Source organism: Phaethon aethereus, assembly GCF_964289735.1.
Source record: "Phaethon aethereus genome assembly, chromosome: 1".
NCBI classification, from domain to species: Eukaryota; Metazoa; Chordata; class Aves; order Phaethontiformes; family Phaethontidae; genus Phaethon; species Phaethon aethereus.
Genome location: NC_138575.1, coordinates 32,725,026 through 32,797,114, shown reverse-complemented (window position 1 = coordinate 32,797,114; position 72,089 = coordinate 32,725,026). Strand labels below are relative to the sequence as shown.

At 39.7% G+C, this 72,089-nt stretch overlaps 1 protein-coding gene across 1 annotated transcript; it reads right to left on the bottom strand.

Annotated features, from left to right (window-relative positions):
- Positions 1–23,108: 23,108 nt before the first annotated feature.
- PNPLA8 (patatin like domain 8, phospholipase A2) lies at positions 23,109–65,534 on the bottom strand (the record flags this gene model as incomplete). The annotated part of the gene is made up of 9 exons (XM_082007654.1): positions 63,919–65,534; positions 62,923–63,072; positions 61,549–61,700; positions 59,705–59,799; positions 53,340–53,511; positions 47,128–47,185; positions 44,722–44,916; positions 26,044–26,239; positions 23,109–23,383 (listed from the first exon to the last, which is right to left on the bottom strand). The coding sequence occupies exons 1-9, from the start codon at positions 65,026–65,028 to the stop codon at positions 23,109–23,111; spliced, it is 2,403 nt and encodes an 800-aa protein (XP_081863780.1). The 5' UTR covers positions 65,029–65,534.
- Between the last annotated feature and the right edge of the window lie 6,555 nt (positions 65,535–72,089).

The following is a 72,089-nucleotide window of genomic DNA, read 5'->3' as shown; positions in this document are numbered from 1 at the left end:
CCAGCAACATGTGTCTCTTGGCATATACACTGCTCTCAAACTCAAAATGAAGTCCAGATGCCTTCTGATGTTGTACAGGGACCTATGCACAGCCCCATATAACTGCTATCCATAAATTACCACATCTATTATGTTAATTTATGGAAGAAGTTGAAGTGATTAATAGTGCACCTGTTAGATGCAATGAAGTTTTCAGGTTTCATCTACCTTTTCCATAATACACTTAATTAAGAATCAAAATGTATTTTAATACTCAGAAACAGAGAAAGAAATGTGTAAAGACAGGGAACATTAGAAAAAAGGAACCCATGTGGTTAATACTGGCTTGACCCAGTAGGAGATTTTTTTGAATAAACATGATGGTTTTTAATCCATAAAGGTCCAGCTTTTCACTGATCTATAGGTCCCGCTGTAGTTACATATCACATTTTCCATTGTTTTATTTAACTATGGAGACAGCTAAGAAATAGTATTCCTTTCACAGCGTACTTGTCAATATAGAACAGCCTTATTGACTGCGCTGAAGCACACCATGATCTTAAATATTTAAACAGCTTGGCATTATTAATCAGGTACTGTTTACACTCAGACTCCAAAACCTTAGTTTAAACACATTTCAGACTTCAAAACGAACACATCTGTGCTGAAGAGTTAAGTGGTAGCTGAAGATTTGGTTAATTATTACTTTTCAACCGACAACCGAGTGGATTTGCTGCTCAGATTTTGTTGCAATTTTCTGCATTAATCACCATCAAGGGAGAGGATGCAAAACAACAGCATATAGGAACAGCTCAGGATCCAGCCACATTCTAGCTATTTTACACCTAAATAAAATTAGCGTTGTTACTCGCTGCGAGAGGCAAAGCGCGGAAGGAAGGGGGAAAGAAAAGAAAAAAAAAAAAAAAAGAAAACTGATAAAATAAACGTGTAAAAGCCGAAACCCGGCACTTCAGCACAGACAGCTCCTTCCCCCGCACACGCCGCCCGCCCCCGCCGGGCCCTCGCCCCCGCCGGCCAGCGCACGAAATGGCGACCTTACCCGCTGAGGGATGTGGGCGCGCCGCAGTCGCGGAGCGTCTCCGCCCGGCCGGGCCAGGCGGAGACGCTCCGCGACTGCGACGCACCCAAACCGGCCTGCCTATCCCCGTGAGATCCTCACCGGCCGCGGCAACCGCCGCTGGAACCGGGCGGGCTCACCAGGTGCCTCCTCGCAGCCGCTGCCGGCCTCTCCCGCACAAGGATCCCCGCACTGCGGGGGCACCTGCGGCGAGCCCCGCTCGCCCGTTCCCCTTCTAGAGGAACCCCGGGTTAGTGCAAGGCGGCGTCGGTACCCACGGTGGACCTGGCCCTGCCGGTACCCAGCGGGTAGCTCCTCGACGTCGGGGCGGCCAGGGCACAAGCTGCCGAGGCGGCGGCACCTCCCGCAGCCTGAAGCGGGGCGCGGTGAGAGGGACGATCAAGCCGGTACTCACGGGAAACTACAGCCCCTCGCGCCCGGGAAGAGGGTCGAGGGAGACCCGCGACCGCGCTCCTGCTCCTCCTCTTGCCCGCTCGGCAGCCCGGCGAGAAGAACCGAGGCAGGCGCGCTCCCGCGCCTATCACCTCCCCGGCGCCCCCGCCGTACCGCGGGGCGCGTTCCCGCGGGGGAGGCGGGGAAGGCGCGCGTCTGCGCGAGCCGCGGCGGTGGGGCGGGGCGGGGCGGGGCTGGTCGGGGCGCGGGTCCGTTGCACCTGAGGTGGCGCGAGGCGGCGGCCGGCGGGGCGGCGGCCTCCATTTTGGGCATCGCCCCGCGGCACCGCCGGGGGAAGGGAGCGAGCGGGCCCCAGCCGCCTCCGGCGCGGGGGCGGCCGCCGACCCCTCTCCGTCCCTCCCTCCTCCACCTGGGTTAAAAAAACAGAGTAAAATCGTCACCGTGCTCAGTTTGCGGACCTGCAGGCGGTGCCAGCTCTCGACCTCCTCGGCCCCCAGCCCCGCCTAACCGCCGCCCCTTCTGGGGCGTCCGGAAGGTAACCGACCCGGCCCCCAGCCCGGCGGGAGCTTCCTCAGCGCCTGTGTCGGGCAACGGCGGGCCGCTCCCCTGCCCTCCCCCGGCCGGGGAAAGCCAAGCACTCGTCGGGGCATCCCCACCCCCACCCCCCAGCGGTGCGGGCCCTGGCAAAGGCGGCGTTTTAAATAGACGCATTATTTTAGCCCGGCAGTGCCCCTCTAAATAGATGGTTTCAGCTAGTTCCCGAACTGGAGACAAGGATATTATTTTACACTCGAGAATAGTCCTATTGAACTCGGTAGCGCTGCTCACATGTGTGTAGTTAAACACGGGTGTTTGCAGGATTGGAGCCAATAATTTCGTCCGTCGTGGGTACAACAATACAGTAAATTAAACTGACTTCGGAAAGACAGGCTTGTATTGCCGGCTTCTTCTGGGGGGCGGTGGAAGCCTCCGCGGCATGCCGGTTGTCCTGGGGACTGCCGCAAATAACGGAGCCGGTGGCCTGCCCACGGCTCCTACCAGCGCGTTCTTCACCAGTCAGAGCAAAATTGAATTAGGTTAAATTTCCAGTTCACAAGTTCAGGAAGTCAGGCGCTTGGATGCGATCACTTAAAGAGAAGCTCTGGATGAGAACGTTCGGAGAAGAGTCTCAGATGAGGGTTATTCCAAATAAGCCTTTATGCTGAATGCTTCTCTCCATCGAGAAGCTCTTGCAGTGCTCACCTTTCCTTTCACATCTTGCAGTTCATTTAATGCACAATGTCAGAAAGCATTTTAATACCGTTTTGAGACTTCTATGGGCTATGCTTAATACTGCTCAAAATTAATCCAAGTCTACATTTAACATGTAGTAAATGTGATTATCTGCTGCTGATGAACTTGCTTTTGGCTCAGCCGTTTTAGGAATAGCCTTTTGTGCATTGCAAGGTGGCAACTTTTATAGCGGTTAACTCTTTATCATCCATTTCAGGAAACAGCTCTCAAGGTGAACTCTACGGTGATGACTTAATAGTGCAAAACGCAATGCCCAAGATAAGCAAAAAGCCCTTACTCTGCATCTCTACAGAAACCCCATACTCTGCATCTCTGCAGAAACCCCATTACAGCTCTGGCAAGTTAAATCTAAACAACGGACCTACTGAAAAACACTCTAGGATGAAAAACAGATTCTATAAATTATATAGCACATGCATATAAATATCCATGGGTTAAACAGTAAGTCAGACACTACTGCTTCAGATTTTGGAGATATTCAAGCTCCTAGCAATCTGAGGCCAGGATATTATTGTTTGAGACCTGAATATGCAAAGAAGATTAGATGGATGTGAAGAAAATCCTTTTTATAAAGAGAGGGAAGTATGTGCTTGAGTTTATTGTGTACCCTTAAATGTGCTTTACTCTTGTTTGCTTACATTTTTTCTTGCTATACAACTCCCATGTTCCCAACTAATTTATTTAATCTTAAACACAAAAACATTACAAAGTAAACATTCAGCAGTGTGTAAACAAGGGGCCTGAAACGTTAGGATATTGCCTGACTTTGCTTCCAAGATACTGAATTCCATAAGGAGAATACGTAGCCACTCCTGGCTTTGAGAAAATATGGGTATAAAACACTGAGAGAAGCATGACTTCTCAAACAACTATCTTTTTGCATCCTTGCCAGATTCCCAGGGGAACATGGTGAACCAAACCTCCAGGAGGTGGACTGAAGAACTTCGGCACACTTCGGGGGAAAGACACGTTGAAAGCTTAACTTTCTTAAAATGTAGGAGCAAAGATCTGGTTGGTATTTGGATGGCAAATGGACCAAATTTTATAAGCACAAACCAATGAGCTGTGGAAAACCACTTGGTGCAAGTTAGACCACAGAAACCAAATTAATGAAGAGATTTCACTGTTGCAGGGAGGGTGTAATAAACAACTCTATATTCATTTATGATTAGGTTGAACTGTTGCAGCTGGTATGATTACACCCTTATGATTCCCCGAAGAATTTAAGCTCTGTATTTTTTATATTACTGAGATAAACAAATACACACATTCAATAGCACAAAGCAGAACTTTCCAAATGGTGGCATAAATATAATAATTAGTAAACAAGTAAATTCAGAAGTTTATACAGGCCATTACACAGATAGGAGCTACTTCTGCTGGTGATGGCATCCACTGTTGTGGATGAGTGCCATCCATACTGGCAGTAGGATGGTGGCACCAAGCAAAAAGAAACAGGTGGGCTTGTTGGCATAAACAACATCAGCCATTATGATAGGCAGAAGTTGTGTGGCTGAAGGAATATTAGCTTTCAATGTTCTCTGCTGCCTTGCATCTTTTCTGTAGTCATACTACTTTTGGTAGCATTTCTCCTCATTTTGCCTGCATAAAATATCTATATCCATGGATGGGCAGTTTCAAACATAGTGGTTTAGTCTTCATGATGCTTTAATATCAACTTTGATTCACTTAGCTATCTACCACCTTCTTCCATATTAACCTGTTAGGTTTTTTTGTAGTCTTTGTTTAGGGAAGCATTGATCAGGTACACGACACATTCATTTAATCAATACACAAAATTGATACACATACAGATGATGGCAGTATTGTGACACAGGAAAAGCTATCAAAAACTCATCTGTGATGGCTATCAGTCATGATTGGGGCATTTGCAAAGTGTTTTTAGGAAGAGGTTACCAAATAAAATTCAGAGGGCTCATACATTGGAAGAGGCTAGTGTTAGCTGAAAAGCATTCTTTGACATTTTGTTCCTAGACCAGACGTTTTTAAAGGACATGGAAAGACATCTTGGGTCGTTCATCTCACCTAACTTTAGATGTCTACTATGTGAACGTCTGCATCTGAGCTAGTCACTCTCTCCACTGAATATAAAGGGAACCACAAATAGGCACTTTTAGTGTATGATTCATCTAACCTATTTTAGATGTCTACATTAGGATAAGCTGAGTTGCATCCTAGAAATGCCCATTTCTCTCCATTGACTGTAACAGGACCAGTGGGTGTCTTGTTCAGCTGTAAATGTCTACATTGTAAGAGTCTGCATTTACTCGGCTGAATGCCACCCATGTGATTTTTAACATGAGTTGTCCCACTGTCCCACTGCTCCACTTGTTTTGAGGTCTTACAATGGTGAATGGAGCATGGTGTGGCACGCAAAGTACCTTTCACAAAGTAAAATGGTGAGAAATACCCCACTGAATATATTGAAAGTCAATAAAATTTAGACTAATCATATTCAGTAGATTATGGGGCCCTCCCAATCAAAAACTGAACAACTTTTGAGATTAATTTTAATCTAATTTATTTATGGGCATTTCAAATTTCTTTCGGAGTATCTTCTGATACTGTAATAGTACAGTAAGTATGCTTACTGCTGGACTAATACTTTTCAGAAGCTAGTGTTTACTCACTATAGCAGCATAAAATACGAGTATTCTAAGCAGAAAAGAGACCAAAGATGCAATCAAAAGCTTAAGTAATAATGTCTAATGTTAAAAGCTGCACTGCTTGGTATACAGGAACAGAATCAGCCTTCACAGAGAACCAGGCAGAGGATGTGTTTTGATGTAAAATATGTTGAGAACTAGGCTAGCAAGAGAATTGTACAGGAAAGACGCTGCACTGACGTGTTGTGATGTGCTATCAAAAAAGGAAAAATAATACTTAATTTAAGGCTTCAGAACTATTTTCTCAAAAGATGATTTGTGACTACAGTTAGGTACTGCCATGCCAGATACATAAGCTACCACCTAGGCTTCCCTTACAAGAAATCAGAGTTCTTCTAGCACCTAAGGCAGGTAGCAGGCTAAGCAAAGAGCCAGTTAGTGACAACCACATGGAAATGCTGTGGTTTTAATCTTGCCTTTTTAGGACTTTAGATATTCCAAGCTACTGGGAGACACTGCCAGAGATTCACACAGCTGAAACTTCCTTCAGCAACTAGATGCTTGAATGCAGAATGGAAGGAGAGGATCCTGTTCTTCCAGAAGCAGATGGAGAGGAGGAGCTGCCGGTGCTCTCACCTGTGCCATCTTCCATTAGCTTGATAATTAGAGTGCTGACCCAGGAAGTAGGAGGTCTAGGTTCAGTTGTTTCTTTTGCTTAATGAACTTTAACTTCTGAGGGCACAAACCTTGTAACAGCATCCAGGAGAATCTGAGGATGAAGACAGAGTTTTCAATCCACTCTATTGACACTCTTCCACCTTATACAGGATAGTTAAACACTGAGAAAAAGTAACATTACACACAAAAAATACACCTCACACAAGCACACAGAAACTCTGTAATTGCTGTATTTGCCTATATATGGGGAAACTTGAGTTCTAACCCTATACCTGCACATATTTCACTGCATTTTTGTGTCTTTGTTGGGTTTTTTTTAATTAGATTTGTAACTGGCCTCCCTTCTCCCCAATGGCTTGACTATCTAGACTAATGATTAGAGTGTTCTATCTTGTGCCTATGAGTATTTAATAACTCCATGCAAAGTGCAGTGCCTTCGGAAGGAGAGATGACAGCACCATTTTGTTTTGGAATACCCCCATTTCTTAGCTGCTAGGTAGCAAAGGCTGAAAAAGGAGTTGAGTTAAACATAGGTCTCACACACACAGACAATTAGACAATTCTAATCATAGGAAGATATACCATCATCTTGGTTTTGTGTCAAACAATCAATCAGATGGATGTGCCCTGAGATTGCTTAAGAGATTAAGTTTTTCAGGTAAAAGAGAGAGATGAACTTTTTAAAACATCCACAAATACCAAAGCATGCAGACCATGGTACTTTTGGCCATGCTCAGAAGGTGATCTGAAGGAACATAAAGGACCTTTGGAACTTGTCAGAAACTTGAGAGAGAAAGGATTAGATAAAATATGTATTTAATGTGATCTGTGACTTCTTACAGAAACTACATCTATTTTTGACAGCTGTATTCAACATGGTAAAATGGCTCAAGTCAAAGGAAATTTGATATTGATTTCAACAGGACCAACGTATTATCTGGTGTATAAATAAAAGAAGGAAGTCCATCACACACAGTGGATTAAACTGTCTGCAAACACCAAACACATTGTGTGCACATGGTTAGAATTCACATTTTTCCATTAGAAGAAATTGGCTGAGACAGTTAAAAATTCTTGCAAGCCTAATTCATGGTTCAAGGTTCTTGAAAAACTGCTCCACGAAGATCAGAAGTCTACAGACACCAGGCAGTTTATCCAAGGGACTTCTGAAATGCTGAATACTAAGCAGCTCCATTTTCAAAAACAGGAGCTTACAGCCTAGCTTGACCTTATGATGTAACCTGTTACATCTTTCAGCTAAGTGTCTTACAGGTTAAGAGAGTTTGTCTTCAGTGGGGAGTTTTCCATTATGGAAATGAGCTAGGATGCAAGATTTTGGAAAATGCCTAAATAGCTATTAGAGCTATAACTCTTGCTTTAGTGAAACTTTACTCCAATCCACCAAATGTTCACATGCTTGTTTATTGTGCATATGCATAATCACAGAATCACAGAATGGTAGGGGTTGGAGGGGACCTCTGAGGATCATCTGGTCCAACCGCCCTGCCAAGGCAGGGTCACCTAGGGCAGGTTGCACAGGAACACATCCAGTCGGGTTTTGAAGGTGTCCAGAGAACGAGAGTCCACAACCTCTCTGGGCAGCCTGTTCCAGTGCTCCATCACCCTCACAGTAGTTTTTCCTCATGTTGAGGTGGAACTTCCTGTGCTGCAGTTTGTGTCCACTGCCCCTCGTCCTATCCCTGGGCACTACTGAAAAGAGACTGGCTCCATCTTCCTGACAGCCACCCTTCAGATATTTATAGACATTGATAAGGTCCCCTCTCAGCCTTCTCTTCTTCAGACTAAACAGCCCCAGGTCTCTCAGCCTTTCCTCGTACGAGAGAGGTTCCAGTCCTTCAATCATCCTCGTAGCCCTCCGTTGGACTCTCTCCGAAAGTTCGCTGTCTCTATTGAACTGGGAAGCTCAGAACTGGACACAATACTCCAGATGAGGCCTCACCAGTGCAGAGTTAGAGGGGGAGTATAACCTCTTTTGACCTGTTGGTCACACTCTTCTTAATGCACCCCAGGATACCATTGGCCTTCTTGGCCACCAGGGAACATTGCTGTCCAATGGATAACTTAATGTCTACTAGGACTCCAAGGTCCTTCTCCATGGAGCTGCATTCATAATATGAATGAACTTAATGTTTCACACACAAAAAAATTAAGCATATGCTTACGTCTTTTCAGATGACAGAGAAAAAGAGCAAAGTTGGTGAGAGAGTAAGGTCTGCTCCCTTTCTCAACATATGAATATGAATTTTGATCACATGTAGTAAGGCTTAGAATGAAGGAAAGGTTTTGCCTGGGAAACTGAGAAGGAGGAGAGGAAAACTTTGGTGAAAAATTACATCAATTAAGTGCTTTTGAAGTTAGCCTTTAGTCTTGATCAAGAAAAATGCCCAAAGGGTTTTTCTTGTCTGCTTGCTTAAGATACACCTTGTTCTTTAAGTCTATTGGACCTTCTAAGGATGAGATTAGTTTTAAATTGCAAACACACTGTTGCCCTAATGGCTTATATTTGTATTTCTTGAAGCATTTTAAGTGAGAAAATCTCTGGATAAATTGACTGGCTCTACTAGTTCCCCAGAGGAGAGACATCAGTGCATGGTCCTTGTAGCTTTCTGATGCAGACAACAGTGAACAATCAATCAATCAGCTTTATTTTTTTCTTCATAACCAAACATATTTCCAAGATTCTCTTGTATTGGTCACCACATTAGGATAATTATGTATTTTAAAGGTCCAGAAAACTGTAATTACTTTAAGTGAAAGGTTTCATACTTTGTGGTTTTATTTATGTTAGTCTAAAATACCAAAGAAAAAATTAGTTCTGACCATGAAAACGTATAATTCACCCACGCAAAACACCCAGGATAGGAGGAAAAGCAATACCTGCACTTCCCATCACCTCAGTAACAGTGTATACTGTAATGCCATATGTGAGTATTCTCAGCTTTAACTGGCAATAAGGTTAGTTAATAATTCATAGGGTCTGTCATAGTCCAAGAACCAAATGGTGTTTAGAAGATGTGATTGATGATCACCGCAATAGCTAATCACTAGCCCTTTGGGAAGCCTGGAAGAGGCTTCTGGAAGAGAGATCCCCTGGGAACGTTCTAGTTGTGATAACCTCCAGGTATGAATTGGGAATTTAGAAGAGTTCAAGAGACCTGATCCAGGTGAATGAAATACTTCAAAGGGCTCAGAAAAAAATTTACTGAAAACATTTAACGTGAAACATAACCAATGAATTAAAACCAATGCATTCATGCATCACAAGAAATGTAGTATATACACATTTAACAGAAGAAAGGATTTTTAAAATGAAAAGATGCTGAGATGTTCCAAATGCTGACAGGTAGCATCTTGTTGGAAATAATTTTCCCCATGCCTTTCGGTTTAAATTGAGGTGCAGCAAATTTGCAAAGGTCCTGTTGCATGTGCAGATGGGAGCCTCAGCATAAATGGAAGGAATACCTTTCTTTTATCCTCTCATTCCTAATAGAAAATTGCACTGATACATAAGCAGCAAGCAGATCTGTTTACTTTTACCATTCTGTCTCTAGCAGATGCACTTCTGCCTGTGTTTTTGTATTTTGTTTGATCATTTTCAATTCATGGTATTCCACATGAATAGAATGCACTTCTCAATAGAGCAGCCGAGTGCTTCACTGTGTCCTCTTCTGCTTGATGTCCCCTAACCCCCTGCCCTTTGCTGCACAGTCCCTGAGCTTTGTTATTTTTCCATTCTTTTCTGGCAAGAGCATATAATTTTCCTTTCACAAACTGAAGGAAAGTAACACAATTTCTGAAAAGAATACTGGAAGTGAGTCTTCTCCATTTCACTATTTACACTTTGCTGGCAGAGCTAGTATCACATACAGCAATTATCGTGAAGTTTGGGTATCTTCCATCTATGTGCTCTATTTCACTCAAATACATGAAAAACCTTAGATAATGATGCATGATCCCTGGTGTTCACGCTTTCCTCTCACTGGAAGCGAGCCCTTTGCCAGTTTGTGTTTGCGATTGTCAGCCTTTCATTCCATAAGTACCCTTGCACCTTCCAAAGCACTCGGGCAGGGCTCACGTTTAAAGGATAATCACTCACCTCCAGTGCTGGAACGCACTTCCCTGCTTGCTGTGATGCTGACTGCTACAAGAGTCCAGCAGTTTGCTCAGCTCAGGAGTTCCCTTGAATATTTTGAAAACTTGCAGAAGCAAATTAATATAGTTACCAGCTATACGCCCTCAGATCAGATGGCTGAAGTGACAGAGCACAGACTACGTGGTACTTCATCACCAACAGTGCTGAAAAAAAGTTTTCCTGGTTTACTCAAATTAACTAATACCAGCTGAATTTTTCATTTTGTTAATAATAAAGGCAGAGTGGAAGCAAGCCTAAAAAGGCAAAGTATGCAGTCATGTTGCTCCTTGGTGCTGTAAATCCCAGCTGGTGACAAGCAATGTGGTCTGTAGTGGTGACAAGCAATGAGGACTCTGATGCCCACAGCTGGAGGCAAGGTGGGTTAACCAACCTTAGGAGAGGCAGTGGAAACCTCTGGATCTATGGGACTGATTCCCTGACTTTTTAATCTAATACAGTCTCTGAAATGGAGCCAGGAGAATGCCTGTACTCCTTTTACAGGGAACTTTTAACTGGGTGTGGATATATCCGGGTTTTTTCTGTATGTGTGCATGCAACTGTTTGCTATTTTCCACTACCATGGATCGCAGAAACAGCTTTAAGTCTGAGTTCCATCACATATCTAAATATACTAAATAATCATTTTATTTAGCACATTCAATAATAAATTGCATATTTGATATATGACTATCTGCAATCAATACACAAATGAAGTTGTGGCTTACTGCTTCAATCTGTGCCTTCAAGCCAAATCTGTCATCTAGATTTCTCTTCAAAAACATGGTATATATATATTACCTTTGACATAAAATTTTGTTTTTTCTGCTAACATCCACTTATTTTCTGAAATTATTTTTTGTTATTGTGGTTAGGGAGGAACCTTCTACCATACCCAAAATCAATCCCTTGGCACCATCTATTATCTTCTGTTATTTTAGCTATGTAATGATGATTTTCTCATTTCTCCAATCATCTGTTGTTCTGAGAAACATTTGTTCTTTGCTCAAAGGTTTAGAAATGCTCTAACATCGACATTTTTGAGCAGGAGAGACAAGGCTATTGCTTTTTTTGCTGTAACACTTTTATCATTCTTTGTTCTATGGCACAAATTCAAGAAGTAACATGAAGAGAGCTATCTTAGGCAAGTACACTCTTGTCCAGAGAAATAGATGAGCACAAAGACTGTTCTATGAGCCATTTAACAATTGTTTATAGCAGCAGCCTTAGGTTTCAAAATTAGGCATGTGATCATTAAAGACAGTACTTTAAAACACAGCATTAGAGGTACAGGGGCATCAGAGGTCAAACCAAAGACAGACAAGCCCACAGGGCAGAGCTAAAAAAATAAGAATTCTTCAGAATGTGAAACAATGACATAGCAAAAAAATGATCTTTTCTGGGAAAGAGAAAGGGAAGATCTTGAAGCAGTACTCAGGTAGGAACTCATATAGAAATGCTATCATACCTTTTGTCCCTAGGGAAGTAAACCTAGACCTTGATTCACAACAGCTATTATTCTAGACCTTGAAAGCAAACTGAGAATAAGGCAAGATGACTTGTATGAGCAAACCTATGAAACCCTAGGCATCTTCGCAGTGATGTGGAGGAGTAGATGCAGCTGAGTGCACAGCTGACTGCTTGCCACCATCCACTGTGACATCTGGTTTTAGTAACGATAGAGACACAGGCGTAGAGATTAGAGATATACCGCTCTGACCTATATACCTGAATAAAAGCTCAAAGAGGCAAGATACTAACATTGAGCCTTCTGTGATCTGATTTCTTGACCTTCACAGTAGGTGACTGCAGACAAGAGGCTAACACTAAAATACAGACTAGCCGTAGCAGGTATTATTTAATTCAAGCTAAATGAAGGCTGCAGTGCTGTATCTCTATAAAGCTATTGGAGGATGTCTGCATCAGATTAGAAAATCAGCTACATTCAATCATTTTCTAATCTGCTGTTCACTGTTGTGAAGAAGGGGTTTATGAGATGCAATGTGTTTGTTTTTACAAACACCGTCTGACAGGGTGACTTACCTTCTGAAGCAGCTCTTTATTCTCATTTCTTTTTAGGTAACTAGGGAAGAAAAGCTGTCCAGGAACTGTCATGATAAACAAAGTACATACTTCTGAGCACCTAATTAGAAGTTCTGTTCGCTACTTTGTATAGTCTTCGGGACGGCTTTGTGTAGTTCCAGATTCCTCCATTGTCTTCCCTTAGCATGCCTCTTGGCAGCACCCGTCATGCTTTGGGGCTCTGGAGGAAGACTCCAGATGACGTCTGGGGGCCGTGTTCCTCAAAGAACAAGACTCTTGGACTACCACTCAGATCACCTCCTCATGTGGTCTGCAGTGATTGGAGACTGCCAGCACATATTCCATGCCACCCCCCGGGTGCATGCTTTTGCCCACAGATGGCACATGTCTGCAAAAGCATGGCAGCACAGGCACATATTGGGACCAATTATGTTTTTCCACCACCAACAGAAGAGTGCCCTCTCACATGATAGAAAACATGACATTTGGAATAGCAGCCTGCCTATCCCCACGCCACCCCATGATGACAACCAAAAGCCATACAAGTGGCTTGTAGGGTTAGCAGAGCAGCACCATGCTTATCCATTGGTTTGCTCAAGAAACACAATCCCTTCCTCACACACCTGAAAACCTGCTCTAACACCCCTCACCCCAACACTGAACCTAGCTTGGGATCTTTGTTGTCTCATTGTACAGTAGATTTCTCCAGTACGGAAGATTGGCACGGGAGTCTTCTTTCAAGGAACTCTCCCAGGCGGAAAAGAGAAGGCTTGGCACCAGTTCCATGCTAAGAATAACTCTCTGCCCATTTCACAAACACCCCTATGTGTCAGCTGGGCACTTGATAGCAGGTCTGTCAGGGATGCTCTTGATAGAAGAGGTTACCAGAACAAGGTACCTACTGGCAGCTGGAGTTTATTTGTTCTGGAAACTCACAGATTGGAAGTGCTTTTGCAATGGGGAACTTACTGTGAGGACCTTCTTCAGAGTGACCTCTTGACACTGCCAGTCTTTCACAAAGCCTTTTGGGTTTGGCAGTCTAAACCCAACTGGAAATCAGACATTTCAGAGTATTTTGGGGATGTGAGAAATAGTCCTTTCCGGTGCTTCATAGTAGCTTTGAGCTGACTGTGGGCTATTGTGACCATGGAGTATTGTTTTCTGAGGCCTTGCTGCAAGAGCTTCTTTACAAGTAGTTATTGTGAGGGAGAGCAAAGGCATTGTGTTCTGGACTGTAATAATGATCTAAAGTCGTCTTCCTCATTATCTCCAGAAGGAAAGAGAAGTATCTTTTTCTGTGTGGTTTGATATTGTGAAGGTCTGACTGGTCAGAGTAACTACTAATATGAAGTGGCTACAACTGTGATGTGAAGGGAGAGAACATCCGCTGAATAACCGATTGCTGCCTGCGCACGGCTGCCGCAGCCTCGGGTGCCAGCAGGGACCGCTTGCAGAGTGACCAAGTGACCATGCCACAGAAACCGCATGGAAGTAATGCTGCTTTCTGGGTGTCCCGATGGCAGTACCTTCCAACCAACTCGTACCAGGTGCTGACAAAAGGCAGTAGCAACCCCTCGGTTTTGATCTAACACATGCTGGATAAATTAGGTTCTGGAAATGAGTCTCTTTAGTAATAGTATTTGTTTTAATACGATGCGCCTGCTGTAAATGTATTGGTTTGAAAAGAGATGATGTTTACCTGAGAGGCTGCAGTGTGCTGAGCCTGGTGTAACAGATGAGGAAAAGCTTTGCTTTTCCCAAAGACAGCCTGAAGTGAATGCACTCTGCAGGCATAGAATACATAGGAACAGCATCGTGCTGGAAATACTTTGTCTTGGTTTTTTCTTTACTATCTCTAATATATACAACCATGGCTTTTTATATATCTATGTATATATATCTGAACCCACGCAATAAAAAGCTGTCCAGAGCACACTTGCTTCCCGACAATCTCATCTAAGCTTTCCTTGCTGATCTGTAGCTCTTGCCAAGGATTTATGACATATCTAGTGCAAATTATTTAAAACTCGCTCTGCTATAGGAATATTACTGTCTTTCCTGCTGTATTCATACCCAGTTTCGTCTAAGTATTGTTCAGACCTGCTTGGTGACGGTTTTAAATCTAATATTTAGCAAGAAATAAACCAGCTAGAATGGACACAAAGCTCCAAGTTTTGAAGTTATGACATGCTTATGCCTTAGAAGGCTCTGTAAAGTAATGCTCTGAAGTCAGAGTTAGTAGTGCCAATGGTTTTGTCCTTTGGCTCCACATTTTAAGCAGTACCTGAGGTATCTGCCTTTTCTTGTAGGATAGAAATATTCCCTACTCGACTTCTAAACTCTCAAACTTTTCTGCTTTTTTTCCTCTACAATATATGTCTTGTCATTTCATTTTTAGAAGCGTTCCATGACTACCTGACTTGCCTGCCTGAAAAGGTATTCAAATGAGGTGTACAACAGGACAGGACAGGACAGGACAGGACCGTATTTCTGATTTCCACAGAGCAGCCAGTGAGGAAGCATGGAACAGCAGTTTTGCTGAAATTATGCACAAAAGTGGACACAGATCTGTTTTTTAAGAAATTACTTCTGTAAGTCTGCTATCAAAATCTTGAGACATTCTGGAAGACTGTTTCCCTATAATGCTTACTGTGATGATTATTATCTCATTTAATTATAAAATAATGGTGTGAGCCCAAAAAGCTGTTCTCTTTGCAGTTTACAAGGTTTTGAACATGCAAAAAAGCATTTAAATGCTAAAATCATAAGTTTGCTGAACTCAGCATTGCACTTCAATGGTATTAGTAATCTGTCCCGGTTTCCTCCGTGGTGGTTTTACATGAAAATACTATATTATAGCTTCATCCTGAAAGGTAAAGATTTCAAAATGCTACCGTGTATTTTTTATGCTATTGCAACTATATGGTAAAATTGCCATTGATAATTTTGTTATAAGAAACCGATAAATTAAATGAAATCGTAAATAAAAAGCAAAATTGCATTGCTACTAAAGATTAAACATGCATTACCAGGGATATAGGTACCGGAGTGCTTCAGTACTTGTTTCATTTTTATATTATGTGGAAAATCACTAATGGTTCCCCCTTACTGAAGTCTGCCATTTTTATTAAAATAAATAATTCAATTGTCCTTGCTAAATCTTGAAGAAAGAACAATTAAAAAAAAATTGTTTTTGTTATGTAGCTGCAATCAGTGAAGGACATCAGCAGAGTGTTGAACCAGGCAGCTGGCACCTAGAGGAACATATGTGACTGCAGGTGTGGAAGTGAGGAGGCCGGCAGTGAGGAGGCTGAGCAGCAAACAGGGGAATCGGGGGGCAGCAGCCCCTTGAGTTCACACCTCAGTGATGTGGGGCTGGAGCAAGGAAAGAGCCTACTCATCTTCTTCCAATACAGTTTGAGGAAGAGGGATTTTGCATGCTTATTTTTCTTTGTAAATACTATTACACAAATAATATACCTTTTAGCATTGAACTGTCCCTCAAATGGAACTGTTCTGCAAGGTCTGAAAATTTGACTCACCTTTTAGGCAACAGTGCAAAAAAAAAAAAAGGGTTTTCCTTCTTGCCTTATGCAGTTGAGTGTAAAAGACTATGGGTTTATACCACAGCTGTGCCTGGGAGTGCAGTCCTTAAGCAGAAACAGGATGCCTTAACACAGCTTCTCCTGCAAAAGATTGTCTGTATTTAATACTTGTGATTTTGAGAACAGTCTTTTAATGGAAGAAAATCAGCACTATTTCTTGACTCGGCAGCATATCAGTGTTTTAATCTCTGATGAAAAATTAATGGTGCCAATGAGTAGTAAGCACATGCCAGATTTTTCCTTCACCTGTCATGTGTCTTCTATTACTTCAGCCTCTGTCAGCTCCCTTTACCACCTAGGCAAGGAAAGGTAAATAAATTTCATTTATTCATTCAAAATAAATGAAATGCTCTGTAAGTGATGGATCAAAGACAAGACATAATCCTTATCTAATAGGCCTAATGAGAAGGAGCTGTTAGAAGCTTCCATAAGCCTATGGATTCTGTTATATAGAAATGGTTAACGAGTTCCTACCTGCCACATAGGTTAGAAGGGATTCACTTGGCCATGGAGATGATAGCCGTGCTCATACTCCATTATAGAACACCATTCATGAGCTCTGTTTCTAAAACTTACACGAAACCATGTTCTTTTGCTCCGTTAGTTCTCTGTATAGCTTTCTGTAATCTTGCTCCTTGGTACTTTAGCACCTTTTTACTTTCTGGCTAAATATATTTCTGGTCAGTTTAAGCACCTTTGTTTTTATGCAAGTGTTGTCCTTCAGCTTGCTATCTTTGCCTTCTTGAAGTGTTTTTAAACAGTAGCATGTACACTCCTTCTAGCCCTTGTTTTGTTAGATGAAACAAAACATGCTCTCTTAAATCTCCCCTTTGGCAGCCCTTCTTTGCATCTGTTTTAGTCTGAATCTCTCTTTCTCTAATATTGACCAAAACTATAATTATATTCAACTGCTGCTGCCTGTGCCTTGTGCAATAGAATCACTATCTTCCTGTCACTGCTGGAATGGACTCTGACAGGAAATATCCTCAAACCAGTGATCACAATTCAAAATTTAGAAGCTTTATTTTCTTTCCTTTGGTAATGAAACCTCCTTCAATTAATATCTCCTTCTGCATAGATAATTAGAAACTAAGAGATGACCGAGAGGCTTTTTCTCTTTCTGACTTTGCAGAAAGGAAGATTATTTTATGTCTATACCTTTTCATTTCCTGGTCTGGACTCTTTCTTCCTGCCTTTCAAAATCAGAGCAAGGGCATTATGTCAATTTTGCAAAGATTTGAAATTGTCACTTTATTGGGTCTGGCTGAGATGGAGAGAATTTTCCCCATAGCAGCCCTCGTAGTGCTGTGCTTTGCGTTGGTAGCTATGAGGGTGTTGATAACACACCAGTGTTTTGGCTACTGCCGAGCAGTGCTCACACAGCATCAGGGCTGTCTCTCCAACATTCCCCACCACCACCAGTAGGCTGGGGGTGGGCAAGATCTTGGGAGAGGACACAGCCAGGACAGCTGACCCAAACTGGCCAAAGGAAGATTCCATACCATATGACGTCTGCTCAGCAATAACAGCTAAGAGAAAGGAGCAGGAGAGCGGGAGCATCCCTTATGACGACGTTTGTCTTCTGGAGAAACCGCTACGCGTACTGAAGCCCTACTTACTGGGAAGCGGCTGGATATCACCAGCCGTGGAAGTAGAGCAGAAATCTTTTGTTTTCCTTTGCTTCTGCATGCGGCCTTTGCTTTTGCTTTATTAAACTGCCTTTATTTTGACCCATGTCGGGGTTTTTTCCATCTTATTTTCATTTTCTCCCCCACTGTCCTGCTGAGGAGGACAGTGACAGAGCGGCTTGGTGGGCACCTAGCGTCCAGCCAAGGTCAACTCATGACAATCACTTTCTAAATTAAAGCACAAACTTCATGATTTTCTTTCCAGGATGCAAACCTGGCACATTTCAAATGGGAACACTCACCGGGGCAGATAAGCCTTGTTGTCTTCCCTGACTTCCTGAGTAACCTGGAACGGTTATCTGCTATCTTCTTGTGATTTCTTATTCTAGATTCAAAATTCACAGTGATATCTCATTTTTTCAGGTTTGTTCACATGTTCCTGGCCAAGGAATTCTCTGGTGCATTAATATACATCCTTGTTTTTGTAGCTGTGACTGATGACTCAATTGCAGCTTAATTGGATAACCGCACAGCATTCCCAAGGGTACTTCTTCAAAGCAGGTGTCCTTCAACATGATGTTCTGCATTAGATTATTCCTTCTCTCATTGTTAATTTTACATTTTCATTCTTCAGATGTACTTTTTTCATTCTAGCCTATTTATTCTCAACTTCAGGCTGCACTGAGATCCTATTGTTCAAGATATTCATGATCCCTCCTAGATTTACCTGTAAAGATAATTCTGTTCTTCAGTCCCTCCAAATGATTAGCTAAAGTATGCAAGCATTTGACCCAGCACTAATCCTGCTGCTCCCTATCAATAAACCCCATTAATTTAAAATTCTTTTTCCTTATTTAGCCAGTCCTGATTGTTCTACAGTTCTCCTTATTCCGTTCTCTTCTATTAAAGTATCACGTGGGATTCCACATCTAATGCCCAGATAAACTTCCTAAAAATAGTTTTGCTTTATACACAGTGCTGTAGGAACACATCCACGATAGCTGGGATCCTTTGCAATCTGCTATCATCCTTTTTGAAGTAACTAAAACTCAATTACAGCTAGATAAGACTGTTGCGCCTGCACATTTTAGAGTGGTTTAGAGAGGAGAGCAAACTCCTAATTAGTGCCTGACAGACAGTGCAGCACTTGCAACACCAAGGATCAAAGAGTGCTGTTTGAAAGGATTCGGTACATGTATCTTGTGAATTTATACACAGTGGCCTAAAACAGTCTGAATTAATTACTCTATAGCTCAACTCAATTCCATGTGTACTTTTAAAAGCCACACCTAAGAAAAAATATTGTTACACGATAAAGAAGAGGACTTCTTCATTGCTTTATTTACTTCCCTTCCAGTACTTTAAAGGGGGCTTATAAGAAAGATGGGGACAGACTTTTTAGCAGGGCCTGTTGTGATAGGACAAGGGGCAATGGTTTTAAACTAAAAGAGGGCAGATTCAGACTAGATATAAGGAAGACACTTTTCACCATGGGGGAGGTGAAACACTGGTACAGGTTGCCGAGAGAGGTGGTAGATGCCCCATCCCTGGAAACATTCCAGGTCGGGTTGGACGGGGCTCTGAGCAACCTGATCTAGTTGAAGATGTCCCTGCTCATTGCAGGGGGGTTGGACTAGATGGCCTTTAAAGGTCCCTTCCAACCCAAGCTATTGTATGATTCTATGAAAAAGGGTGAATGAAGATAAGACAGTAGGTTCCAGCAGAAACAGTGTAATCATAAATCCAGATTGTCCCCTAACAGAAACAAACTCCTCCTTCCCTCTCCTCAGGACATCAATATGCATTAAATTAGCAGTACATTTAAACTGAATCAGAATCTTTTCATAGAATGAACAGATTTCAATACAGCCTTTTGTTCTTGCTCTTTATATGTAGCCTTGACCTCAACTATTTAAGAGCTATGACTTTTTTACCCTCTGTAGTCACAAGAGCAAACCGCTGCTTCATGAGAGATTTACCTAGTGTTGTTGCTATCACTTTTCTTTAAAGGCATATGCTCTATCTCAAATATTACTATTTATCCATCTCAGAACCAGACCTCCTTTAGTGCAAGACAAAGATTAAAATCAAGCTTTACAGAGGTCTAATGTGAAGTCCATGCACTTCTCATGTCCCAGTTTGTGGGCTGAAGCAACACACACTGAGATTTTTCAGACAGAAAGCAACCAGCTGCAAGAACCATTTCGCAAGTATCCTTCTGCAGGCAAAACAGTACCTGCCTTTGCTCATGCGAGCTGATTAAATGCATTTATCTATATCCACTTGGGAAGGCCATCTCAAGTAACACGGACACAACGTAGATGTCTTTGCAAGTATATTGCAATTTCTTAAATACGCGATCTAAAAAGTCAGCCACACAGCTGCACTCATCAGCCTCAAGTGTGTTTAATGTACTCTTCCAGAAGGTGGATTAGAAAAGCTAAGGCACTATACAAAGTGACTGTTTTTTCAACAGAGCTGTAGTGAAAGCTTTGTAGGCAGCTCATAAAGAACTAGAAAAACCCGATATTTAAATAAAGCTAATTTGCGATATTCTGTACTCTTTCAAAAGACAGGTAGCTTTCCTGAATTGCATTCTCTAATCAACTCCTAGTATAAAGTTAAATTTATCCATAAGAAGAGCACAGGGTACTTGGAGAACTTATTGAAGAAAAATTCTTGAATTACAGCAAACAGAAACAACATTCCACCTGCAATCCTCAGTCAGTATATGCAGTTACCCCACTGTCTGAACATTAGTAACTCACAGGTTTTATTTGTATAAAAATTAAGTGGAAATGCTATCACTTTGTGTTCACTACAGGTAAGTGTTGTCTTAGATAAATGCTTATCCCAAAACCCCATGACTGGAAACTTAGGAGTTCAGAATTCCTTTGACAGCCTTATGGATGACTTTGCTCTTTGCCAGGGGATGAAGTGGTGTGTTATCTATGTTGTTACACGAGACTATCCTATATTGGCTCTTTTGATTTAGGATGCTGGCAACTCAGCTGAACTCTGTACAAGGTGCCTTGATCAGAATAATGTCGACATCTCTTTTGTATATGCTTAAACTCTCTCACACCAATGGGAAAGCCTTGATCTCTTATTCTTTTACTCAGTTCTTTGTAACTGGAATGAAGAGGGGAAGTTGTATAAAGCACAGTCATACCAAGTTCATAAAACTTTCCTTTTTAGTATTTTTATTACCCTATTCAAGGAACTACTTTTGGTGTTCATTGTAAAAAAAAAAAGGGGGGGGGATGAACAACATACATTCCTTCACTTATCTTTAAATTGCTGTAGCTTTTTAACTTTTCTTTCTGTTTCTCCTCTTTTCCCTTCCTCACATACTGAATGACAAAGTCTTCTTTAGTCCTTATGCACCTAGAATTTGTTTGCGTTGGGAACAATTTAAAAATGTGAAGGCTACAGCTCATGTATCAATGACACCTACTAGCTTCATTGGCAAAAACAAGCCAGAGAACTGAGAGAGCACCAAAAAAAGTACAGCTGAGTAAAATGACACAGGTAAAAATTAAAAATACCTCAGATTAAAAAAAACCCAGCTCAATCAAATGTTTTCTTGCACAGTCACAGAATACTATGTAGTAACTCCAGAGATAATGAAGGATCTCAGCCGTCTTCCTCAAAATTCCTTTCCAAAAGGCAGTCTAATGTTTTCAATGTTTTAAGGCAACAAGTACAACTATCAAAGTAAATGTTATTTTTAGTAGATAATGCAATGGCAGGTGATTAGTCCCCAAAGGCAAAGTGACAAATGCACCATTTTTTGGTGAAACTGGATGTTTTATCTACTACATAAAACATACATTTTACCTAGCAAATATTTTCATGTACTAAAGTTGTCAAGAGACAAAAACTTACCCAGAAACCTGTCAAGCAATCTTATGGGTACGTTCTCAATGTATGATTGCAGCTGTGTAACTCAAATGTCACTGCAGCCATACTGTTTTGAAAGCTCACATGTACCTTCCTGTTGTTGAAATTGTTGTTTCACTGATACATCATCATGGCTTACCACATTACCCTTCTTGACATGAGCAGAAAGTTGCAAAGGAAAGAGTAGTAAGATCGTAGTAAGCTCTAAATATAAATTTGCAACTGTATTGGGTCTGGCTGAGATGGAGAGAATTTTCCCCATAGCAGCCCTCGTAGTGCTGTGCTTTGTGTTAGTAGCTAGAAGGATGTTGATAACACACCAGTGTTTTGGCTACTGCCGAGCAGTGCTCACACACCATCAGGGCTGTCTCTCCAACATTCCCCACCACCACCAGTAGGCTGGGGGTGGGCAAGATCTTGGGAGGGGATACAGCCAGGACAGCTGACCCAAACTGGCCAAAGGGAGATTCCATACCATATGATGTCTGCTCAGCAATAACAGCTAAGAGAAAGAAGCACGAGAGCGGGAGCATCCCTTATTACGACATTTTTCTTCCGCAGAAACCGCTACGCATGCTGATGCCCTACTGACCAGGAAGTGGCTGGACAGTGCCTGCTGACGGGAAGTAGAGAAGAAATCTTCTGTTTTCTTTTACTTCTGTGCACAGCCTTTGCTTTTGCTTTATTAAACTGCCTTTATTTTGACCCATGTCGGGATTTTTCCTGTCTTAATTTTCTCCCCCACTGTCCTGCTGAGGAAGGGAGTGATAAAGCGGCTTGATGGGCACCTGGCACCCAGCCAGGGTCAACCCACCACAACAACTCTAAGCTAATTTCAAGATGATGCATATATACAAAAGGACACGTGTAATTTATTATTTCATGTATCAGCTGCTAATTTTTTCTTGACTAGAGACACCTGAAGTTTGGCATGCAGAACTGAAGCTTCTATAGTAAGCTTCTAATTCACTCAGTAAGTGAACTATTTCAAGATTTTATTTTCTTTGTCCTGTGACAGCTCCTCAAGTGAAGTTTTGGGGCTTGGGATTATTTTCAAATACTGAATGAATCAATCTGAAGTTATGACAATAAAAAGAAAAAGCAGCAAGTCCTAAAAATATCAGTTAATTTTGATAATTTAATATGCCATTTGTAGTCATCCAAACATCTTACTCAAGACTGTTATGTACAAAACCCACCGAAAATAAAAAAAGAATTTAAATGTTACCTTTCAAATGTGAAAGTGCAATTAACACAGGCAACGCTTTTGTAAGAACATTACATTTCTATTAAATTCACTGGCTATATTAGAGCCTAACAAGGTATATTGCCTACGCTAAAGTGAATGAGGATTTTATTTTTTGTCAATTTTGAATAAGACTGGTAGTTGATAAATAAAACTTTACTGCCACCATAATTATGGTACATAAATCCAAAAATGCATAGCACAATTGTTTTCATAATTTTCAGTTTTAACGACTTTAACAAAGTAGAGCAACAGTAAGACCTGTAAAGTTCAAAAAATAATTAACACCATAAAACCTTATATCAAGGAAGTGTGCACAAAACTGCCATCCTGAATCACTTTCTCCAGAATTATGATAGCTTTCCAAAGATGTCATTTACCCCCAGTAAACATTCTTCCTTTACAGTACTGACGGGATTTTCTGGTACAAGATTTACATTTATGATCTTTCATGCATTACCTATTCACAATTTGGAAAGAAATGGAAGGCCTTCATACATGTCAGCCTTTAATCTTATCCAGTCCTGAAGTCTCTGCAAAGTCGTTTTTTCTTGTGTTAATATTTTTGCAGCTTTTCTCAGTTTTTCTTCGTTTCGTTCTAAATAACGAATTCCATCTGTCTGCAGCTGATTGAGTTTCTCTTTACGACTTTCATCCAGCGGTATGTCTTCATTCATAAGGGGGTTAAATCTGAAATAAGTATCTGGAGGTAACAGTGCATCCAGCATGGTGTGAACTTCTGTATTGAAAACAAATGAGGGAAACAATTACATTTGCATGAGACAGACAATCGTCCTCCAGCCTCTGAACAACAAGTGCTCTGGAGTGACACGGTAAGTGTAAATATGTGCTGCTTTGCTGAATGAATGTTTTTTGCCTTATTAAAACCCCTTTCTTATCAGAAGGTTTGCAAATGACCCTGTAGCTCTGTTTACTCTAGAAAAACTTCATCTTTTATTTTAAGACAACTTCTCTGGTATGACAATTAAGAAGGTTTTGCAGCTATCCGGATTTTTAATTACATGTACATTCCATTCCTTTGCAAATCAGAGTGCATTCTGAAGAGCAGGAATGTACCTTATGTATTCCCATTCAGGATATCCATGATTTGTTCCACTCAGCACTAATGGAAGTAGGTATTACGAAACCAATAGCTATATACTCTTCTCTTATCTCAAGGACGGCAGTAAAAAATACATAGTTTTAAAGCTTTCTTCTGTTTGCAACTAATTTTTTTTACATATTACTACAGATCTGGGGACTGAATTTAACATTTATTTAATGTAAAATATTCATGTTAAATTATAACAGTTTAATTAACTAGTACAATAAAAATAAAGTCGCTGTGTTAGGTATTTGTATGTTCCTCTCTTCTCTTCCCTTTCTTCCTCTCTTTTATAACCTATTTTCTTTCTCCTTTTAGATCTCTTCTATTCATTGGCTCCTTTAAAATTCCATTTCCATTACTTCTTTCATCGTTCATCCTCTCTTATTTTCATCTTCTTTGCATTCTTACCTTGCTTCTCCATTCTATTACATAAAAATTTTAAAGTGAAAAAAACATTATGGGTAAGACTACAGCAAAAGATTCTTGTTAACCTGAAATCTTCTCTGCTTGGTCCCTCCTCCTGTGAATTTCTCAGCTGTGTCTCTGTTCTTGTATCACCACATCCAGTCCTTCTTGCCTTATTTAGTATTCTCCTCTTTTTCCTTCATAATGTAAATTCCCATTTGCTCAAATCTACTTTCCCCTCTTTCCATTTCTTCTCCTTTGGTCTCCACAATAAGCTTTCCTTTCGTCCTTTTCTGCAATCAAATTTCTTGCCTGATTTTTCTGCTGCAACAAAACGTTTTCTTCCCTTGACAGTACGTCTCTCCTTCCCACAGTTCCCACTGCCTTTCCATGGTTGTGCAAAAAACAAAGGGAGCCCAAAATCTAGCTTCTTCTTATTAATGATAGTTGATGGGAGATCATGCAGCAAGGGATCTAGACCGTAAGAGTATTTTTTGATCCCTAGCTTTATACAGTATCAATTCCCCTTGTAAAAGGAAAAAACAAAAAGCATCTGCATATCAGTATTTCCTCAGTTTATAAAAACAAAACAGATGGAAATTGCTAGTGATAGAGTTCCAGTGTAGTCCCATCCTAGGAACAGAGTTTGGGAAAACAGGGAAAACACATGCGTGGCTCCTCCTGACAGCAATGGAAGCCATGATCATTGGCAGATACAGTCTAGTCCTTGGAAAACTGCATGTTAAAAATCTATATATAAAATAACAGAACTAGAATACTTTTTATGAAGCTGTTGAAAACCAATCAATGTTCTATACTAACTATGAGCATTTCTGTTTATGGAAAAAACAAACCAAATGTAAGAAAACATAATGTTTCTATAGAAATTAATTCCTGAGTATACCTTTATTCCAAAGCACAAGAAAAAACGTATCACATGGTATAAATCCTGTTGGATTATCGCTGGCATTCTGAGAAATTTCAAGGTATCTTTTATTTTTAGTATACCTATGTCATCAACCTCATTGTCCTGGTTTCGGCCAGGATAGAGTTAATTTTCTTCACAGAATCTAGTGTAAGGCTGTGTTTTGGATTTGGGATGAGAAAATGTTGATAACATGCTGATGTTTTGAGTTGCTGCTAGGCAGTCAAGGCTTCTTGTGCTGGCCTGCTAGCAAGAAGGCTGGGGGTGCATGGGAAGCTGGGAGGGGACACAGCCAGGACAGCTGACCCAGGATGGCCAAAGAGATATTCCATACCATATGATGTCATGCTTGATATATAAAGTTGGGATGAAGAAGGAGGAAGGGGTGGCGGGATGTTCTGAGTGATGGCACCTGTCTTCCCAAGAAACCATTAAGCGTGATGGAGCCCTGCTTCCCTGGAGATGGCTGAACAGCTGCCTGCCAATGAGTAGTAGTGAATGAATTCCTTGTTTTGCTTTGCTTTACCCATTAAACGGTCTTCATCTCAAACCATGAGTTTCTTCACTTCTACTCTTCCAATTCTCTCCCCAATCCCACCGTGAGGGGAGTGAGAGAGCAGCTGCGTGGTGCTTAGCTGCACAGCTAGGACTAAACCACAGCTGAGAACTCAAACTAAAAAAGCTTAGCAATGACATAGAGAAGATGAAGACTCGTGGAGATAATGCTAAGAAACAAATTCACGTTATCATCTCCAGAAGAACTGTAGTACTGGTAGTAAACACCAATTATGCATAATGAGTTAGGGAGAGACATGTTTCAAGTAGATTCAATGGGGCAGGCAGAGAGGAGAAGGGGAAAGACAAAAGGTTGCAAATTGCGCTCTGAATTGAAACTGTAAGAAACATAAAAAACTGAAACCAGTCACAATACTTAAGTATCTTGGTATCTTAAGACACCAACCTTCTGTATCAGTTGCACTGCTGATAACATTTGTGAGTTTGGCCTTCAAACTGGTGTACGTGACATTCGTCTTTCCCTCGCTTTCATATCGACCAGTGCCCAGCGATATTAGACACTGCAATGGAACGCTTGGCCAAAGACACTTGCACTCATGAACTGCCAGTGCAGAAGGATTATTTAGAAGCAGACCTCCATCCTGTAAATTAAAAATAAATACAAATGTTAGTACTATACGTAATAAGTGGTTGTAAAAGAAACTGCAACTATAAACTAGCATAACACTAATATATAAAATCAATTAAATCAAACAAGCATTAATTTTCTGTACTACGCAGCAGCTGCGCAGCCAGCCTTCCTGGGCTTATGGACACCATCAGAGCAGCTCCTGAGTCTGCAGTCAGTTCTGCTGTTTTCAGTACGGTATAGAAGAGGTAGGCCAAAACAGCAGCATTCATTGGCATATCTGAAGAAGTTATGACTTCATCTTCTGAAGACCTTTTAGGTAAGACAGATACGCATATTGACACATTTTTAAACAATCAAAAAGTCTGCATCCTAAAAATGTTTATTACTGGTATTATAAGGATATATTCTGTAAGAAAATCCAGTCACCACCTGCAGATTCAAAAAAAAAAAAAAAAAATCACAATAGCTAAGCTTGGCCAAAGCTACTTTATAAACACAGTCATTACATATGACATTACAGTCTGGATTTAAGACTTGAAAAATCACATAATTGTTTAGGTTGGAAGGGACCTACTTAGCTTTTCTGGTCCATCTCCCCTACTCAAGCAGGGTCACCTACAGCACGTTGCCCAGAGACATGTCCAGTAAGGTTTTAGAGTACCTCCACAAACAGAGACTGCAAAACCAATCTAGGCAACCTGCTCCAGCATTTGACCACGCTCACAGTAAAAGCTTTTCTTGCGTTCAGATGGGATTTCATGTGTTTTAATTTGTGCCACTGTCTTTTGTCCTGCTAGTGGGCACTGCTGGGAAGAGTAGTGCTCCCTCATCATCGTTCCTTCCAATCCTTTATTTGTACACAGTGATGAGATTCCCCCCAAGCCTTCTCTTCTCTAGGCTGAACAGTCCCAGCTCTCTCAGTCTCTCCTCATATGAGAGATGCTCCAGTCCCTTAATCATCTTTGTGGCCCTGTGCTGGACTCGTGCCAGTATGCTCATGTCTCTCTCTTACTGGGGAGCTGGACACAGTACTCCAGATGTGGCCCCAGCAGTACAGAGAGGAAGGATCACATCCCTTGACCTACTGGAAACACTGTTTGTAATGCAGCCCAGAATGCTATTGGCCTTTTTTGCCACAAGGGTGCATTGCTGGCTCACGTTCAACTTCTTGTCTACCAGGACCCCAAGGTCCTTCTCTGCCAAGCTGCTTTACAACCAGTCAGTCCCCAGCGTGGGTTGGTGACTGGGGTTATTCCTCCCCAGATGCATGACTCTGCCTTTCCCCCTGCTGAACTTCATAAGAATTCTCCAGCCTGTTGAGGTCCTTGTGAGTGGTGGCCCAACCATCTGTTTACCAGACATTCCTCCCAGGTTTGTACCACCTGTGAACTTCCTGCAGGTGTACTCCATCCCACCATCCAGGTCATTAATGAAGATGTTTCATAGTAGTGGCCCCAGTATTGACCCCTGGGGTACACCTCTAGCAACTTCCTTCCAACTGATCCCAACCCTCCAGGCCTGGTCATTCAACTAGTTTGCAATCCACCTCACTGTCTACTTATATAACTCATACTCTGTCAGCTTGTCTATGATGTTATGGGAGAAAAGTGTTAAAGGCTTTACTAAAGTTGAGGTAAACAACATCCACTGCTTTCGACTTGTCCACTAAGCTAGTCGCCTCCTTGTAGAAAGCTACCAGGTTGCTCAATCATGAGTCCCCCTTTATAAATGCATGCTGACTACTCATGACCACCTTCTTCGTCCTTCATGACTTTGGAAATCCTTTCCAGAATGATCTCCTCCATCACCTCCTGAGGGATTGGGCTGAGGCCAACTAGCCTGTAGTTCCTCAGAGCTTTCTTCTTGCCCTTCCTGAAGACAGGAATGATATTTGCTCTCCCAACCTCTCCCAATCTCCATAATCATTTAAATATAATTAAGTCGCCTTGCAATGGCATCAGCCAGCTCCATCAGCACTCATGGGTGCAACCCATCAGGCCCTATAAATTTATGCATGTCCAGTTTGTTTAACTGCTCCCTAGCCTGGTTCTCCTCCACCAAGTTAAGTCCTCCTGGCACCAGACTTTCTCTCTAGCTTCAGGTGCTTGGGATTCCTGAAAGCTTTTTTTACTGGTAAAGCGTGAGGCAAAGGCAGCATTAAGCATCTCAGCCTTTGCCCTGTCGATAGTCAGCAGCTCCCCTGCCCCATTCAGTAGCAGGCCCATGTCTTCCCTAGTCTTCCTTTCACTGTTTATGTACTTATAGAATCCTTTGTTGTTGCCCTTCACATTCAACTCCAGGTTGGCTTTTGCTTTCCTAACCCCATCTCTGCAAGACTGGACAGGAGTTCTATACTCCCCCTGGGTCACTCGCCCCTGCTTCCACCTTTGGTACACTTCCTTTTTATGTCTGAGTTCAGTTAGCACCTCCCTGCTCATCCATGACTGCCACCTCTGCTTGATTTCCTACTTGTTGGGATGGTCCTTTCTTGAGCTTGGAGGAACTGATCACTGAGTATCAGCCAGCTCTCCCAGACCCCTCCTCTCTTCAAGGCCATAGCCCATGGGATTCTTCCAAGCAGAGCTCCGAAGTCTGCTCTCCTGAAATCCAGGGCTGTCATCCTGCTTTTCTCCCTGCTCCCTTCTCTTAGGATCTTGAAATCCATCTCATAGCCACTGTAGCCAAGGCTTTCTTCAACTTTCATGTCCCTGACCATTCTTCATGAGCATCAGGTCCAGCAAAGCACTGTTCCTTGTTGGCTCCTCCAACAACTGTGCCAGGAAATGGTCATCAATGCACTTGAGAAGTCTCCTAGGTTGCTTGAGCTCTTCTGTATTGTCCTTTCATCAGGTATCAGGATGACCCAGGTCCCCCCTGAGGACCAGGCCCTGGGAATGTGAGGCTTCTTTAAGTTGCCTGAAAGTCAGAATTCAGCCCAAGACTAATAGGAACAAAGGCTACTCTTATAAATCTGGAAGTGAGGAGAGACATCTTTTGCTAGCAACATATCAAAAGCATAGGTGATGAGGCTGGGATAGAATACTTTAGGGCTAATTAGAATCAGTATGACTGACAATAAGTCTGAGAAGCATTACGACAATAAGATTTTGATCCAGCAAATCTCAAAAAAGTATGTTCAACACTTCTTGGAAGCAAAGTGACCTTCACTCCAACTAAGAAATAGATTACTTGGGACTTTGAATTTAACAGGACTTTCTATACTGGGAATGCCTTAAAAAAGCAGTTATAAAGGCAAAACTTAAGCTCAAAGCATCATCAATAGCAGAGATGAAGACCTTTATAGCCATTCAAAGTCTATACAAAGAAACCATGTAAAATATAAAAGAAACAGAATATTGACTACAATAAGCATTATGCAAAAGTTCCCTATATCCTAAACCTCCCTGAACTCCCTATATCCCATACCTGACCATCACATTACATGAACAGTAAAAAAAAAAAAGCACAACTCTACTCAGGAATAGCTTAGAATAAAAAATATTATGTTGGAGTTGATAAACATTTTACAGAAACTCCTTTTAACTACAGCTGTGCTAGATAAATAAAGTAAAAACAGGATTACTGAGCTGAGTTTTTGAGTTTGGTGGGTTTTTTTAATTAAGCTTTCATTTCAACCTACAAAAAGCTCTTTGAACTCCTTCTGGATACTGTCCGCTTTGCTCAAAACACTCAAAAGAATGGTCTCTTCAGTGCTTATTATCCTTTGCTTATGTTTAAATTAGCTTTTACACAGAAAACTAAATACAAGGATGTTTTTGTCCTTGATATAATTCCCCATGAATCTTAATCTCAAATCTTAACAGTTATCTTTGTGGTGTTTACTTTTTTCTTTAAATACTAGATTAAAAACATGCTTACCAAATAATTTCCACTGATATTGTAAATATAGTTTAATTAAACATGATCGCTTCTCCATGAGAAAATTAATGTTATCAAAAGTTAGGGGGTATATAATACTAGAATACTACAATATTTTTGTAATACTGACAAATAAAAGATCAAAGGAAGGTAAAATACACATACCTACACACACCAAATATGTATTGTGATGATACCAACAGTTTTGTGCAATGATTTTCATATTTAAACATTATCCAATTGAGGTTCATTGAAATAACAGTAAATATCCATTCCTAATAATTTTCACTGTGGACACCTTTTACATAAATTCTATCACTGATATAAATACATGTCATTTTTTGAAAGTCAGAAGTAGGACTCTAAGGAAGGCAACTGATTTTTTTTTTTTTTTTTGTTACAATTATCAACTACTGAAGCAGTAAATAATAGTCTGATTTAACTAATGATGTTAAGGACTCAATGAAGGAAATACTGCAATAATTTATTTACTTCTGCAGTTCCAGAAACCTTAGAGCTAGTTACATCAAAGACTGAAATTCTTGTGGAAAAATATTTAATGAGATTTAAAATTAGTTGAAATTATTTCATATATATGTGAATTCTAAGAAAACTGTAAACAAAGAATTTTCCAGTTCTAACATTAAAAAAAATAGAAACTAACCTTTCTGATTCGGAATAATTCCTCTTTCTTCATAAAACTGGACAAAAAGTCCTTCTTGAGAAATATATTAAACTAGCAATACAGAAATATGAAAGCCAGATCTAAATTTTTAAAAAAGTAATTTTAAGAAATCATGTCATATCCTTCTTCATGCTTGTACTTAACACACTGGAATACAATTTAAAGTGATTCACTCTGCAGTTTTGTACGTAAGATATACTAAAATCACAACAATTTTCACTGATCCTTGCTCCCAATTCCTATATATTTAGTCTGTCAATTTGATTTGGAGAACTGCTAAATTTGGTGTCTCTCCCCCCCAATTCTGTTGAAGTTATTCTATGGTTATATAATATTATAAAATCTAATCTAAATAATGTATAACTTTCCAATTAAAATATTTTCACTTCAAGCACACAGCTTTTAAAAGACGTTTATAAAAATGTATTAACCAAAAAGACGGACTGATTGCCAGTAGTATGGAATATCTTGGCAACTAACACAATAGCTTCCTCTTCCCTATTAGTGTCTATGAACCTTCTTGCCAGTTTAAAGTTTCACATGGCTAAACAGCTGGAAGTAAACAAAGCCAATTTATCTGATCTGTGGGTACAGAGATGCCTGTTGGTCAAAATCTGAATTCTTGTTTGTCTCTATTTCCAGAAGGCAGTCATTAATTTTCTCAGTCCATTCAATTTCCAGTGTTCTGTTTTCTTGGTACAATCTCTTGACTTTGATCCACCTATCTCTCAATCTCGAATTTAAGTTTTTTAGTTACTATGATGGTACAATTAGAATCCTCCCAGCCTGCTTCTGCAGGAGGGAAGGATCACAAACCAAGAATAGTAATCCAGAAGCAAAATGTTTAACCCAAACAATTAGATTTATTGATTTAGGCTATGGACTGAAAGACATTCATGGCTGGAAAACAAACAAAAGCAAACACTACAGTATAAAATACTTTTTAGAAATACAGCAAAGTGGATAGTTGTGATGTGCTATGGGGAAAAAATATGACGATCACTGAAAAGATTAGGGAAATTAGGCATATTAGTGAAAAGCTGCACCGCATACTCCATGGAATGACTGTGGGGAAGTTTCATGTGTCTGACTTCCCATGAATAAAATTGTATTTACACAATAATGCATTTTAGAATGATTGTAAGTATAGTGATGAGCAAATGCCAACATTAGCAAGATGTGCAAAATGCATTGACAGAATGCAACCTTCAAAGAGTATGAATATTGTTGCATTCTTTGTCCCCATTATCTATTTTACAGCATATATTTTCAGAACATAATTAGTAATTGAAAAGCATATATTTCATGGACCCATACTAGCATAGCACAATTCTGTCCTCCTAAAGCCTTCATATGAACAAAATAATGCAAAAAAGGATCTTCCTACCATATACAATGGTGTAAAAATCTTGTTGATATGAAGTGATACTTTAAATTATACTATAAGCTTCAGATGCAATTCAAATTCTACAGAGCAATGCTGGCTTTATGCATGGCCCTAAACTTTTCAGTTCTTAATAAATTTATCAGTTCCTTTTTGACAGATTGGAATGTCTTCAAATGTCCCTCCTTTCGTGTATATTATTAGATCTATTGCTATGGTATGTTACTGTCTGTGTGCACACAGAAAAAGAGAGACAATATGAACAGTATATTAGGTAAACTATTAGATTATCAACATACACTTGGGCTAAAAACAAAACCATTAGGTCAAGTGAAGTGATTATCTGCTTTTATTCAGTACTCATGAGGTCAAACTGGGAATACTGTGTACAGTTTTGGACATCCAGTTACAAAGCACTGAAAAACTGGCATACATACAATAAAGAAGCACTAAGATGGTTTGGGGGCTGAAGCATGTAGTGTATGAGAAGAGGTGCAGGGAACTGGGTTTGCTCAATCCGGAAAAAACAGAAAGCCAAGGAGGAATCTAATCACAGTCTTCCACTACCTAAGGAGGGAGAAGACACAGCCAGACTCTTGCAAAAAGTGCATAATAAAAGACAGAAGCTGTGGAATCTTCATTCTTGGATATTTTCAAAACTCAAGTGGGCAAGGCCTTGAGCAATCTCACCTAACTTTGAGAATTAACCTGCTTTGAACAGGAGGCTGGACCAGATGACCTCCTGAGGCCCTGTCCTCCTCCAATTTTCCTAAGGTTCTACTCTATTTAAAGAAGTACTGTATGAATCATAGACGCACATTATTTTAGATGTAGAATAAAATTACATTTTAAAAGCAATTCTTATTAGAAATTAAACTTTGTCAGTCCACTCTAAATCTTGTTTGCATTTTCCATATGCAACTCCTACCTTGGAATCTGTAACTGAAAGGGTAACTTCCAGGAACTCTTCAAATGACTAAACTGCTGACCAACATCCACAAAAATGTGCAATTGTCCTGAGTTCTGACTCAGGAGTCAGTGTTGGGCAAACGGCCAGAGTAGACCCCTCATCCTCTCTGTTCTCCCATTCTTAGGTTGTCTGGCCTTCCCTACATTTCACCATCTCTTCTCACTTAGCTAGTTCTTAACGCAGTTGCAAACTCTCTTTTTCACTTCCCAAACACACATGAGTCACCCCTTCCCTTTTGCATTCTTCTGTGCTGCTACGGTCAGTGCACTAGCAAGTACTACATGCTTCTTCATATTCTGTACTTTGCAAAACCACTCCACACTTGAGTCAACTTAATTTGCTGTCACTACATTAAGCACAAAGTGCCACAGTGGGAATGTTAATGCAAGTAAGTGCTGAAAAAGGGCTTATAACTCTCCTCACATCATGTAGGTAAACAGTAGGAAAGAAGGCTTTTTTTTAATGTTTCTAATAAAAATAATGTAGGTAATCAAATAAATTAATCTTAAAATGGAGCTTAATACATAGAAACCCAAGCTTGTTAGTGATAGCAAAGCACTGGACTCAGGGACTGGGACATTACTTTCAGTCTTTCGCCAAAGGCTTTTCAGATGATAAACATTCAATTGTTATGTTTTGTTTAATATTTTACCAGCTAATCCGCCAGTGAACTCAATGGTGGGTTTTTTTTTTCATAGATTTTTCAAAAAAATTCCCCATGCAACTGTAATCGTATTTTTAGGGCTTGCAGGTTGTTAGCCAAAAGTCTGAAGCCACAGCTAGTATTTTCTATACATTTTCTGATAGTTGCAAAGTAGTCAGGGAAGGCTCCCTCATGATTTGACTACCAGGTCATAAATTATTTAAAGCAGGAAAAATGCACCTTTTGTAGGCATATGGTCCAATGAAAACTCTCTGGTGAAGATACCCTGCTTGCCCAGTTCTAGGGATAAAGAAAGGGCTGATTAAACGTTATGAAATACATGGGGGCATATTCTACAATCAGAATGCTCCAGATCCCTTGGGAACCTGGTAGCATAGAACCTTCTGAAAATCTTGTCCCATTTAAGTAATTACGGTGAATGTACATAAAGTCACCACTCACACATTTATGTCAAAACTTTAGAAACAAATATTTAAAATTAAGATGTTAAAAATAATTAAATTGGTTTGAACCATACTTGACCGTGGGCAGTTGTTTCTAACAAGTTCAGAATACTGTGTACATTCATAGGCTATCATTGCATTTTATCAGGCTCAGGTTGTGCCTTGTAATTTTTCTGTGCAAAATCCTGTGTGCTGCACAGTTTCACTTAAATGATGCTAAGCTTTGTGAAGAAACTAATCTAGCACTGGATGAAGGATATATAACTTAAGAAAGCCAAGTCTGATATTTGGAAGCTGAGTTTGTTGGCTCCATAGTAACCATTTCACCTCACTGCCTATGCAGACATGCTTTGCATTTTAGTTCACTTTTACAGACTTGCTCTGTTGTTTACTTTCATTGTCTTTGTGAAAAAGTGGAGACAGAATTAGTACAAAGCTATCACAGGCTAGGACAAGACAGGGTAAGATGGTGAATGAATTTTTGCAAAGTATTTTTCAAACATCAAGATAATAAAGATGCAGATTAAGGATAGGGCTTATTGCTTCAAATGGGGAATTTGAAGAGTTGCTGCACTATTACAAGGGGTTACTTATTAGAAAAATTAAAATAACTACTCTAAAAAACATTTATTCTAGTTTCCGTAAGTCAAATGGGTACACCTTGCCAAATCATTCTGTAAAATCATCTTAATACATTTACTAAGTGTGCTGGTTTCGGCTGGGATGGAGTTGTTTTCTCCTCCTGACAATAAGTAGCAGCAAATGTCCTCAGAGTAGAAGACAGGAATGTGAAACAGGAGAGTTATTTTACTACCTATAAGATCTACTCATACAGATAACGTCAAGATTCACATCCTGACCTAGTCTCCTCATTGCACTGGGCACCCAGTGCCATTATGAGAATGTCAGTATATTCACTACACTACACAGCTTTAAGGCTTGTTCAGTCAAATATCACTGGGCTACCAAATTACAGTTTTTAATATATGCTTTGTGAAAAAGGATTATTCATTCAGATTAATTAAAAAATACATTCAGATTTAACTGTGCAGTAAACTAGCCCCATTAGTGTTCAGCACAAATATACTCTCCTCAATACAAAGGTTACATGATCACCCTCTTCTGTTAAATATATACAAAAATGTTTGAAATAATGCATTGATTATGGCTCTCCCCTTGTGAGTAATCAGTCAGTCTGGTCACAGAAAACAACCAGCTGCTCTGAAGACATTACTGAATTCATGTTTTTATGTCAGATGTGGAAGATGTACTCTTACGCTGTACTGATGAAGATTTCGTAAATATTAGTGGACATCATGAAAGAAAATTCTTGGGCAATAAAATGTATTGTCATTAAAAGCACAAGCTGTGCATTGCAGATTTAACTACATGAATTCTGCAATGAACAACAGGACACATCATCAAAATAGTAGTTTAAATGTGGTTCCCAAATGATGAATTGCCTGTAATATTACAGGCGACAATCACAGTGTGCAACCTAAGAGAAAAAACTGACCTGTGGTTGTATCTATACTGACCCCAAACAAAGGCCCAAGCTCAGGTTCTCCATGTGATGTTTGTGAAGCACACACAAGGTTCAAGAGTACACCAAAAAAACCCCATGGATCTGAATAAAATCATTCTGGATTCAGATGACACTAGAGGCTGAAATCTAAAAGGTTTTTCCTTTCTGACAACATTGACATTCGGAAGTGTATAAAAACTCCATTGGTTACAACTAGATATATCAGGCTAAAGAGAAAGCTCTAGTAGTTACACAAAAGAATAACACTAGTATATAACCTCCACAAGTGAGCAAGAAATCCCAGATCCAAAGATATCCTAATCCTTGTGAAAAAGGATCATGTTAGGTTTTCAAAATTTCAAAATTCTTTAAATTTAATTTCCCAAGCTAACAATGTAAATATTCTTAAGACTCAACATATTTTTACATCAATAACATGATTAATGTTATTAGTATTACTTATTGATACTAGTTTTGCTAACTAATTGGTCTATGCTTTTAGCTGTCATTTTACTAAGGAATAGTAAATACAGAGCACTATCACTAAGGAATAGTAAAGTGACAGGAAATTCAAAATGCTTTGAGAAGAATACAGAAGAGTATGAAGACTAATAGTGACTCGTATTACTGGATATATAATTGATAAGCGCTACTCAAAACCTGCTGGTCATTCATCTGTTTGAAACCATACAATAATCAGAATGTTTTAAGATAACTCTACAGACAACTGCTAAAGCTGAATATATTACAGACTCCACAAATTTCTTTTTCTCTTTCATATCGTAATTTCAAACTGAAATTGGATTTCCCATAAAATCCCTTTTTTATAAAACTATGTAAGCTATTTAAATTTCTTTATACAATTTTATTCTTTGACTCAAAAAAAAAAAAGATTTCTCAACCAAAAAAATTTTTCATTTAATTGCAACTGAAACAAATCAGGTTCATAACTAAAGGATTTCATCTGAAAATGGGTAAAATTTAAGAAAGTGAACTAATTATTGGAGATAATTGATATGAAGGGTTCAGGATTTGTATCCATGGGGGTACATGGATAGTGGAGGGGGTAAGGGAGAAAGAACTGAAGAAAAAGTGCTGCATTTTCATGAGTCCTCTAAATTAAGAAGTACATGCCTACAAGGCAAAACACAAGATGGGATTATCAAAGGCAGATAAAAATTGAAACAGAAATTTTTAGACGAAAATCTAGATTTATAAACCATCTTATATACTAGAGCACCGGAAGTGATGAAAGAGACTACACTGGAGAAAGAACTGGCTGATCAGCTGGGACAACAGTCTGTACTGAATGGGGAACTCTTTGGCTGGGACTGTTTTCTATGAGTTACTCAACAGCTGGTTTGGGGCTCATGCTCTTTATTATTATTTTTTCAAAACCATGCAATTGATAATGAAGTATGTTACTATAAAGTTAGAGGCTTTGCAAATGCAAAAGATTTCGCAAATACAAATTGCAAAATCTTACTGTAAATACAGAACGACTCTAAGGTCTAAGGACACAACATATAGCCAAAGCGCTCATAAACACAAAGCTATGCTCTTCAGAACTACGTTGGAATCAGACCAACCATGAGAAAGATGCGAGTACAGCACTGTCACAGAATGATTTAACCACCTACATATGAAGTGGCTGTTGGAAAGGCAACTGTTAATTCTAAGTTGTACCTTCCTCTGAAAGGGGACATACATGACACAGTTAAGACATCATCTAGAATACAGTGTTCCAGCCTGATCAAATTAACTCCTCTGAATTTTGCTTCTAGTTTAGAAATGCTAATTTTGAATCTGGTGTATCATTCAACTTTGCACAATATGTCTTGGGTCATGCCAAAACACACTGAATAGTCCAGTTTCAAGAAAGATTACTCAAACTGCAGCAGGTGCAATGAAGGACCATTAGGATGATCACGAGAACACAGAGCCTATTTTGCAAAATTGAGACAGACTGGCATATTTAGACTAACAAAACAAAAAAAGGGTATGAGTGCTTTCTATATACACGTCAGAAGGGTAAATACTACAAGAAGAAAAGTTAATTAAACTAGAGAACATTACTGGCACAAGGACAATTTGTATCTATTAGCTGTGAATAGACTTAAGAGTGAAAATCAGAAATTTTCTAGCCATGAGAAAAATGAAGAAATATCTTTGTATAATAACCTTCTACAAGGGTAGCAACAGCAAAGACAGCCTTACATGTTTATGAACTATGTCTATGATGCAGTTGGCAACCATGATAGAGGACTGAATTCGACCTGAGGGAAACTGTTCTGTTCTATACTCCCTTATCATTTCTTCCTTAAGCTGAAATAATTCTAAATTCTGTAGCCAAAAAACTAAAATATATCTGCTACTGAAAAACAGCAGTCTAAATATACTCCCTAAATATACTATATACTCTAAATATACTAAGTTACTTCCAGTAAAAGAAACATTGCAAGGTAAAGAATCTTTGAAGAGACTGCAAACTGATTTAGGATTTGCAAAATTAACACTATAGATTAATCTTTATATTGGAAAGGGAGCTCAGTACAGGAAATGAAGCTCAGACTTTGTGCCCTATTTGAGTAATGGGAATGCAGTGGGTATTGAACTAACTGATTTTATGCACATTTTGTCTACATGGTGAAAATTATTCCTATCACAGTACTAAGACCTGTATCCATGACAAGAAGAGAGCAGTTTCCTAAACTACAACGCAGAAGGCAAATTAGAGGCTGGATGGTAGCTGACAAAGCATGAATCGATTGTTTGCATTAAGCACCATATCACTATGTATCATAAACTAGCTTTCCTTAAGGGAAGATGTTAACAATATATCAATAGGCCCACTACACTCCTAGGCTTTTACTCACAATTAATATCACAAGGCTATTTCATATGGAAATATGTCCCCATTCAAGTCAGTATTAAACAGATATACAACCCGGAAAAATAAAAATTACAAGTTATCAGGAATTGACTGTAAATTGCTCTTTTTGATTTAAGAAATGGTGGCCGGTAATGTCAGAACTTGAGAGCAGCAATCTAGATTGTTATTGACTGAATTGACTCATTCTTGATTTTTCACTGTACCAGACTCCTCTGATTTTTACAAGATTTGGTTTATAGCAAATATTAGCTGGTAAACAGTGTCGCTAAAGATATACGGGTTCAGAAGTCTAAGCAAAAAAATAGTTCAATGTAATACAGCTCATTTGAGACTGAGGTTTGTTTTTTTTTTTAATAAACACTCTGAAAATAACATTAGCAAAGGATCACTCTGAATCATTGGAGATAAAAATTACAATGTATTCAAGTTAAATGCCTAAACAAAACATACTCTCTATTTTACTTCACTAAACAAATCTTCCAATAAAACTTCACTTAGCAAGTCCCTGCAGGGAATCTTGCAAGCAGTCTGCTCTGCAAACTACTACGGGTCTGGTAACCACAGCTATTTCACAAAGGCTGGTAAACTGCATCACACACATCCACCTTAAGAGCCGCTAACCAAACCTCTAGAATCCATAAGAGAAAAAGAAATGCACATATCCATGTAGCTAACACATTCCAGTAAATTCCCTCTTCCTTAAACAGCAGGCAACATTGCCTCCAAGGATGCAGGAAAATGTGTATGGCAACAAGTAGACAGAGAAACAAAGAAATACTTGTTTCTATCATTGTGAGAACAAGATACACCTACTAAACCACAGTCTGTATAAGCTCTGGTGCATGCTCATCACTGTGGCATATCCTAAGAATGAGAAGAACTTCAATGTGACCTATATTCTATGTCTTCTTAGAGCCTGGGAAGCACCCTTGAATCTAATTTTAAAAGCTACCGTGTAAAACCAATTAGGGTAGGATCCACTAAGCGAATCACTTTTGAAGGCCTCTCCTGTAACAAGCTACAAAGATGAAATGCCTTTACAGATTTATTGGCTAATAAAAGAAAGAGAAAAGTCTGAAAAATATAAAGAAACTGTATATTATCTTTTTTTAATGAAGGCAAGACTTGAAATTTTAGTTACATCATATTATTGTACTATATGTATTTTTTATTTCTCAGTTGTATTCTCACCACATTTCCTGTTACATCTTCATCTTAATGGACTTTTCCAACCTTAATGATTCTGTGATTATTAAAACTCCACTAACAGATTAGCTGCCAATTTAAGTACTTCAGTATCTGATCTTGCTCAAAGAAAATATGGTTATTTGAACACTACTGTAAGTCAACAACAGCATTTCAATAAATGGAATTGTAATGCAGCAATGAATTCATGGGAAGCCATGAAGAAAAAGGTGATCAAGTCCTTTGTATTAAACTGATAATACTTTATTTTGAGAAAAATCTGTGGCTTTGTTAAACTCACCACCACCACCCCCCCACACACACAACCCCTGCTGCCCTTTTAATTAATCCTGTGGGACAAATTTAGCTTTTACTGTAAAACCTAGTAAATGAAGTGTGCATAATGATTTTGTTAAATCTTAAATTGCTCTTTTAATTAATTGGCAATTTCCTCAGCATACTGTACTGTCTACTGAAGTGAACTGAGTACCCCGAATGCTTTTCAGACTACAAAAAAAAAAGGAAAGATGACTACATAAAAGAAATAACACCGCTTCATGGGAAGTAGAAAAAAAAAACCACATTGGTTGTAACAGGACTGGGGAGAGGTTAAGAGACGCTCAGTGCTTCATAAACAGTTTTTAATATTAAAAAAGCTGACACATGTGGCAATACAGCTTCTATATTGTAACATCATGACTTGGTCTCTCTTGACTTGCACAGTTCCTGAAGAAGCATGTTACAGGGATTAAATCCCTTTGAATGTTAGTGTGTTCCTCTTTTGAACCACAAAGAATATTAATCCTCCTTCCCTCATCTACCAACAGCTGCACTGCTTTTTCTTACTTGACAGAGTGCAACCAGATAGCATGGCATGACCGACCTGAATGCAAACATTGCTATTTGTTTTTTAACTTCTTACTTTTTGTGGAAATTTAACAAACTTGGCATCAGCTTATCTGCAGCACAAGTAAGAGTTAAGTATTCAAGCACCTAGAAATCTTTCTAAACAATTTCATCAGAATAATTTTTAAAATAATTTATTACTTTTATTAATAAACACACTTTACAATCCCCTCGAACATTTACAGTGACAGGAAGTCAGACTGGAACATTCCCAGAGAAAGGGCATGCATATGTGTACACAAATACACACGCATATATAAATATGTATCTTACGGAAAAGTGAGTGTTAAAGCAAACAGCTGCAGTTCAGTTCAGGTGTGATTCCACCATATGCGTCTAGAGTCATACATAAAATCTTCATGAATTAATCTCAACCGTAGGCATAACTCTCATTCAACTACTTCATACAGTTTGTGAAAGAAAGCTAGGTAACGCAAGACAAGAATATGCAGGCTGACCATAAAACAAATCCACTAAATTTTCATTGTCAAAATAAGCATTGTCACACATTTGCTGTGTCCTAAGTCAGATCAACTGCCAGAGTGCTTTTCATTCAAATTTAAACATAAAACTGACTGATAAACCAATACAAAACCTGGTTTCTATATATAATCCTTTAGAGTCCCAAACTTCAAAGCCAGGAAACAAATCCCATTATATTTACTATTCTGAATTTTCACACATATTTTACAATCATCTTCACATTTTAGTCATCTCTATTTTTTGAATTCTTTAGAAATATCAACACTACAGAAGCAGATTATATACAAATTAATAAGAAACTTGCATGTTTTATGTTCAGAGACTATGTTGATTAATTAATGGAAGTTTCCAATCCATTAAGAAAATCCTCAAAAGGTCATAATCTTTCTGACACTGTACTACAATATTGAAGCCTTTGGCATAAATTATTATTTACAATTAATGCGTATCGTGCTGATGCTCTTCACAAAAATCGTGGTACTATTAAGAATGTCTAACAATGTTATGCTTCATTTATTTCTGTAGTTCAAAAGCAGTCCAACATGTCAGTGTACAGGATTAAAGCAACAAAACAGAAAAGAGCATGTATTTCCATATAAACTACAAATCTCAGTATCATAAATGACCTGGCTGAGGAATCTAACATAACAATAGCAGTGCACTTTTAGAATGAAGTCACTTAAAAATTTACTGTCTCATATTTATAGTATGAGTTATAACTAAGGACTAAGAGTAGTTAACATACTTTAAAAATAGTAAAAAACCTATCTTATACAGGAATATGACTGCATTTAGGGTTCTATTTATTTTAAAATTTATTTATGCATATATATTCTTTTCAATTCATCTTGGATACTTTAATAGAGATAAAACTCTTGATTACCTTGCATTTTCCACTGAGGTACTATTACACCCAAGAACACAAGGTTAACAGTCTGCTACATGCATGGAGGCTCCTACCCCAGGGTTAAACCAAGGTAATTCCAGGTATCTTGAATGTGCAATGGTGGATTTATAATCTGAGACAGAAATCTGCGTGAAGACAGCTATATAGTATTTGCCATGCAGGACCTTGCTAGCCAGCTGCCCATAAAAAAAAACCAAGCACATCCCACACAAAATAGATAGTTATAGAAACAGAGGTGTGGTAAGAAAAGTGTAATCTGGGGAAAGAAAAGCATGAAGACATGAAAGAGGACAACCCTTTGGATTCTAAAAGAACTTAAGAATGTTTAAGTATCATGCCTGGGCAGAACAGAGATTTTCAGATGATACGGAAGTTTAAGTCAGAAAATTTAGCATCTAGTTTTACTACAATAAACAGTTATAGTACTGTTATGGCTTACAAAAGTGAACCACATCCTAAGCCCTTGCTTTCTTGTAATTAAAATACATCAAACAGAAAAGAATGGTGCGTTTCTGAAAGAGTGTTGGTAAGACCATATGGAAGGGCTTTGTCCAAACAGCCTAGAGTAAGGAAAATGAACTAGACTTTATTCTAGCTCTGTGTGTCTGCGAATACTGGATCTATTCTCTATTAACACTGATCATACCTTCTCTAGTCTGGTAAGTTGGACTTAAAAGTGAATATAGATGAAATGAATATCCACCTTACTGCATTTCATACAAGTCTGGCAATTCAGAAACAATGTTAAGACAAATAATTGTCTAAGCACCATGTGGAAGTTAAAAATCATGTTGATTATTTAGCTATTCTTCATACAGAAGCACAGATAGACTTTGATGTACTCTCAATTCAAGGAAAGAGGGGGTGGAAAGGTGAGAAGAGGAAGAAAAGTGCTTCACATAGCTTAACACTGACCCATTCAAGCAGTTAAGGAGCAGCTTGGAACAGCTCCAAAGGCTAAAGCAGCTCACTTTCCAGTTTTGCTTGGCCAGATGGAAGATGACCACGTTTCAGGATTTCAAGCAGCGCTTAGGCTTGGAATATCTGATGTGTTACTCCATTTTTAGATTTTAAAAAAAACCCAAAACTTACTTGCTTATTTCAGGTAGTATTTGATTAAAACGTTTTGGGGATAACAAGATGTACCACAGTGGGGAGGCTGGGAGGGAAGGAAGGGAAAAAACCCAGACCCTAAACAAAAGGGCAATCAGAATAAAATAGAACTCTCAGATCTGGTGGATGTAGCAGCACCATCCTATCCTCCATGGTAAACCTTCTCCTTTGTCCTCCAACTTACGTAGAGCTTTAACATAGCTGAATATAATTATTCCATCTCCTTATAAATGTTAACTCAAAATATGGAAGTATACTGTTGGGTTTTTTCCACATTAGACTCTAGCTGTTTCTCTGTATCAATGCTTTTGTTTATTATCTCTTAATCTAATTAATTTTTCACTATTTCACCTTATACTCCTTATTTATCTTTTTTTTTTTAAACTTCAGTATTACTTATGCACACTACAAAGCTACTAAGATTACACAACCTTTTAATGGACACTATGAGAAATTCTGTATGCGATCCAGGTATATCTTATTACTCAAAATACGCTATTATTGCTTTCTAGTAGTTAAGGCTAATGCCATTATATGAATTAATATGACGGAAATATAATGGATGCTTTAAGTTTAAAGTGATAGAATCCTATGCTGTCTTTTTTGAAGGTCGCAGGTTCAGTCATTCTTTGTAGCCCTTTCTGCCACAGATCCGCAACAGATCTTTTCTAAAAATAAATACTAACAAGTTTTAAATTAATATGTACTGTAAACAGGATTATTTTAAAACTCAAAGAACTGCAGAACAATAAAGGGGTATTGGAGGACAAGAACACAATGGTTAAAAAACTACTAAAGAAATGAATTTGCCTTGCTCTTTACTAATCAGCGCCACCAACAGAAGCTATAACACAACAAAATAGTATACACTGTTGCTAGGAGACATTGCTTTATCCTCAAGGGAATTTTTTTTTGCAATAGTCCTCCCAGTTTAATCTTAGTGCCGCGGCATCTCTTATTCTTTTTATTAGCTCAAAACCAGGGTAAAGCTTAGTAAGCTATCAAGGGAAAGAATTAAATGCAGACTGCAAACTGAAATCATGCACTAATAAAAGGAACACTGAAAAGCATAACTTGATTTTTTCACACTTAACAGTATTGTTAGATTTTTAAGTCATACCATCTGTTTAGTGAAATAATGCTCAATGAAATACCAGTTGTAAGCAGGAAGTCACACGCAATTTACAACTCGTATAATGTTTCCTTCCAGGCGGAGAAGAAAGGAACAGCAGAAGAGCTTAAGTTTGTATCGAGAAGACTTAAGTTTTTAAGTTTATATCCTTTCTACTTCTGTAAGGGCTATACAAGCTAAAAATTTCCGTTCTTACTCCTACCCATTCTAGATTGCTTTCTGCTACCAACTTGTTTGCTTAGTTCTGATTCAGAAGTGCGGACAACTTTTTTCTCAGGTGTAATATTGAAAAATATTTACTAAAGGAGAAGATTTCAACTTACCTGATGAAGATCGTTGCCCAAAACATATTCCTGAAAGTAACCCGGTGCAGCAGATGATGCTCTAATGGCCTGCCACAGTTTATACTGACAGCCTCCAATATAATGAGACTTAACACCAGGAAAGTGGTTGTAATTTCTAAAAACAAATGCTTTCAGTGGTGTTCCTCTGTTTACAATAGTGCTTACTGCAGCTACCTAGTGAGTCAGGAGGAACAAAAATAGTTTAATAATAATAATACAACTTCCCACTATATGAAATTCAATCTATACATTAAAAGCATCTCTGGAATCCTACTTGGTTCATTATTCATTTACTTTTTTAATAATACCTATCTAAATTTTAAAAGGTGAAAGAAAAAAAACCCAGAATGAAAAAAGAAACTCCCTAAAGAAAACACTATTTTTAACCCGAAATTAATTGTTTCCACTGGCTATTCTGCTTCTACCAGTATCTACGCACTGACATTTAAACAAAAAGCTGGTGTAATCTATGATTTTAAAATGTTTTGCCTTTATGAATAGTATTTCATCCTCAAAAGCCTGTAACCAGCAATGCAATGATGTCATTAAGCATGAATGCTAGAAACGTCAACCAAATTTTTTCTCCAAAAAATGATTACTTAATATTGCAACCTGAGTTAAAGGATTGCAGGAAGAATCTCTCCAACAGAAAAAAAAACCAAAACACCACAACAGAAAAATCAAACAAATCTTTCAAGGTTTTTTGTAAGGACACTGAAATGTCATTAATAAAGTCACGTATGTAAATTTAAGTGAAAAGCCAAATGCTACTTCCATAAAACAAAACATCTGACTGCAAAAAAAAAAAAAAAAAAAAATCACATCTTACAGCTATAATCACACAAGGTGAGAGTACCTATAGTTATGGGTAAGTGTTAGAATGTGCAAGACCTTTTAGTGATGATGCACCCAGCCTGGCTGGCACTGTTCAGAACAATACTCTTTAGCAGACAAGTGGGTGTTCAATTCTATGTTGTTTACTATTTTACCGGGTAGAGTATTTTTGTGAAACATTACTCAACAGCACTAGTAGATGATGCTGTGATATCATTGTATTTGTTGCTATTTTTCAGCTACATAAGTTAGATCATTTAATTCACACTAAGTCTATCCTTATAAAAAAAGAAAACAAGAAAAGTGTTAACTTCTATATGACAATGCAGAAGCAAAACGCATGCATGATTCATACTCCATCATTTGATAGAGGAAAAGTTTCTTGTTTTTGTAAAAAGGAAGTTTTGGTTCTAAGCACTACTAGAAGCAGTAAGAAAAAAAATTTGGAAAAATTAATAGAAAACCTATCAAACTGATGCTTGAATTTATTTTTGGTAATACCCACTTACACTTCCACTTCATGATGCAATCTAAATTGTAAAGTGCTGAGCACCTTCTGGAAAAATCCATCTCGCCCTGAATTTAACAGCAGCAGAGCACACAACTGTGTTGTATTTTGATTTTGCTGTGCCTTGAAAGAGTGCCACCACTGCCAGCACTACAAAGCTATTACTGGGAATAGCTAGTTTCAACTCTATTTATATTCACATTTTGTTACTGAAGAACATGGAAGGAAGTCAAAGATCCTAGTTCAAAGATAACTTTCAAGTCAACGTAGGATAGCTTCTCTCTCAGAAAGCAACATACCACTCCAGCCTTTTCATGTCCTTGTTTTAGACATGAACTAGGAACGCAGTCAGTCAAGCACGTTTCTATGTTTAGAAAAATGTGAGTATCTTCCATTTAACAGTAAAGCATTGAATATAGTGCTATGACACCAAAACACCTGTTAATTACAGATTGTTCTGAAATATGTGTTGTTATATTTCTCTTTTTTCTTCACATCCTATCCTTCACCAAAAATAAAATACCCGTGCTTTCTCAGCTATCATTCTGATGCTGCTGCTGTATATAACACCCCTCCAATCAATTGGCGCCCTTTAGATCATATAGGAAGAGTAGAGATCTCGGGGCCTATGAATGCAACTGGAGAAAATCTGATAATCCAGATAAAGTGAGGAGAAACCCTGTTCTCTCACTACACAGTAACACAGATCACATGACAGGATGTCCCAATATATGAAAAAAAAAACAACCTCTCCACAACTTCAAGAAGCTGACCTAGTATTTCTCTGCTTATAAGCCTTTTAACATCTCTGAAATATATTCTAACTTAAAGCATTTAATAGAAATATGAGAAATTGCTGCAAAGATTGAAGAATCTGATGAACTTTTATCCTTTAAAAGCATGGGTTATCTCATAGGGCAGCTTGGAGAGCGTATCAACGCTCATGCTGTTTACCCAATATTCTTCTCAGGACAGCATCTTACTCAGAACTCCTAGAAGTATTTGTGGAATACACAGTATTTACCTTAGAAAACTGTACTTACCTTAGGACATTTGGAATTTCTTGCAGTTTCAATCATGAGATTTGAGCCCATTTTTTCTCTACAAAATAAGTGTAAAAAATTGAAAATGCTCCATCAGTTTAGCATGAACAAAAGACATACATTTTAATCATCCTTTTGAGAACTTTGCATTTAAAAGAAGCAATGCTTGGATTTCTAAAGCGAAATCGGATTTCTACAGTTGACTTCAATGGACCAATATTTCAAACCTTCTAGGTTGTTGGAAATAAGTCTGAAGAGTGACCAAGATCTTGGATTCAGTTATTCACTTCACCACATACTTAACATAAATCATTAGGGTTACTCAACTACTTTATGAGAAGAAAACAAAGTACTTTGCTACATTTAAGAATGAAAAAATCAACATATTTATTAAGTGGTTTTATAGTAATGAAAATTACTCTCCTGAACTGTTACAAAAATAAAAGCTAAGGAAAGAAAGACGCCATTCTACGTGATTTAGAAGAAAGTTAAAACATCTACATGTAATATTCTGTAACATTAATTCAGTAGGCAATTAACATCCATTTTTCAGGTGGATTTTTTTCACAGGCATACATTTTTGTAAATCGACAGTGAAATCACATGAATGATCATCATTGTAATTCATAATCGCATCAGCATTAGGGTCAGTATTCTAATTGCTAACTAGAAGGTAGCCCTCCTGCATAGTGCAGGAGATTAGAGGATGTCAGCATACTAGCCAATAATCTCATATCAGCATCTATTTCAACTTCCATTTGCTTACAGTAAAGGTATAAAACTCTACAGAGTGGGTGTTCATCTATAACAATTCCAAACAGGCTTTCACTTGAATCACCAAGTTTTCTTACTCCCTTTGAACACAGCCCACACAAACACTGGTGGTGCATCTACCTTATTCTGCAAAGATGGTTTTCAGTATTGCCACACGTTAAGTAATGTGATTCCATGCGTTGTTGTTAAGAGATCATCCATCTATAGCTCGCACTACTGTGACAGCAGGTAGTAGCGCTTCCGCTGTTAAAAACAATACCTTTATCAATCTAGTCAGGTCAGAAGATAAAAGAAGCTTTAAATGCTACAGTGGCAGTTGTCTTCAATGTAGACAGCAAACTGTATTCGGAGGTAGGACAATTTACTAATTTGCTAGCGGATATCTTGAAGCATGGCTGTGTACGTGTCCTTGAGAGGGAGGAAGGGGCACAGCTTCTAGTCCTATCATTGAAGACTGTTGCTGACAAAATCCTTACATTAATAGTGCTGTTTTATTTTTTCCAATAAATGCATTAATTCCAGTCTCACAAACCAGAAGGGGAAGGGTGCCATCTGCGCTCACTAACTGATTACAAAAGACAATGGCACACAGAACCATGAAGTAGGAATATTCAGAAATAAAAGAAGAGACTGATGGAGGTGAGATATGAAAGACATCTACTGATTTACATCACTGTCATCTACTTCTTCCTAAATATCCGTATTAGATTTTTTTCCCCAAGCCATGAATGCAAAGATTAAAAAACTGCATCAGCAATATCCACTGCTGTCATGGTTTCAGCTGGGATAGAGTTAATTTTCTTCATAGAAGCTAGCATGTTTTGGACTTGGTATGAAAATAATGTTGATAAGACACTGATGTTTTTACTTATTGCTAAGCAGTCAAGGACTGTCCAGCTTCTCGTGCTGGCCTGCCTGCAAGAAGTCTAGGGGTGCACGGGAAGCGCTGAGGGGGGACGCAGCCAGGACTGCTGACCCAGGCTGACCAAAGGGATATTCCATCATTTGACGTCATGCTCTGTATGTAGGGCTGGGGTGAAGAAGGAGGAATGGGGGGACATTCGGAGTGATGGCATCTGTCTTCCCAAGAAACCATTATGCGTGATGAAGTCCTGCTTTCCTGGAGATGGCTGAACACCTGCCTGCCCATGGGAAGTGGCAAATGAATTCCTTGTTTTGCTCGTGTGCATGGCTTTTGCTTTAGCTATCGAACTGTCTTTATCTCAACTCATGAATTTTCTCACTTTTACCCTTCCAATTCTCTCTCCCATTCCACCGGGGGGGGGGGTGTGAGGGGGGAGCAGTGAGTGAGCAGCTGGGTGGTGCTTGGCTGCCGGCTGGGGTTAAACCATGACAACTGCTTAGTTAAAGGAACTGTCAGCTGAATAATTATTTTCTCACATCTTATTTCTTATGAAGGCCAGGAACTGACGCTTCAGAATAGGTACAAGAAATCTCTTGAAGTACTATGCAACTTTAGACATTAAGGTCTAAGGATAAAAGTTTAATATCACCTCCAAACTTACTGTAGTTTTGTTGCTAGCATTAATACTGTAATTGCATATTATGCAAGTGTCTCTGTCAAGCCTCACTGTTCAGTTATTTTCTTTACCAAAGTCACAACATATTCCATAGTTTATTCACATACTGTGTTAAAAGAGAAAGCCTCATGATTTTAATTTTATTGAATAGTCCTTTGTTCTTGAAGAAAAGTTGAGAACAGTAATTCTCAGGATATCTTACTATCTCAAATTACCACTTCAACTTGTTTGCTTTTTTTATTAAGGATAAAGAGTCCTAACCCCTTTGAGTGAGTGGTTTTTACGTCACTGGCTACTTTTTACCAATCTTGCAACAGAAACATTCTCTAAAATGGGGTAACTGGGACTGTAAACAGTATTTTAAATGAAACTGTATTATGAATTAATACAACAGCATTATAATATTTTCTGTATTTTCAATCCCAACTGTCACACACTGAATCCTCTTGTTTGAATACAAGCATACAGATGTTTCATTAAACTTTCCATGATAGCACACAAATCACTTTTGATATTAAAATTAACTTAAATGCTGTAAGCATTTTACATTTTTCCACTCATGGGTTATTATTTCACACATAATTTCATTTGCCATCCTATTTTTCCATTTAACTGCTTTGTTTGTGTCTGTGACCCATGTCCTCTAGACATGACCTACATAAACAATAAGTCTCCTTTATAAATGTCGCTCTTTCATTGCTTCGAGTCACTAATATTGCAACACTTATTTCAATAATGCTATGAAGAACATACTGCCAATCATATGCTTAAAGAAACATTCTAATGGACTACAGCCAGGATGTAATCAAACAGTCTGGAGAAAGAATTCAATTTGAAAGGCAAAATTTTAACTTCTAACAACAATAAAGTACCAGGAAACTAAGACATCTTTACCAAACCTACAAAAAAGATTTTATTGCACATTCCATAAGGATACAGAACATCTTGCTGCAAAATCTGTTAAGTATGCCTGGAGTGACTAATTGGTTCGGAAAGTGTTGCCCACCTAGTCACTGGAGAGCAGTCTCAATTTATACTTCTAGTTGTGTAACAAATACTGGTTTGAAGTATTATTACTCGTAATTCCCCTAACACACGCATCATCCATTTTCTTACCAACAGAGGACGCATTACTTTTACCCTGCCCTCTATACAGTGCTTGATTGCTGATGAAGATTACAAATTGCCAGTATGGGATTTTAGTTAGCTTGTGAAAACCCCTAGCTGCTCACCAAATTTCTCCAGTAGTTGTGCAAGACAGTTTGAAAGAAGAAAATTGTGTCTGTAAACAACAGCCAAAAGAAAACAGAAAACTTGGAACTATAAGCCAGGTTGTTCTTGCAAATACAATTCAATATAGCATTACATAGACTGATGCATGATGAGTATAATTTTCTGCACAAAGTAATAAAAGTAACTGATTAAAACGAGTCTTCAAATTGCAACTCAAGGAATACATAAGACGATTTAAAATAAACATATATGTAAGACAAAAATCAATTCCCGACAGCACTCAGAACAAAAAGTTAGTTAACCAAACTTGGTTGTCATTTTCTAAAATGGAATTTAGCATATGCCTCATTAATGCATGCAAAATTAGCCTAACGCAACATTAGCTTAATTATTTTTGGGGTACTAGTGGATGAAAAGCTGGACATGAGCCAGAAATGTGCACTCACAGCCCAGAAGGCCAACCAGGTCCTGGGCTGCATCCAGAGCAGCGTGGCCAACAGGTCGAGGGAGGCGATTCTGCCCCTCTACTCCGCTCTGGTGAGACCCCACCTGGAGTCCTGCATCCAGCTGTGGAGCCCTCAGCACAGGAAAGACATGGACCTGTTGGAGTGGGTCCAGAGGAGGCCACAAAATGATCTGAGGGATGGAACACCTCTCCTATGAAGAAAGGCTGAGAGAGTTGGGGGTGTTTAGCCTGGAGAAGACAAGGCTGTGGGGACACCTTATTGCAGCCTTCCAGTACTTAAAGGGGGCTTAGAAGAAAGATGGGGACAGACTTTTTAGCGGGGCCTGCTGCAACAGGACAAGGGGTAATGGTTTTAAACTAAAAGAGGGCAGATTTAAACTAGATCTAAGGAAGAAATTTTTGACAATGAGGGTGGTGAAACACTGGCACAGGTCGCCCAGAGAGGTGGTTGGTGCCCCATCCCTGGCAATGTTCCAGGGGCTCTGAGCAACCTGATCTACTTGAAGATGTCCCTGCTCACTGCAGGGGGGTTGGACTGGATGACCTTAAAAGGTCCCTTCCAACCCAAAGATTCTAGGATTCTACGATTTTCAGCAAGAATACTTTCAGACAGAAAATAATACCATCAATATTGTGGTAGGGCTAAAAGTACATTGCATGCCTGTATAGTGTAGACGGACATTCTATTTCAAGCAAGGCTGACAAGTCTACTACCATTTAAACAACAAAAACACACCCAGCACAAGTAAGGCTTTTAAATTTAAAACAGAACATAAAGCAGTTTTCCCATGCAGCGACTGAAAGTTAGACCTGACCTTCTTATTGCTATAAAGATATGCTATATAACCTCTCCATTCCCTTTTTAGTTCTAGGTTTCCACACCACAAGGAAGCCTGCAGAAATCCCTACTTTTTCAATAAAACATTGTGTAGGCATGTCATCTCCCTTCAACACTGCAGAATTAGGTCGACAAAAAGTCATTTGTTTATCAGTAAATTTAGGTTTTAATTTAATCTATGGATAACATAATAATTGCCTGGCTTCTGTCCATTGTACAGGAGTGCTTTACCTCCCTCGTGTTACATGTAGCTGCAAAGAATAACAGCATTTTAATTAAAGGCACATAAAATAATTTCACATGAGGTAATTTTGATTTTCCTAAGACTTCTTTCAGTTGGGCAGGGGAGGAAAAGAAGGAAGGCAGATAAAAATATCTTTTCTGAAAAAAGAGGTACTCTAGATATCTGAGAAGAAAAACTCATGATATTCATTTGATAAACACATTTATTCCGAAAAATGCGTAAGACCACAGAGAAAAAGTGCTTGGAAGCCTCTTTTTCCACTTCAGCAAAGAGGTGAGAAGCTTAAAACTCAGGCAGCACAGGTATTCCCGCTATAATGTCTAGAAGAAACTCTTTCAATCCCATGAATCACATTAACCATGTTCCCAAAGGAACTTGTCATTGCTCACCCAAAGAAGCTCTTCATGATTTTACATTTGCTCTCAGAGAAGGTTGTTTCAGTAGCAGCGCCAGCTGACACTGCTTGGGAAACTATGACATTAGTTTGCTAAAAATGGAACTCTCAATACATACACAGATGAATAAGTAATAAACTTGCAATGATTATTAATAATTTCTTCCAGTGACTTCTCCTGAATATCCATTAATGCACTTGTATACATTCCTATCAACAAATACCATTTCATTGGCAACTTTGACACAGCACATATTTTTGCATTGCAATCCTTACAGCTCATTTCCCTTTCCAAAGAAAGGGGCAACGGGCAAAACCCCTCAGTAGAGCAGCTGAAATTAAAAATCTCTACTACAGCATATTATTTAATTTCTCACCATGTCTCCTAAAAAAAAAAGGAACAGCACGTGGCTAGCAAAATTTGTAGCAAATCTATAACGAGTCAGATCAAGCAGAGCTGGCAAGCATACAGGAATATAATCAGAAATCAGTGCGCTATAGCTTACTTTATTCCGCAGAAACAGAAACCATTACATTAAAGGCTTTCAATGTTTTGGTAAATATGAAAACATCTATTTCAAAAGAATGAGAGTATATGCTAATCCTTTCTAGTTGTTTTAAGAATTTGCTTACCAGTGAAACAATAACAAAACTGAAGGCTCTCAAACATCATATTAATAAATTATTTTTCACCTGACTTTTTTTTTTTTTTTTTTACTTACTTGAGCATTTTTTCCCAGATATCACTGTCATAAAAGGCGTGGCTCCAACCCATTTTGACTGTTCCAACAATGACATTCTGCTTAAAAACATCTGATCCTAACTTGCGATACAGCTCTTCACAATCATCCAGAGGAATATGGAACAACCCCAACATAAAGGCTAATATAGCTCCTGAAAAATAAATATATCATTATGTAAAATATAGCCTGGAGTAAGATTTACAGATGGATTACCATTTAATGTAGTTCATAGGTTAGCAGAATATCTATCTTGAAAAGGGACAATCAGTTGACATTTATATCACTAAACTCCTGTTCAAGAATCACAAACTATGTTTTAAATGAACATATACAAGATAGGAGGAATCTACTTTCAAAAACAGAACTATGAGAAATTGAGAAATGACATTATTTCATTTTGCAGATTTCATCCCTGCAAACACGTATATGGCAGAAAACAAACTAAATCCACTGCTTTATTTGGAAAGAGCAATGAGTAAAAGAAATCTATGCTGTGGTATTAAAAATGTATTTGGAGTATTACTTGCTATCTGGCAATTTCTGAGTCAGTAGAGAAAAATTCTAGGAAAACTCTGTAAAAAGCAGGCAGTTTTGACTGGTTTGGAATACATTTGGTTGCGACGACTGATAATTAGTCATTCATACATACTGCCATCTAGTGTGTGCCTAAAAAAATTATGACCCACCCTTGCAGGAACAAAACAACAGTATCCAAAAAGCATAGCTGCAGAACACCATCCAAAAGACTGTGGAAAAGTAAAATTAATGCATCACTACAATTCTTAGATACATTAAGCTGAAAGTGACATGTACAGCCTTTAAATCTAATTGTGCAATACTGTGAGGACATGCAATTGTAGTACTGGAATGCTATGTAATTAAGCATTAGGAATAATGAGGACACATGATTTTTCCAATTTGGAAATGAATGCAACAGGTTTGAATAAAGAGTAAATTCTTGAAACAGAGTTAAGAATAAAACATGCAGAAAGAACTACACAAAGAAAGTTACAGATGGCGTTAAAGGAAACGTGAAATCCAAGCTTCTTTTGCCCTCACAAACCCCACCACCATAATAGCTGAGTGTCAGACGACTGATGGTCTCAATTTTTTTAAATGTGGCACACGTGCTTAATATAACCTGGGCCTACTGGGCACATCAAAGTTTCATCAGGAGAAACTTACTCGGATGCCGCATCACCAAAGGCCTGTATTCAACACAGGCTAAACCACCTAGCAGCAGAGAAACACCTTTTTCCTGAATCATGCAAAACCTCTGCTACCTTCTTTTCCTATTAACTCTCCAGCACCAATTCTATAATATCATGCGCTTGCTATCTTGGTGAACAGTTTCAAAGCTAAAGGGTCAAAATTCATACCTAATGCTGACTCATTTTCACTTCACCTCCTGAGAAACAGCGCCAAAAACTGCAGTCTGCATCAGCACACAAGTGGCAGTAGATCATATCAAGAGTCAAGGTATACGTTAAAGGTCTTTGCTGAAACCTGCTGGATGGTTTCATCAGCAAGACACTCACAGGAGAGTAAGGTCAAAAATCAAAGATATAGTGCAGGTTCTATAAGATGGTCCAGTGAAAAAGTTTATGATGCTTTCATCACATCCTGGTCTGTATCAGACTCCAGCCCTCCAGCAACCATCTCAGTCTTGAAGGCCAACACTTCAGGGGAAAAAAACACCTAAATAAAACCTGGGAGGCCAGGGACCATATCTTGAAGACCACAGGGATACAGTTGGCTAGTAACACACAAGATATGCAAGAACAGAACCTGAAAGACAAGAGTATTCCTTCCTTATTCAGTACTAGTAAGACTCCAGCTGAAGTGTTATATCTGGACCTGAATGACATTCTTCAAAAAAGATGTGGACTAATTGAAGAAAAAGAAAAACCAGACAAAAAAGCCCCAAAAAACAATCATGGGTCAAAAAAAATCAGTCTGTAAGGAAAGCCTGAGTAAACAGGCTATGACAAAAGCCCTTAAAAGCACAGAAGGTTGCTGCAAAGAGAAAAGAAAGAATCTATTATTCATGTTCCTGGGGAGTCAGGACAAGAGGAAACAAATTTGAACTGCAACAGGAAGTTCCACGTTAGACATTTGGACTTTTTTTTCACAAACGTAAAGCCAGCGGAGCACTAGCACAGATTTTCTGAAGAGGTCTGACATGATTCAAAAATCTTAGAAAATTGTCAATAGTGAGACATACACAGTTGATTCTTCCCTTGGGAAGTGAGATAACCTCTTAGGGACGCTTCCAGCTCTATAATACAATGACTTCAGTTATTCATGTGTTCTCCTGTAAAAATACTTCTTCCGTCAGAAAGGTCTTCAGAAATGCATTTCAAAACTGGAAAGACATCTGGGGAAAAAAAACCCCAGCAACTCTGAGAGATGCCAGCTTTGTTTAAGGAGGCTCCTCATCTGCAAATCACTGAAGGCTGGGACAATACATGGGGGCACTAGCTGTTCTTAACAACTTGGGAGGAATATTTTGGAAGAATATCCTTACGTGAAGTCCTTAGGCAATCATCACATACATGAGGATCATGTGATCAAAGAGACCAGTACAATTCAGATGTCTCTGTATTAAAATGCACTGGAAAACAATATGCTTAGAGAACCTTTGATCACAGTATGTCAATGCCTGAACCCCTCATATGATGCATCTGAATGCCACTTATTATTAGATCAATATAGAAATTTAGGAAAAACCTGTATTTTTAAAATTCTTGGAGCCAGCCAGCACATTTGAAAATGTGGTAGCATGCATTTTGCCTGATCACATACTCTTGATGTTATAAACTGCTCTGACTGAATTGTAAGTGCACCGCTACTGAGAAGTATCTTTGATGTATTGGGAGACTACATGAGAAGTGAACATCCACAGCATACCTGCAGATAAGTTGTCCTCAGGGGGTTAAATGCTCTATGCATCTATAAAAGCACGTCATACTCTGGAGAACAGTGACAATCACTCTCATTTACAGAATTCCCAGCAGCTCAGTTCATGGTGCAATGGTACTTCCTCCTCTTAACTGCCTTGCTTTCATCTTTGGATTTTTTCACAGAAAGGCACAAACTCAGTACAGTATTCATATTAACTTGGTTCCCTATAAAAAAAGTTTAGTGGCCATCACTGCATTACATGGACTTGCAGATTTTTTGGTGCTTCCGTGCCCAGATACTGTGCTCAGCAATAGGGAGGTGAGCTAAGTACACAGGGCCTGTTACAGCATCATTATACTGATCTTCCTCTGTGACTGCCTCCATTTAGACCCTATGACGACCACTGAACAGAAGCTAGCTACAAAGTCAGACTCTGTGATGCTGAATTCACCGCAAACTGATTATTTCTAAACCTCAAAGGCAAACCAGCTAAACGATATTAAGAGAGAGGAAAAGCACAGCAGAAAAGAACAATGGTAATGCACAAGAGGCATCCTTCTCCTATCATTTATCACCCTTGTAACCATAATTCATCCAGCTGCAAGCTTCTGCAAATCCCATTGGCATACATATCATCAGCACAACCTGAAACGCTAAGCACACTGCTAGCACACGCTGACAGATATGTACAACCTCTCCCAGCCACGTCTTGTCACCTATTATTGCAAGCTGGACTACTGCAGACAAAACCTTGGTAGTGTAAACAAAGCTTGAAAGAACACATTAAGTACTTACTAGGAGTTACAAAACCCAAAATCTGGCAAAGAATAAAGTTAGTCAGGGTAGCGGCACTGAATTAAGAACACCAGGCCTCTCTATCAAAGATAAAATATCCTTATGATGATTGAAGGAGACATTAGAGAAGTGTTTTGTTAGAAAAAACTGTATTCCACACAAACAGCCACTTACTGCTAAATTCATAGAATCATAGCATAGCTTAAGTTGGAAGGGACCTTTTAAGGTCATCAACCCCTCTGCAACGAGCAGGGACATCTTCAACTAGATCAGGTTGCTCAGAGCCCCGTCCAACCTGACCTGGAATGTTGCCAGGGATGGGGCATCTACCACCTCTCTGGGCAACCTGTGCCAGTGTTTCACCACCTTCATTGTCAAAAATGTCTTCCTTAGATCTAGTCTGAATTTGTCCTCTTTTAGTTTAAAACCATTACCCCTAAAGCAACAGGCTCTGCTAAAAAGTCTGTCTCCATCTTTCTTCTAAGCCCCCTTTAAGTACTGGAAGGCTGCAATAAGGTGTCCCCACAGCCTTGTCTTCTCCAGGCTAAACACCCCCAACTCTCTCAGCCTTTCTTCATAGGAGAGGTGTTCCATCCCTCTGATCATTTTTGTGGCCTCCTCTGGACCTGCTCCAACAGGTCCATGTCTTTCCTGTGCTGAGGGCTCCAGAGCTGGATGCAGACTCCAGGTGAGGTCTCACCAGAGAGGAGTAGAGGGGCAGAATCACCTGCCTCCACCTGCTGGCCACGCTGCTTTGGATGCAGCCCCCGATACAGTTGGCCTTCTGGGCTGTGAGCGCAACATAGCTGGCTAAAGGCCAGCTTTTCATCCCCCAGTACCCCCAAGTCCTTCTCAGCAGGGCTGCCCTCAATCCCTTCATCCTCCAGCCTGTACCAATACCAGGGGTTGCCCTGACCCAGGTGCAGGACGCCGCACTTGTCCTTGTTGAACCTCATGAAGTTCAGATAGGCCGATTCCTTGAGCTTGTCGAGGTCCCTCTGGATGGCATCCCATCCCTTAGGCGTGTCAACCGCACCACTCAGCTTGGCGTCATCACTAACTAATTAACAAAGGATTTTTTTCCAAAGGCTATTAAAAATGTAAAGCAGGGAACTATATTGTACCTACAAGAAATTCTGTCTGGTAGACCTGAACATTCTCCTCTTCTCTACTATTTTGAGCCTACTAAGCAAATCTCTGAAAACACAAACGTATCTACTCAGGATGATCTGCATTTAATGTCATTTCTGAATTAAACTATATGTAGGATAAGTATAGTGAAAGAAAACTAAAGAATGTGGGTTTCTAAAGGAAACGCAGCAATTGAACTACACCATACCTCTTATGCTAGACATCAGCACTATGCTGCTACTGATCTAGCATAATTTCCAAAAGAGATGACTGTCTTAAGAAGAAACTTACGCTTTGGAGTCTCCTACTTTGTAGGGATGAGTAATTTATCATCAAGTCACAAAGTAATTAAGGCTGGGAGGGACCTCTAGAGGTCATCTAGTCCAACCTCCTGTTCAAACAGGTTCAATTAGAACAGGTTACTCAGGACTTGTTCAGCCAAGTTTTGAATATCTCCAAGGATGGAGATTCCACAGCCTGCGCAGGCAACTCCCTTCAGTGTCTGACCATGCTTGCAAGGAAAACATGATTCCTTATACCTAATTGTAACTTCCCATATTCCAGGCTGTCTGTTGGCTTTTCTCCGACCACTGTGCACCTTCAAGAAGAGTCTAGCTCCATCTGCTCTGTATTTTTCCATTAGTTGAAAGAGCAATAAAGCCTCCTCTTCCTAAGGCTGAATAAACCCATTTCTTGCACTCTCTCCCTGTATGTCATGACCTCCAGTCCCCTGACCATCTGCTTGATCCTCTGACAGACTCACTCAGTACGTACAAGAACATACCCAACAGATTAAGGGTTTATTGAGGAGTCCAAAACTAGACATACAGCGGCCAAACACAGACCCTTAAACTGTTGGGTACATTCTTGTCCACACAAGCCAATATCTGGTCAGCTTTCTTTGCTGCAAGGGTACACTGATGATTCACGTTCAACTTATTCCAACAGGACCAAGTCTTTTTCTGCAAAGATGATTTCTAGCCAGTCAGCCTACCTCAGACATAAAGCTTGATACTCAGGTTTACTGAACCTTAGGTGGTTCTTGTGAAGCCATTTCTCCAGCCTGTACAGGCCAACCTGAACAGAGAGCATCACTGTACTGACGACTCCCTCTAATTTAGTATCATCCAAGATCTTGCTACAGGCACACTCTGTCCTGCTGTGCAGGTCACTCCTAAAGACAGGAAACACTACCAGCCTAGTATCAGTCCCTGAGGGGCATTACCTTAGTTGTCTTTAAAGTTCCATAAACATCTGAGATACCTGTATCTGTGCAAAAGGAAGGTTTCACATTCATTAAAAAACAAATGACAAATCAGTTTGAATTAGAAGCAACAATGAATCATGCAAAGTTCATATTCAGAAGAAAAAGAAAGCTTTTAGAAATCACACCTGTACTTTCCCACTTTACACTCAAAGTCTGAAACCAGCAAGTTCTGCAAAATCTACATTTATCCTCAGATGTTCTTTTACTATATTCATAGCAAAATACCAACTTGTGGCTTAACAATTACCTGTGCTTACACCACAAATGTAGTCAAAAAGTTGATGAACCGGCTTTCCAGTTAGTTCTTCTAGTTTCCGTAGAGTCTGAAGTGCAACTAAACCCCTGAAAAACAAAAAATCCCCTTCATACACAATGGAAGTTTTAGTTTACATAGCTCTAATTAGTTATAATTAAGAAAAGGTGAGCTTAATTATAATTTAATAATTACAACACTAAGAATCCTGAATATTTCAGGGAATGAAAGAGTAGCAGAACACAATTAAAATGGAATGATGAATACTAAATATAAATTACATACTCAGGCATACCAAAAATAGTACTCAACAGCTACAGCCATATTTTTTATACCCATACTGTTCTATAGAAAAGGCTCACAGATAATCTTCTGTAGATGTAGACTCAGGACAGATTTTAGCTGCACCCACACCACACAGCACTTAAAGTTTGACCTTAGCAGGGCTATATAATGCCACTTGGGACATAGTATTTTTCTGTCTGTGTTTTTTTGCCTCAATTCAATGTGACTGAAATGACAGGAGAGATGCATTCCAGATCATCAGACCTGTGCTTCTATAGCATGAAACAGAGTACCTGGCATGCAAAGGCGCTAACTTTGCTGGGCTAGAGCTAGAGAACTGTGTATGGCAAAAGGAGCACCAAATCAAGTACCATCTTGCCGACACAATCTACTGAGAATGGCACCTCCTGAATGCTGCCACCAAATCTGTCCTGGCTTGTGCTGAAGAGCATTAGTCATCCCAGTCCAAAACTATAAGCAGATGAACACAACTGAGTAAGAGGCACAACAGCCAGTCAGTACCCAGGCTCATTTCTCTGGACTTGTTTCATTTAGTGTTATAGATGTAGATACCGCTTTCTGAAAATAAGGTGTCTTCTAATATCACTCCCCTAGAAATCCAGCAGAAAAATTACCACACTTAAATTATACATATAGCATCCTTCTTTCTAGTTTGTAAGATCTTTATGGTTTACAATGAACTTTTGGAAACACAATGTTGAAGTTGTGACATACACTTACTCCTTATTGAAGACAACTGGTTTTGATGCAAGTAAAGAAATACTATGAGGAAACAAAACATTCATGAAATGGCATTTCTGCAGTGACTTCATACTTCACTTTCTAACAATAAAGATCTGCGAATCAGGGAAGATTTGCCAACAAGATTCTTTCAGATATGTGTGAAAACACATCTTCTAGTAAACATCAGACTTCAAATTTAATGAACATGCTTCTGCTACTACTCTTTACAAATTGTGGTAGGTGCATAAATTCATGCAGAACTAGAGCACACGTAACTAAGGACATGTGGTGGATAAATTAAAAGTGTTCATTGTAGAGGAAATATAAATCAACAGCATGGCTAGAGTAGCTTTCACCACTAGCCTATTCATTCTTTCATATGAGACCAGTCCTGCTAAAGCAGATCACCCTCCAGACAAGTTCAAGAACATTTTTTATATTACTAAGTCAACACAATCACAAGAGTATAAACTACTTCCAGCATTTCACAAGAACTTTGTATTTTTGAGATTAGACTTGTGAGCAGACTAACTCAAATAACCATTTCATTTACTTCCAAAAGGAGAAAGAGCCAATCCAAGCACTTAAGCGTGTAGTCAACTTTAAAAATTCATTTCAGTGTCACAGGACTACTAATGCATGGAAATTTAAGCACAGATGCATATAAAAATAATACATTTTACTATCCCAGTGATAGGTAACAGAATATGATAGGTAATCATAAATTGCATCTTTGGGCATAAGCTTATCAGAGAGACCTGAAAAAGTATGAAAAAGGCTACAAGGATATAAAAACACAAAGGTTTTACCTTGTTCCTCCTCCATCAATAGTGAGGACTCGAATTCCCCAGCCTTTCACAGGGTCTGTATATCCAATGATAGCTAAAGTCTCTCTAACAGCAGCCTGCAGACTTTCGTCATTTGCCTGTCTCAGTCGCAGTAGGCATGGGATTAATTTTTCCTATTGACAAATGCAAAGATATTTCATTCTAACTGTATGTTTATACCAAAAGAATCCATGCTTAAATTTACTAGTTTGGTATTTAAGTATAAAAGTAATATATTAGTTAAACTCAGAGGAAAACTTCTTTAAATCTGCATTTACCCATCTCTTTTTCTAACAGGGGAAAGAAAGGATTCCAATATTATGTCGTATACCCCTCATTGCTAAAGTAACTACCTATGAGAATTAAGCAATCGAGGTGGAAAGTAAATCTTTCAAATACCTAGAAAAGCTCTATTTACCAGCAGTTTAGTTTTATAGACTTTAATGTCACATTGGCCAAATATAAACTCAAGTGTGGAGCACACCAAGTATAGCTAAAAGCCCAGATTTTGCCAAGTATCACAGTGCTTCAAAACAGGAAATGACTTCTAAGTACACTAATATTAAAACAAAACAGAAGTTAAAATTCTTCCTCACACTGAGTAATTTTTAATGTACAATTATTATCACAAAGATATAGAGTATTATAATAAAAATGGGAGTAGTGAATGTACTCTTTCATAATAAAATAATTAACATCTACTCGTGTGCATGCCTGACCTGTACCCTGCCTGGATGATTCATCTGGCCTGCACTCCATTCCCAAAGATCTCTTTTCCAGCAATTCTACAATCTCTGTCACAATTCTGTCACATCTTGTGGAAAAAGGCAGGAGACTGACAAATGCTGTGGTTTGGCTAGTACTGCTAAAATAGTCTACCACACACCTGTCCTCTCACTGCAGGAAAGAGAATGAGTAGGGCTAGATTACATGAATTTATTTGATGGCTATAGTCCACTCTTGTCACTGCTTTTTGAAGGAAGCATGCAAACAAGCATAAAAACTGTTGTGCATATGCAGATCAACTGTACTGTACATTCCCATCTGGTCAATTGCGACAGAGGACACAATGTACGACCTTCGTCTACCACTAGAATAAGCTATACTATCTATCCACATGACAATGTTGTATGCTTCTAAATTAAACACTGACATCTTAAGAGCCTTTAGCTAAACTACTGATAGTTTGCACACAAATCTGCTTGAACCAGCTGAAAAAATAGCTATAAAAAGAGACATTCACATTGTAATCTTTACAAAAAGAAAATACAACTAGTCCACAAAAGCATAAAGTTTTATGTTATTCTATTCATCTGTCACATTTATTTTTTGTCCAAGCATAAAGACTATTTGTACCTTAATTGCAACTCCTCTGCTCTCTGGAAATTCTAAAAGATGGTAAGTCAGTTCTTCAACCCTGCTGATACAGATTCTTCGATTAGAGGATCTTCGGAGGGCTTGCACTAAAGCTCGAGTCCTGTTATCAATACTCACTCTTGCAATAATCTAAAAAATATAAAGTTATACAGATAACATAAAACTACTCTAAGAAATGTGTAGAATTCATCAAGACTAATTCCAAACTGTTATTTTAAGATTTCTCAGAAGTAATGGACAGCATGTTGTACTAGAGATCTGCTACAAGCTCCAAGTAAGCATTGCTTCAATTTAAACAGGCAATGTTTTGATTCTTTGTTTACTAGAAAAATAAAGGCGGCTCACAGCAACAATACACTAAACAAACATGTCAGCACGTACTCAGATGTATTTTCAGGGCAACTCTGAAATCATAGCATTTGAACCATGAAGGAGCATAAGACTGCTATAACTACAACAAAAAAAAGCAACCACATCTACCTACATTTATGTACTCTCTCGCTACGAACTAAATATATGTATATATGATACACACATGTATGTGTATATACATATATACACTATATATAAATTTACATATATGTACTTACATAAAAAGTATATACACATTTTTATATATGTATACATACGTATATAAACTTAAAAGTACATATAAATAAGTTTACATAGCACACACATAGTATGTATAAGCTTATATCATTTTTGTATGTGTGCATACATATATATTTATATAAGGACATATGTATTTATATGTACATGCATCTATAAATAAATGTGTACATATATATGTATTTATATGTGCATAACTGCATACATAAGTATATACCTATTTGTGTAAGCATATATGTATGTGTATATATATAAGTTTACATATAGGTCTATACACTTGTGTGTAGTATATATATATACACTTGTATAAAATACACATATTCACAGAAATAATATATAAAAAAATAACACTAAACAAAGACTTGCCTTTTCCCTCTGAAGAGACAGATGCTTTTCCCGCTCTTCTGCGGTCTTAGCCTCTTGTGCTTTGTCCTCCTCATCTTTCTCAGACACTTCTTGTTCTGGCCCTTTACTCTTTTCTTGTGAAACAACTTTTGTATCAGATCTTAACTTGGGAACTAACCCACCAATGTAACTGTCTACAAAAGCTTGTACACTGTTACTGGGATATGAAAGAAAGTTTGCAATGCTTTTTTTAGTGGAAACTGGAAGAGCACTATATGTCTTTTCAGCACCCAGAGTCTCTGCTTCAGCTGCTGAATCCACCGTCTTTTCTTCACTCATTACAGCATTTTCTGATGAATCAAGCTTATTCCTATCTTCACTTTTAGAGTCCTGTAGTAAAGCATTCCTTTTTTTCTCTTGATCCATAACAGAATTATTATTGAAGTACCAGTTGATATGATCAGCTACGAAGTTGTAAGTCTCTCCAAAGTTTGTAGAAAAGCAGCTTATATGAAAAAGATGGTTTTTAATAGATGCTGAATCTTCTGGAGTATCTTGATTACTGCCACTTGAACTTACTAACATAGACTCCAAGTTTCCATTTGCACAAGTGGATTTCTTTGCAGCTGGGCCTCTGTTGCAATCCTCCTGAGTTCTGGCATCTGTGACTTGTTTATCATTTTCTAGATTTGCATTGATGTTATTTGCATCTACGTTACTTTTATTTGCTTTTCCCAGAGCACCCGAGTGTGACTTTAATCGAGCTATCCTTGAAACCAGTTCACTGTGAGTGCCAGACACTGCCTTTGAAACAGATTCTATAGTATTCTTAATTCGTGACATGCGATTGTTCACTTTCGTAAATCCTTTGGAAGAAGTTAAAAGTTTAGAAACTCTGTAGTATAAAAAGTCATGGCTGTAAATGTATTTGTCATACCAAAACGTTCTGCTTCGGGCCCATTTACACCGAGGTCCACTTGTATGAAAAACTCTGAGGTGAGTGGCATGATTTATCCTCCAGCAGACTTTAGGTCTAAACAAATTCAAGTATTTGTTTCTTTGCTTCCACCAAATACTTTTTGGGTTAATCACAAAGAACAAATATGCATCTAAAGATAAATGTAATGTCATTACTTACAAATAATTACTACTTTTCTACGTTGCTTGTCTACTTCATTACAGAAAATACAGTTCAATAAATAAGTCTTATATCACGGTGTTATCTGAAAAAGAAAAAAAACCATGGAAACCCTAAAAAAAAAAAGCAATGGAAACTCTAAAACAGTAACAAGTTAAACTAAAATCACAGAGTTGCTTAAAGCAGATGTGGCTTATTTATTCTTTCAGCAAAGACAGACAAACATTCAAATCAATTAACCTCATGGGGATATCTACTGCTCAAGACAAATTGTCATCCCAATGTTTTAATTTCAACACATTATTATTCCTGAAGTCCATCCTGAGCAATATGCAACACCTGTCAAAGGTATTTAGTGATATATAGAAGACTGCTTGCCCATCTTTCCAACAGAGACATTTGTCAGCAAATGATTTTGTGCAGAGGCTAAATTTCAAATGAAACTTATTTTATTACCACCCGTTCGCAGAATTCCTCCCACGGGAGAAAGGGCACCCATTCTTCGACCAAAGCTTCAGTGCAGAGCCACAGGCTCAATGCAATGCTCCTATCCTAAGAGCTAAGGGCAGCATACAATCCTTACTCTACAAGGAAAACGTAGGCACTTCTGAGGTGGATCAGAGTTTTGCGCAGTATACAAGAGCTGCGCTGAAACCGCAGAAGCAAACCCCATTATTTGGCAAGCTCAGACTTCTCCAGCTCCTGTGACAAGCGCCAGAGGGCTGGCAGGCCAACACGGGCGCAGGCCGACGCCAGAGCAACAGCAGAGGCGACACCGCCGCAGGCAGGAGCGTCGTTACTTACAGTTTCCTCAGCGGCCACCAGCACCTAGGCTGCGCCCGCCCCACCGCTGCCAGCCCTGCTGCCGGCTCACCACGGCCCCGGGCGGGGAGCTATATAGGCACACAGGCGCCTCCTGCCCCGGGAGGGGGAGCGGGTTCTGCTTCTACCTTGCGCCATTTCGCAGAAACGATTTCGAGAGCGATCGCGTAAACAAGCGGCGAGTCCCGTCCCGTCCTCCCCGCCCCCGGTCCTGCCCGGCGGTGGCCCCACGTCACGCGTCCACACCCACCCCCGCGTCACGCACGCCTGTCCCGCGTGCCTGGCACGCGCTCACCACCCCCGTCCCGTCCCCCCCTCTACGCCCACCGGGGCGACGCGGCCCAACCCGGCGGCGAGTACCTACTGGGCAACGGCTCCCGCCTCCCCCCAGGCCGCCGCCGAGCGCCAGGCAGAGCCTGTCGCCCCTCGCGAACAGGGCGGCCGCAGGGGCCGCGGCCCGAGCGCTGCCACCCCGGCGGAGCGGGCACGAGGGCAGCGGTAGCAACAACAACAGGGGCGAGCTGAGCCGCGCTACTGCGCCTGCGCCGCGCCCAGCACGCCGGAAACAGCTGAGACACGCGCCCTCTCACCGGCCGCCACGGGCGGGGCGAGGGGCGGGCGCTGCGACGCAGGGCGGAGCTAGGCGGGGGGTAAAGTCACGGCCGTGCCGGCGGCCGTGGCTGCTGCGCCTGCGCGCCGGCTGCGGCCGGCGGGGGCGGGGCGGCGACGTGCTCAGCGGCACGCGGGGGGCGGGGCCGGGCCGGGCCAGGCCCGCCTCAACTGAGCGCGGGGGGGGGTGGGCGGTACCGTGTGTGCGGTCGGTGACGGCGGCGCCGGGCGCTGGGTGTCCTCCCTCGACCCCAGAGGCGCCGGAGTGAGGGGTCGTGCGGAGGAGGGGGCGGTGGAGGCAGAGGAGGAGGAGGGCCCTCAGCTGGTCTAGCTGCCCTCCGGCCGCTGGGTGCAGGCGCGTCGGCCATATCCCTCCGCGTGTCCCGGTTAATACTCGGAGAAGGATCACAAATACTGTGTTTTTCATAGGTTTGACGGGCTTAGGGGGCACCTTGGTATTACCCAGCCAGACGTCAGAGTAGCAGCAGGCCTGTGAGCTTCCTGCCTGCGTGACCTGTCTGAAGTATAATTTTGGTGAACTTGCCTAAACGGTTGATGATGGCGGAAGAGGGCGAATGCGCTGTGTGCCTCGGTGGGCTGATGAAGGCCTTGCCTTCGAGGTTAGGAGGATAATGCTTCATTTGCAGTTTCAGATGCCAGTCATCTGTTTCTGTTCCTTCTCACAAATTTAAAAGTAAAATTAATTTTCTTACCTTGTTTTTTCTTTCCCAGAGGAAAATCTATATATTCATTGCATGTTGTAATTATTATCACATATTTTTGATAAATCGAACAGGTTGACCTGTCTACATCGCCCAGTGCAAGACGTTCTCCAGCTCTTGAACATTTATGAAAATTAACTGAATAATTTGTACTTCCTTTTTTGCCTCCTGTCAGTGTGATGGGTTGACCCTGGCTGGACACTGGGTGCCCACCAAAGCCGCTCTGTCACCTCCCTCTCTCAACAGGACAGGGGAGGAAGATACGACAAAAAGCTTGTGGATTGGGATAAGGATGAGGAGATCGCTGCCAGTTACCGTCACAGGCAAAACAGGTTCAACTTGGGGAAATACTGCTGATTAGTAACAGAGTAGGATTGCAAGAAATCAAATGTAAAAACAACTTTCCCCCCCCCCCAGCCCTCCCATCGTTCCGGGCTCAACTTCACTCCTGATTTCTCTACCTCCTCCTCTTCCCAGGCGGCACAGGGGGACAGGGAATGGGGGCTGCACTCAGTTCTTAAAGCCTTGTCTCTGCCACTCCTTCCTCTTCACACTCTTCCCTTGCTCCAGTGTGGGGTCCCACCCACAGGACTCAGTCCTCAATGTGGGTCCCGTCCATGGGGTGCAGTGCTTCAGGAACAATCTGCTCCAGCATGTGTCCCCCACAGGGCCACAGGTCCTGCCAGGAGCCTGCTCCAGCGTGGGCTTCCCACAGGGTCACAGCCTCCTTTGGGCATCCACCAGCTCCGGCGTGGGTTCCTCCATGGGCTGCAGGTGGAGATCTGCTCCCCCGTGGAGCTCCATGGCTGCAGGGGTGCAGCCGGCCTCACCATGGGCTTCCCCAGGGGCTGCCGGGGAACCTCTGCTCCGGCACCTGGAGCCCCTCCTGCCCCTCCTGCTGCTCTGACCTGGGGTCTGCAGGGCTGTTTCTTTCACATACTGTTGCTCCTCTCTCCAGCTGCTGTTGCACAGCAGGTTTTACGCTTTCTTAAATATGTGATCCCAGAAGCGCTGCCACCATCGCTGATGGGCTCAGCCTTGGCCAGCAGCAGGTCCATCTTGGAGCCGGCTGGCACTGGCTCTATCGGACACAGGGGAAGCTTCTAGCAGCTTCTCCCTGCAGCCTCCCCTGCCACCAAAACCTTGTCATGTAAACCCAATACAATAGTCTTTTTGCACTCTTAAAAGATAGTATCAAGGCAAGATTCAAAAGGCATTATTCTAGTATCGCTTCTGCAGTGAAGTAGTCAGTGACCACAAATAGCTCACAAGCCACATATTACCTAGGGTCCTTTTGGCACAGGACAGTGGTGGTTCACACCCAGGTGCTCATCTGTTCCCTCCTAAATGCTTTCAGAGTTGCTGCTTTCTGGATTACAGTGGCCTGTTCTGGCCATACGGTCTGCCTTCCTTGTCTGTAGATGACTACACATCTGGTTGTATAATCTCGTGATGGTTTACCCCTGGTGATTGTTTTTAAGGCTTGTGTGCTATTCTTCAATTTATTGTGGATTTTCATTATATATGGCTAAGTTCACTTTTGAACCAAATAGCTGAAACACTAATGGCGTCTGCCCTAAGTGCCAGGCATAACTAAGCAGGGAGGTTTTGCTGGCCGTTATCGTATGAGTTTCTTCAGGTAAAGACCACTTATGAGAGCAACACAGCACTGATATGTTTTAGACTGTGGTAGCAGCGTTAGCTTAAGCAGCTTCCCCAGCTGTGTCTGCCCTTGTGCAAGCCCCAGGACTCTTGCTTGCTTGCCAACGTGGTGAACTGAATTGGATCTCATCAGACAGCTTAAGAAGCCGTGGCTCGTCTGAAGCCACAGCCTGAGCTGGCTTTAAACAGGTGTCGTTATCAACACTTTCTCATCCCAAATTCAAATCATAGCCTCACACGAGCTTCCATGAAGAAAATTCGCTCTATCGCAGCTGAAACCAGGACAACAGGCTAACTTGCATTCTTATGACAACAAAGGGTTAGGCAGAACAAGACCTACAACTTCAGTAGGAAGGAAGTTTCACCACATTAAGCTTCATGCTGCCAGCACACGTCCTGCCTCCCTCTGACCGGCAAATAAGGTCTCGGAGGTAGGTGGCAGCTGATCCCTTGTGTCCTCCGTAGCTTCTTCCTAAACGGTCACGCTTTCTGCCACAATCTCATTGTAAAATTCTCTCCTGTGCCTGCTTCGGCGTTTGTCTCACCACTGGGGTATGTACAGCTGGTATGTCCATTCATGCCTTTTCTAAGGAAAGGATTCAGGGATTTCACATTTCAGGTCTAATCGGAAACCCATGTATTCTTACCACACAGCTCTCCTTGAAGATGATGGGCCTGTCTGATCTGACATGTTCAGAGGCCCATGATTCATCAGCTTCTCAAAAGAACCACTCAAATCTCCAAAAGGACTAAAATCACTAGACGAAAAAAGATAAATATATGTATTCCCAGGCACAAATTCTGCATCCACACCTTCTCAAACATTTTCCCATTTCAGCCTTCTCTTTACTGTGGTCATGACATTAAGAATTTGTTATCTGAAATGTATTTATTTAAAAGAGAGACACTCAACTAGGTTTATTTTGTAAGCTCTCTTAATAGTCAAAGGTGAGTTGATTCATCCCATTTGACTAAACACCTACTTTTTAGACAAGAGACATGAATCCACCTGTGATATTCAGAGCATGGCTAACTCCAATTACAGTATTTTTCTCATAGTATGGAAATGATCCCATTTATCATATTTTGAGATATATTTTAACAGGATGTACATTAGCCGTTTTAAAAATACTTTTGTTGCAATACTTTCCCTGGGAAGTCTCAAACAAGAATTCATTGTGATTATTGATGGGATTTTTGCTGATCTCTATTGCATACCCAGCACTCAAGCTCTGTCAGAGTGGTCCCTTAAAACATGGTAGTTTCCAGTTTAGGACAACACTGAAAGTGGTTTGGTTTTAATGAGTGCACTCCCTGTAACTTAATTAAAAAAATCAAAGGCTTTCAAAATGTTTTCTCAACATACATGTTTATACATGTTTTTGTAGGTAAGATGCAAATGTTTGTAAATCAAGTTACAGCTCAAAAATTGTCGTAAATCTTCCTACTTTAATGAGAGTTCTTCTCTGGTGAATATGATTTTTGTCATATTCTAGCCAAAGTATTGTGATGAACATACAGCAAGTGAGTTAACTGTGTTCATTTAGATGTATGCTATACTTTTAAATGTCATTAGTTATTTCTAACATTCCCATTTGTATGCTTATCTTGGACTGCTACTTGGGGAGAAAGACATGATGCATTATGAGGCAGTTTTATAAAAATGGAATATTTACCAGAAGTAATTGTTCCAAAATTTGTCTTTCTAGGGTTTTCTCTCCCAATCTATGAAATAGGAAAGTTTTCTGTTTTCTTACAGTCTCCTTCATTATAAAAGGTGGCACAAATATGCTGAAATTAATTAATTCTGGAACTCCTTACAAAATTAAATTTTACTCTTTATTGTTCTATGACTTCAGCTTAGATGAATTGAACCTGAATAGAACAACTTCCAGGGGTGAGATATTAATTCTGAAAAAATATTTTTGCATATACTTTCACTATACATTTGATACAAAGGTATGTATGACATTTCAGTATATACAGGCAGGGTTGTTTTTTTTTTTTACTTGCCATATTGATTATGGACTGTATCCTGGAAACACAGCGCTGTCACCTAAGAGACTCAAACAAATTAAAAATAGCCCAGGTATTTTAAAGCACTATGACAAATTAACATATGTTGGTAGGGTAGTATTCTGCTAATAATTATATCTGAGATAATTACTTAAATCTAACATCTTCAACTAAGCCTTAGGGAAATGCTGTTTCCTATTTTCATCAACGTGGCATGACATAGGCAGAAGCTGTGTAGTGCTCCCAAGTATTTTAAGATTAAGAATTTAGTATTCTGCCTCTAAACACTAGATGGCAGACAAAAATGGGAAAACGTTTCCTTGTTTTCGGAGATAGAATATTGAAAAATTAATTTGCAACGTGAATGGCCATTCACTGAAAGTTCTCAAAATAATAAAAATTAAGACCATTGGACACAGACACTAAATATCATGCTTATGATAGCATGGATACTTTCTGTACCTTTTCATTTGGCTGTAGTTTTTGGCACAAATACTGCTAATAATGAAGTAGAACTTTTCTACATTATTTTCTTATTGCTTTTTTATCTCCGTTACTTCCCTTCAGTGTTTTGCTCTTGTCAAAGAAGAACTAAAAATTCTTGAAGCCTTGTAAAAACTTAAACTAGCCAAATAGAAGATAAACTTTCAGAGAAAACTGGCCTTGCCAGGTAGTCATATGATTGTGAAATTGCCTTCTGTAAATCCAAAAAGCAGGTGATACAGAACTTACGTTGCAACTGCTTAGTATCTTAGCCTTACATCCGTTATCTAAAGTAATCAGGCTGCTTTGCTCCTTACTGTCATTAAATCTCAGAAAATAATATGGAAGTAACACATTTGCTGAGGAGGCAACTCATTTTCATGGAATATTATAAATTGTTGTACTAAATTTTATGTAATCAGCTCACCTAGCAGCCAGTGAATATTTTAGATTGTTACCCTATTCCTCTCCCAGATACATCTTCCAAAAGAAGGGTAGCCAGAGGGTCAGAGTCTCCAAGGGTACATCCACACTGAATCACATGTTAAAATGTGAGTTCAAGTCCATCACACTAATGTGACTGCTTGCAGGATTCGAGCTGCTGCCCGTGCTGTCGCACTCTGTGCATGCACCAGGTGCTGTGAGTTAACAACACAGTCTGGGGTTGCGGTTCAAAAACCTGCTTTGCATTGCCTGTTATGTATAGATGTGTAGAGCATTTATGGGACAGATGCTTTAGC